Source organism: Anolis sagrei, chromosome 4 (genome assembly GCF_037176765.1).
Source record: "Anolis sagrei isolate rAnoSag1 chromosome 4, rAnoSag1.mat, whole genome shotgun sequence".
Classification (NCBI taxonomy): Eukaryota; Metazoa; Chordata; class Lepidosauria; order Squamata; family Dactyloidae; genus Anolis; species Anolis sagrei.
Window position 1 is genome coordinate 146,494,912 of NC_090024.1, and position 72,089 is coordinate 146,567,000.

Here is a 72,089-nt window from a genome sequence, read left to right on the forward strand (position 1 = left end):
AATTGGGGCAAACTTCCCACATAGAACCCCCATACTTAAGCCCATCAAGTCCAACTCCCTACACCAGGGCAAGAAAATGTAATCAAAGCCCTCCTGACAAAGAGTCATCCAGCTATACATATAGACAGATATGATACACACAGAGAGATATAGTATCCTAGATTTGGAAAGGACTCCTAAAGAAGGACAATGATATGTTGCATGTTCCAGAGTAGGCAAAGCAAACAATCTCCACATCAACACTGACAAAGAAACAACAAGAAATACTGTTTACCCACAAGCATAAGGAAATTTCATATATTAGAAACTAACACTTTCTCATTACTTTATTTTCCAGATCACCAGACTGGACCACAGCAACGTGTGGCAGGTGATGGCTAGTAGTAGTAGTAGTAGTAGTAATAATAATAATAATAATAATAATAATAATAATACTTTATTTGTATCTCCCCAAGGGGACTCTGGGTGGCTTACAAAAGCACTCAACGGTGCAGACATATAGTACAGCAAGTAAATAAGCGAAATAGCACAATAGCAAAAACATGTAATCATGCTACATAAAACATCATATAAACCCCCAACCCCTTTTAAAAATTCTATAAAATGCAGCTATGGCTGTGGATATAAAAATAAACTGTACTAACATCAATCCAGTAAGATGATGGGGTGATACTAACCACTAAGTCCCCAAGAATACAGCTAGGGTTCTAAACATTGTCAAATACCTGTTTGAAATACCATGTTTTCAGATTTGATCTGAAAACTTGAAGGATGGGTGCTAACCTAATCTCTTTAGGGAGGGCATTCCAGAGTGGCAGGCCCCCACCGAGTAGGCTTTCTCTTTTGTCCCCACCAACCACACTTGAGATGAAGGTGGGACTGAGAAAGGGGCGTCCCCAGATCTTAGAGCCCGCACCGGTTCATAGAAAGCAGCCCCATGTAGAGTAATCTATTCTGGATGTGACTAAGGCATGGACCACAATGGCCAAGTCAGGCTTTTCAAGGTACAGCCGCAGATGACGCACAAGTTTTAACTGTGTGAAGGTTTAAACAGTAGATAGGAATCACATAGTTATCCACCTGTTGTTTAAGTGCTCTCAGTATTCCTCGCCATGTTGGCTATGGCTGCTTAGAGTTGCAATCCAATTGTATACAATTCTCGACCCTGCTAAAAAACAGCCTCAACTATCACACTCAGACATTCTCCTGTTCCAGTGCCTCTTCCACTCACCCTGAGAGCCCCTCCAGACAGGCCCAAAAACTGAGAAAAGATGCCTTTAGTCAAACTAAATTAATTTGGAACCAAGGTTTCCTCATGCCAGGGGATGTGATAGAAGAACGTAATGGTATCCAGTTAAGTTTTATTTACTTTTTAAGGGTACATTTGGGGAGCTTTGGTGTGGCTGCATGCCATCCCGATTGTTATAGGTATGGCACGTAGCCATCCTCCCCAGGAAAGCCTGTTTTTTTTGGTGGGAGTGGGGACAAAAATCCACACTAAAGCAGGTTTTTAAAACTCACTTTGGCATGGACTTTTGAGCTTTGTGGAAGTGCCCTGAGACTCATGTCACCACTTAAGAGACCTCATTACTTGAGACTGCTGACAATATTCTGGGATTTGGCAACCCTCAGCTCCACTTGATCCCAAAATGATTGCTACAATCGGTGATTAAGGGTAAATCTACACTGTACAATTAATGCATGAATTAATTCATGGCTCAATGTTATGAGATGATACGCACTGTAGTTTGACAAGGTCTTTAGTCTTCCAAAGAATGCTGGTGCCTCAACAAACTATAAATCCCATGGTTTCGTAGTACAGAGCCATGGCTATTAACATGGTATCGAACTGAATTAATTCTACAGCATAAATGCACCTTAAGAGCTTGCTGAGTCAACAACACAAAGTCAGATGAAAGTTGTCCTGAATTCAGTCCCTGCCCCAGCCAAAGGATATAGGAAATTCCTGCAGTTCTCTCTCAAGTTTCACATAGTGCCTGCATTTCTGGGTTGGGGGAGGTTTGGAACTGTTTTATTGCCAGCTGACTCCAGCAGATCCTGCTGCTTGCCTGCCTTTGAGATCAGCAGGCAAAAGGGCAGAAGTTCAGCCAACAGAAGAAACTTCTGCCTGTTCTCAGCCTCAAAGAGTACGCACACCATTGAATTGGAATTCTACTTTCAAAGCTCTGCTGATGACTTCCCAGATGGCTCTCCTCCAGGCCCCTGTACGTACGTATAATGCTTTGCATCCTACTGACATTACAAAGTTACCCATTACGATGAACAAAATATATTCAGGGAAGCGATCTGTAAACTGCCTTGCCATTGCTTTGGGGCTGGTTCTTGCACACTGATTTGCTTTATAAATACAGAATATAAAAATACCCTCAAACACAGTTTGCCTTTGGAGTCGAACACTTCAAGCACAAGTTGTTTAAAGAGCTGAGCCAAAGAAGCTGAATATTCTTTTCAGCCCAGAAAATGCCCCGGGCATTATATTTAGTATTCAGTACCACTGGGCTCTGAAGTGCATGAAATTATAATGCAAAGCATGTATTTTATTCATGAGTTGTTGTTTTTTCTTTTCATTTTAGGAAGCCATCCAACCACACTCAAGATCAATCTAAATTGCAGGATTTCCATTCCTCTGACAACTGGAAAGAATAGAATAATTGAAGCGTTACTAGGAACCTCAGCTCAACTAGCACTAATATCTGTTACAGTCGCTCATTAATCGTCTAGAAGAGCTCAACTTCCTTTTTCTAGTTGTTTCTGGAACAATAGCTGCATTGTGCTAAACTACATACAATTTAATGAAATATGAACTAGGCTAGATTTCCACCAGGCCTCTCGTTCTTCTCAGATCCCTTCCACGCAGCTGAATAAAATTCCACATTTTCTGCTTTGAACTGGAATATATGACAGTGTGGATTCAAATATCTCACTTCAAAGCAGATATTGTGGGATTTTCTGCCTTGATATTCTGAGTTATATGGCTGTGTTGAAGTGGCCCCAGCCAATGTGGTCCTATGGACCTGATAAGTTTACTGCTTTAAACAAACCTGCTTCATAAACCATGATGTGGAATATGAGGTTGTCTGAAACTAACCACCAGACAATTTGTTTAGCTCAGTGTTTCTCAAACTATGCTCTTCCAGATGTGTTGGACACCAGCTCCCATGATTCCTAATAGCTGGTAAGCTGGCTGGGATTTCTGCAAGCTCAAGTCCAAAACACCAGGAGTTCAAAACATCTGAAGGAACCCAGTTTGAGAAACACTGGTTCAGCTTATGGTTGGTCAGAAATATAAACCTTTCAACTCTGCTGTACAGGAGAAGAGAGTGTGCAAGCTCAATAACTCTCTAGACCAAGGATGGGCAAAGAGATCTTGTTGGATTGCATCTCCTATGAGGACTTACAGCAGTGTTTCTAAACCTTCCTAATGCCGTGACCCCTTAAAACAGTTCCTCATATTGTGGTGACCCCCAACCATAAAATTATTTTCATTGCTACTTCATAACTGAAATTTTGCTACTGTTATGAATTGTGATTTAAATATCTGATATGCAGGATGTATTTTCATTCACTGGACCAAATTTGGAACACATATCCGATATGTCCACATTTGAATACTGGTGGGGTGGGGTGGGGGGGTTGGTTGATGTTGCCATTTGGGAGTTGTAGTTGATGGGATTCATAGTTCACCTACAATCAAAGAGCATTCTGAACTCCACCAATGATGGAATTGAACCAAACTTGACAAACAGAACTCTCATGACCAAGAGAAAATACTGGAAGGATTTGGTGGGCATTGACCTTTAGTTTGGGAGTTGTGGTTCACCTATCTATTTATTTATTATTTATTTATTTCCTGCATTTGTACCCCGCCCTTCTCACCCCCAAGAAGAGACTCAGGGCGGCCTCACAGCAAGCACCATTTGGTGCCATCACAGTCATAAAAACATTCAACAAATTCATTAAAAATAATACATTAAATAAACAGTTGTTAAAAACACACAAATTAAAATCCAAGTCCGGGTCAATTCATTGTCACTTTGAGTTTCTTATGTCTTCTTCTCACTTGCTGCTATTCAATGGTCAAACGCACAACCAGGTCTTGAGTTTCTTCTAAAGAATAGGAGGGAGGTGGCCAATCTGATATCCCTGAGGAGAGAATTCCACAGACAGGGAGCCACTGCTGAGAAGGCCCTGTCCCTCTTCCCCACCAATCGCATCTGCGATGGTGGTGGGATCCAGAGCCATTTAGAGATTTAAAGGTCAAAACCAGCACTTTGAATTGTGCTAGGAAGCAGGCCTACATCCAGAGAGCACTGTGGACTCAAACAATGATAGATTTGGACCAAACTTGGCATGAATATTCAGTATGTCCAAATGTGAACACTGGTGGAGTTTGAGGAAAATAGACCTTGACATTTGGAAGTTGTAGTCTACAATTGACCATTCTCACTTTTGCAGCTTTTAGTTTTATCATTCTGCTTCAAGTTTCAAGAGGACATGTTACAGAACCTCTGACCATGAGATGTTAAACAATATTTGTAGGTACATCTACTTCATATGTTTTTACAAAAAAAGTAAGTTTGATTTGTTTCTTTTCTAGACCCTGACTATATGTGGTGGTGGTATGGGAATAGTTGTTGCTAAAAAAATATTCTGCTTGTGTGGTGCACAACTATCCTTCAGATTTCCCAACAGTTATTTCATCAGCTTGCTGTGAGTTTTCTGGGCTGTATGGCCATGTTCCAAAAGCATTATCTCCTGACATTTCTGGAACATGGCCATACAGCCTGGAAAACTCACATTAACCCAGTGATTCCAGCCATGAAAGCATTCGACAACACAGTTGCAAGTTAGGTAAGGCAGGATGTGATCTGCCCAAATACTGTGGGAATATTGTCTATATTAGTTCTGAACTGTGATGACAACAGTTAAGACCTTCTGGAATAGGAATATCTTGGTGGCTGACCTCTTTTGTCAGGTGTGACCAACTCTAATCCGTCCTAAATTCTGAAGGTCTACTGCAATGAGAGCACCAATTTTGTTGTTTACGCTCCATTGCTTCCTCCTCTCACCCCAATGCAACATATTTCTATTTATTTATGTACTGAAGCGAAATCAAGCTTTAATCTTTGGTTGCCACCCCCTTTTCCCCTCAGCATGGCCCTAGCGTGTTTTACAGGCAACAATTCAGTGGCTAATGAATTCCCTGGCATAGAAATGCTGCAATGAAAACAGCTCACCTTCCAAGTTTCTGCCTTTTCTGCAGAAAGAGAGGCACAAAAGCTGTGCTGGAAAAAGAGGTGGCAACCTTACCGGCACCTTCTATTCTAAGCATAGAGTCTAAGCTTCCTTACTTACATTCAATACAATCAACTTGGTTTTGAAAGCGAAGGCAATTATTTTCTTAGCTCTCCTTTGCTTCCTTAAGACCCATCACTCTTTCTGCACGTATATGCCAAGAGGAATAGTACAATACGAATAATATTTGCTTAGCTGAAATCATAAATAAATTATAATAGAATTAAATTAAAGTTCTATAATATTACCTATGCAGTAATAACTGATAGGCATTTCTATTTCTTTTTTTCCCCTGTAGGCAGCAGAAGCCAAAAGACTAATTTGGAAACCCTACTGTTTGACTGTTTAAAAAGCAGTATCATAGAATCATAGAGTTGGAAGAGACCTCATGGGCCATCCAGTCCAACCCCCTGCCAAGAAGCAGGAATATTGCATTCAAGCACTCCCGACAGATGGCCATCCAGCCTCTGTTTAAAAGCCTCCAAAGAAGGAGCCTCCACCACACTCCAGGGCAGAGTTCCACTGCTGAATGGCTCTCACAGTCAGGAAGTTCTTCCTCATGTTCAGGTGAAATCTCCCTTCTTGTACTTTGAAGCCATTGCTCTAGTCTCTAAGGCAGCAGAAAACAAGCTTGCTCCCTCCTCCCTATAACTTCCTCTCACATACTTACACATGGCTATCATGTCTCCTCTCGGCCTTCTCTTCTTCAGGCTAAACATGCCTACCTCTTGAAGTCGCTCCTCATAGGGCTTGTTCTCCAGACCCTGGGTCATTTTAGTCGCCCTCCTCTGGACACATTCCAGCTTGTCAACATCTCCAATTGTGATGCCCAGAATTGGACACAATATTCCAGATGTGGTCTAACCAAGGCGGAATAGAGGGATGGCATGACTTCCCTGGATCTAGACACTAGACTCCTACTGAGGCAGGCTAAAATCCCATTGGCTCCAGTGATGTTTAGCTCAAGCTCCCCATGAAGGACCCTCTTATGCTTGTGCCTGAGTACATGTCTTTGCCTGAGGGAAACCCCATGGAACCCTCATTCCAGCTTGTCAACATCTCCCTTCAATTGTGGTGCCCAGAATTGGACAGAGTATTCCAGGTGTGGTCTAACCAAGGCGAAATAGAGGGGTAGCATGATTTCCCTGGATCTAGACACTAGACTCCTATTGATGCAGGCCAAAATCCCATTGGGTTTTATTTATTTATTTATTTATTTGATGCTGCTGCTGCTCCTGCATCACATTGTTGGCTCATGTTTAGCTTGTTGTCCAGGAGGACTCCAAGATCTTTTTCACATCTCCATTCTGTATCTTTGCAGGTGACAATAAAGATGCAAATACTGGATTAATTCATTTAGCTGACAGAACAATTGTCCCTTAGAGCACCCTATGGTTTTCTGGATATACCTCCATTTCTATGGGTGCAAGCAACTGATCTGCTTTCTAAATCAATGCCAGGCATCTCATTTCAGGACTTGTGAAAACTTCAGCAGACCTTCCTGCTTCAGTAATGGTCAAAGTACACACTAGAGGGCATGTTGTGGGTGGACTATGAGACCCCAAATGTGACTTTGATGGAAATATATGTCAACTCTAGAGCTTTTACACATTGATTTTCCTGTCATTGATTCTAATGGGAGGGAAATTGTAAATTAGGATATATGAACAAAAAAATCAGAAATATTGAATGAGACTGATTTTTTTCATGTCAGGAGCAACTTGAGAAACTACAAGTCGATTCTGGTGTGAGAGAATTGGCCGTCTGCAAGGACGTTACCCAGGAGACACTCGTATGTTTTGACGTTTTACCATCCTTGTGGGAGGCTTCTCTCATGTCTCCACAGAGGGAGACAGAGGGAGCTCATCCATGCTCTCCCAGGATTCGAAACTCCAAACTGTTGATCTCCAGTCCTGCTGGCGCAAGGGTTTAACCCATTGCGCCATCAGGGTTCCAGTGATATCGAACATGTCAATCACTCCCAATAAAAGCTTTACTAGCAACCAGGCACATTTCTAGCATTTCTGACTATGAAGCTTTATGTGACTTGGGAATGGGCTCCTGAAACACAATATTCTCGCACATGAGCCTGCCCTAAGTCTTGTATTAATATTATACTCATTTGGTTCATTTTATTATTTCATGTTGATTTTATGATTTAGCTATAAGCTGAATTTTTGTCTCATTTTGGATAGATTCTGCTCAGACGCCACCTTGACATCAGCAAATCCTGCCGGAGTACAAGCTTAACAGGCAGGAGCAACCTCCGAGTGAAAGCATAGAATTCTACTGGGATTATATCACCAAGCTTACACTGGTATGGAAAATCCAGTTAAATGCAATACTATCCTATTTTCTGAACATAACCAGAAGATAGGATCGCACTGTACTCTACTACAAGAAATTCAGCTGCACTGTCATTTATTGTTGCTTTAGCCCATACATTTTCTGTAAACATTTTCAACTGCAGCACCCCTCAAAACATTCATTTTTTTAAAAAAAGGGAAGATGTTATTGTTGTTCCAGAAGTAATATGACTCAGCAAAGCTGTCATTACTTAAAATTGCCATTTCTCCACCAACTCTGACCTGCTAATGGTTTCCCAAATAATTCAGCAAAACAAAAAGAACAAAACAAGCTCACTAATGTGAGAAGAGATAAATTATTCAGAATGGAAGAGTGCTGTACACTTATTCATTTATACATAAGTGTGTGTGTGTGTGTATTTAAAAACATGCAGGCATGGGCAAACTTTCTAACTTTGGGGCCACATGCTAGCACTCCCTAAGAGGACTGGCTGCCCAGTGATGGAATGAAGAAAGGAAGGAAGGAAGGGAAGGAAGAAGGGAAGAGAGGAGGAAGGAAAGATAAAAGGGTGGAAGGGAAAGGTGGAAGGAGAAAGAGGGAGAGAGGAAGGGAGGGAGGGAGGTAAGGAGGATGAAAAGAGAGAAGGACCAAGAAGGACCACTATTAAAATCGTGTATTTTAATAGTGAGATAAATGGTTTTTAATGTTTATGTATGCGTATATGAATTCTTGTCCCGGCGTTGAATGTTTGCCGTATATATGTCGTGCTCCGCCCTGAGTCCCCTTCGGGGTGAGAAGGGCTGAATATAAATGTTTTAAATAAATCAATAAATAAATGACGGAAATACAAAAGGGAAGGAAGGACAAAAGGATGGAAGGGAAGGATGGAAGGAGAAAGAGAGAGAGGGAGGAAGAGAGGGAGGAAAGAGAGAAGGAAGGAAAGATAAAAGGGAGGGAGGGAGGGAGGGAGGGAGGGAGGGAGGGAAGGACGAAAGGGTGGAAGGGAAGGAAGATTGAGGGAGGTAAGAGATAGGTAAGGGAGAGAGGGAAGAGGGGAAGGAGAAAGAAAAGAGAGAAGGAATAAAAGACAAAAGGGAAGGAAGGAAGGACAAATGGGTGGAAGGGAAGAATGTAAGAAAAGAAATGAGGAAGGAGAAACGGAAGAAAGAAAGGGAGGAAGAGTAGATGAAAAGGAAGGAAGGACAAAAGGGTGAAAGGAAAGAAAGGGGGAAGAGGGAAAGAGGAAGTTAAGGAAGGGAGAGAGGGAAGGAGGAAGGAAAGAGAGAAGGATAGGATGCTGAGAGAGAGAGAGCAGGGCTTGAAGAAAGAACCAAGGGGCTGCGTTTGGGCCCTGGGCCTGGGTTTGCCCATACCTGCAATAGAGTGACCTCTTTCCAAGTGTGTGATGAAGCAGATCTCTGTAAGGAGACATCAGTGTGTGTATGACTGTGGAGTTGTGGCAACCCTATAGATTTCACAAGATTTCAATGTAGGGCATCCAAAATAGCCATATATAATAATGACACTGAACTCTCCACCATGAGGCTACCGCCTCAGGAAATTCTTTTATTATTATCGTATTTTCATGGTCCAAAGAACAAGAGATTCTGAGAATGCATTACTTCATGTACCAAAAAAACACACCTGGCTTTGGTTTTTATGCACTCTGATTTAGGTTTGTACCTTTGCCTCAGGCACCCTTGCCTCAAGCCCTTTCCCAGTGCATTCTGGCTCATGCAATATTTTTTCTTCTAACAATTTGCCTTTGGCTTCTGTAATGAACATCGAGCCATCTTGAAACCTGCCAAGTCAAAACACTGCACACTGCCCAGTACCTGAATAAGCCTCCTATTTCATTATTAGTCTGAGGACAGGGCAGCCCATATAGCAAATGCCTGACAGACTTGTGTTCATATTGTTGTCCATTATGTTGTGTTTGCCTTCCAGAAAGAAACATCTCTGTGAGATTCATTTTATATCCAAATGTTATCTGGCTGCCAGAATATTCTAACAAGAACTCAAAGTACTGATTTGCAAACACTGCTGATAGCTCCACTTAAATGCTGCTGTTGATGGTGTTGTTGACAATAATCTATTTGCCTTGCTTGGTGCTGGATATATTATTGATGAGTTTCCATACACTATGGGATTGGTCTGAATTATTTAGTTTAAAGAAACCGCGATCCTCGCTATACTGTAGCTTCGGTGTAATATAGCACTGAGTTTCTCATTTGTAATTTCTGCTTTCTTGTTAAATACAGGGATACTGAAATAGATGCATTCCTGGCCTTTCATTCATTAACAGAAACTTTGGTACCAGAAGTAAGAAAGATTGAGGAAGGCTAGGTAAAGTTAAAGGTTTTCCCCTGACATTAAGTCCAGTCGTGTCTGACTCTGGGGGTTGGTGCTCATCTCTATTTCTAAGCCGAAGAGCCATTGTTGTTCGTAGACACCTCTAAGGGCATGTGGCCAGCATGACTGCATGGAGCACCATTACCCTCCCACTGGAGCGGTACCTATTGATCTGCTCACATTTGCATGTTTTCGAACTGCTAGGTTGGCAGAAACTGGCCTAACAGCTGGAATTCACGCTGTTCCCCAGATTTGAACTTACGACCTTTCGATCAGCAAGTTCACCAGCTTAGCGGTTTAACCCACTGCGTCACTGGGGCCCAGATAGGATCCCACACCATAAAAAGAAGAGAACGTCAACATATTTCATCCAACTTTTTAAGCACATGTGAAATAATACCACCAGGTCAGGTAAAGCTTGCATAAGTAAAGGAAAACATTCTGAATCTTCTAGGGACCACTTGAAAGCCCACCCACCCCCCCCCCCAAAAAAAAGGTTTATCCTGGGATATTTTGTTCTTTCAACAGCTTCACTTGTTATGATTTCTATTTTGGAAATGAAACTCAGGTAGCTCCTACCCAGTCATTTATTCTGGGTCAGGAAATGGATTTCAGAGATCCGATTCACTTCGGAGTGCCTACACAGGCATCTCATGAACCAGCTGGAAGCTGGGGTGAAGTCCGCAAAATATCTGTTGAGTGTGGATCAATTCAATCCAAGCATTATTCTCCCCAACCTCCATCTTCTTTGGTGGGATGCGCTAGTAGAAAGCAGCTTCTGTGTGCTGATTGCAGCAAGGGGCAGTAATTCAGTGTTCCCATGGAAATGTTGTGGTATCCTTTCCAAGGAGAAGGTGCTTGTTTACCTTCCAGCCAAGTTGTGTATCTGGTTTCTTACTTGGACTGCTGCAGCATTAGCCCTGTCTATATAAGCACTCCACATTTTGTATTTGGCCTCCTCTTGTGCAGTGTTCATACACAGGTGAGCTACAGAAGATTTTGTGCCTTGATCCAGAATTTGCAGTGAGTTTTAAAAATCATGCTATTTCCAGCTGGATTTGTGTTGTAGCTCACTTTGGGGCTTATCATTTTTAGGGACCTTCATCTTGAGCTGGTTTCAAATTGGATTTTAGAGCTTGTGTAGAAGGACTCTTGTGCTCTTTCAATATGCCAGCTGATGAAGTAGGCTAATATGCTTTTCCTTTTTCTTTCCATTTTGCTCTTCACACATGCTCAGTAAGTGATTATGGGTGCAGCTGTTGTACTTTAGCAGACATAGTTACAACAGAAGCATCTGGAGTCAAATCCTGTTTCTTCCCAGGTGAAGTTTAATTGCATTGATTACTGCAGGCAAGCAATCTTTCTCTAGCCTTCTTTCACCATCCTCCCAATGCCAATGGTGCAAAAATGTTTAGCAAGACAGAAGATAACAAATAGGAGTGGATTCCTGTAAAAAGCATTTGTAAACAGAAACTTTTTTGTAAGAAACTTCATTAACCGAGTTATGCTTGCATCCCAATATTTCATCTTTTTTTTTTTATCCAAGAAGACTTTCAAAGCTTTAATGGCTGCAGAAATTAAATAAATTCTAAACGAATTTCTCAGTGTCTGGCATGCTGTCAATAGATGAGATATGGTGATACTTAATTGGCTAATTAAGCCTCTTCTTCTCTCTGTGAGCTGTGTGGTGCACATAGAAGGTCCAGCTTGTCCTTAATGGGGAAGCGCATAAATTGAAAATTCTCCTCACTCAATTAATTAAAACGCCCCATAATTGTATTTATTATTTTATAGAACACTGTTTTATTGTAAATGTCACAGAATTGAAATGTAATGGCAATTTAAAGGGGGGAAGGGGAGACAAAGGAGAAATTTAAAAAAGAATAAAAAATATCAATCACATCACAGTTATGCCTTATTACTGATAGAATGTAATACATGTAAAATCTTTCCCTATTTTGTGCAGCGAAAGGTAAAGGGAAGTGTGTTTAAAATCAGATATTTTCCATTTTTCTTGCTAATTTAATTTGATGTGTATCAGCCACGGCTATTTGCCAAGTTCCATATAAAAAGAATGCACATTTAGAAGACCTGCTGGTATTTTTCTTAATAAATGCTCTCAGTCTTCTAAAAAAAAAGCCATATAAAGTAAATATTCTGACTCTCCTTTGCCAGAAGATCCAAACACAGTATGATATTTGTGGCATTATTACACAATTAAGAAGACTTCTGTAGGACCCATGTAAAACAACTCACCTCATATATGATGTAAAAAAATCCCTCCAAAATTTACTATACAGCTATAGGGAAATATAATATGAACATTTTCTTGTCATACATTTTTAGGTTGATAGCTGTAGCATCGGTTTCCTCCCACACATGTCACAATCACATCTCATCTTTTGATGTCTTCTTCTCTCTTGCCGGAACAAGTCTTAAATGTGAGAAGAGCTTCGGGTAAATTAAAGTCAGCAATAGCTTTTGGCACTGGGTTTGCTGGCTTCTGCGTTTCTTTCAAAATCAGGAAAACAGAAAGAGCTAGCTAGACGCCATTACATTTCAGGTTACAGAGACTGGTGTTCAGAAATACAAGAATCATGTAGCGTTGCGCTACTCTCTTGCATTTAGCAAGCCTTCTGAATATCATGATGTTGCTAGTGATCCTGAACATCTTTAAAAGCATTATACTGGAGTTATATGATGGACATGGAAGCTTTTCTTCATTATGAGTCACCACAGAGATAGACCTCAGTCCAACTACTCTAGACCAAGCTAGATTAACCACAATGAATAATGAGAATATATAAGTCACCCGTTATATAAGTTACATTGACCCACTGAGTCTACATTTGTTAGGACTAAAAATTTGGTTTAGGCTATGTTTTTTCTTCTGGAATCATTTGCATCTTATTTATGTCAATTTATTCTCAGACTAATATATTTCCTTGTTATGCATTATGGAGAAAGGACTTGTGTGACTTGCAAAACAGAGGATGTGTTGGTATCCTTGATTTTGTTTTCTTTTGTCTAAGCCCAGTATGTTTCTGGCTACCTAATGTGTATAAAACCTTATGTGAAAAGAAGACAAGTATTGATAATGTTAGGGGGAGGGGAGGTGTCGTGGGATGTTTCTAAGCTTTTGAAGAATAAAACATTGCTCCAAAAACACCAAAGCAAAAGGTGATAGATAGGGACAACAGGTGGAAGTGGGTGGAGGAAGGACAAAGGGAGGCAGAACTTTTGATCTCTTTCCTCAATTAGGTTTCTGTAAGTTCTTGGTTGTTGACAGGGTCAGAGGAAATCTGACCTCAGTTTAAAAGTCTGTCTAAGTATGCCTCAAGAGAAGTACATACTGATGGTTAAAAGTGTGATGTAGAAGGAATGAATGTAGAATAGACCAGCTAAAATAAACCTCCATGAAATGTTGCTTACAGTCAGCTCTTGACATTTCCATTATGTAAAACAGAGCTTCTTAAATCTTTTCCACTTGCAACCCCTTTTCACCCAAGATATTTTTACATGACCTCGGATATATAGGTATTAGGGGTATGCAAATCTTCATTTTTAAATCATAAGTCGTATCTAATTTGTAAGTTTTGTATAAACGAACAAATATTATGAAACATGAAACTTAAGAATTAAAACTCAGAAGTCAGTTTCATTTTCAATATTTCACTGTAATGCTTGGAAATCAGTTTCATTTTCTGTGCAGGTGAGGCAATGCCAAAAAGACCATTTAAATTAAGAAGATAGGCTGTCTCTCGCCATAAGATGAGGAAAGCAGCAGGGTGGGAAGAGCTGAGTGCGCTGGGAAAGAGACCAAGAGAGCACAGAATTCTGGGAAATGTAGTTTGGGAAGGCGAGGAGCTCTATGGCAGAGAATTCAAAAGGCCCTGCCTTAAACTACATTTCCCAGAATTCTGCTTAGCATCAGAAAGCCCTGATGACAATAGGGTAGTACTGTTTTCCTTCTGTAGCAACAGCCAGCCAGCCATGCAGTTTACAATTCTGCAAAGAGGACTAATACTTCAATACTAGTATCTGTGCTGGGCTGAGAAGAAATCCCTAAATTGAAGTTCTGTTCGTTAAAGACATTCAAAGAGATAGTTTTAAAAAACACATTTTTGTCAAAACTAAAAAAATCCCAAAAATCTGTAGATGCATGAATATTTCTGAAACTTGAGAAAACTGATCCCCTGTTATCCTGTATCATTGTATAGAAAAGAAGACAGCTCTTGTGGTCTTTTTTTAAAAAAAAAGTTGTTTGTTAAAACTTTGAAAATTCCCCAAAAATCCATGGATGGGTGAAACGTCCTGATCCTGAACCTTGATGAGTTGACAGTGGTGCATTTGTTCTATAATTGTAGCAAGCGTCATGCCAACAGCTCCAACAATGAGGGAGAAATCAGCCTCTGATGTTTCCCCATTGGCACAATTACTTAATGAAAAGTTACAAAAAAGTAGTTAACTCGTTACAGTTACAATACGGACTCCATCCAATTTTGGAAACACTTTAGAAATGATTCCCAAGTTTTGCAATGAGTATTGAAACGTTTTTCCACTGATCACATAGGCCTAATAGGTATACAAAACAGGTATAAAATCAAACATTTACAATAATAAATCAGCATCTCCAAGGCTTGCAAAAGGATAATTTTGTTTTCTTGTAGTACAGCTAAAGCATTTTCTGTAGAGTCCACTGTAAACACTGCATGTTATTGCTAACAGATTCATGGAAATATCTCTGTGGCATTCAGAAACCTCTTTCTGTTGCCAAATGTTTTAGAGCTGGGCTTTAGCACAGTAGGTTAAACTGCAGTAAATCTTGTCAAGCAAAAGTTCAAAGCCTGGGTCAAGGTAAGCTTCTGGCCTTTAGCCCAACTTTCGCCTACCTAGTGGTTCGAAAGCAAAATGTGAGTAAATAGTTACCACTTAAAAGTGATATTTTAAGGAACCCATAAGGAAATGCCAGAAAAATACTGGCGATCCGATCAAAGGAGGAAGTTTACGAACAACGCTCTTCAGCAGGGAGTTGGAGTGACAGCACTTGTAGACAAATACCTCTATCTACGTACAATTGTCTGTCTTGTCAGTATATAAACGGCACTGAATGTATGCCGCATATGAATGTTCTGTGATCCACCCTGAGTCCTCTTCATGGTGAGAAGAGTGGAATAAATAAATAAATAAAATATGACCCCAACATTGAGCTAAGGGGGCCCATTTGAGGCTGGAACCTGCCATTTAAGAAACAGTGATCTAAAACAACAGTGGTCTCTAAAAAAGAGAAATATACTATTACGTCTCCTTTTTCCTGGTTTTAGATGTTTTTGTAAAACAAAGCTTTTCAAGGAGAAAGACAAACATCCACCTCCTTGTCCAGGGACCAAAATACTAAATAAACACATTTGTACATAAATCGGAGCAAGAGCACTAGGTGTGATTATTAGGTGTGATTCTTTCAAAAGACTCAAAGAAAAGTATTCAAGTTATGTAACAACAAGGGCTTGTCAACAGTGGTTCTCAACCTGGGAGTTGGGACCCCTGGGGTGGTCACAAGGGGGTTTCAGAGGGGTTGCCAAAGACCATAAGAAAACATATATTTCTGATGGTCTTAGGAACCCCTTTGGCAGATAAAGCTGAAGATCTCTCCGCCTGTCCTTCTCAGAGGGCAAATCCTCCCACCAAAAGCCCTCCTCCACTGTGATTGTTTGGCCTCTCAGGTGGTCTCTCATCCAAGAGGATAGCCATTTCTGAGACTCCAAGCAGGGACGGGAGAGCAGGCGTGCTTGGCGCATGGCAGCGTGGTACGCATGTGCAGGTGAGGTAGAGCGTGAGGCTGAAGGGAGGTATTCCCCAGCAAGTCCCTTCAAGGCATGGGGGTTCTGTGTGGGAAGTCTATCCCAATTCTATTGGCGGTGGGGTTCAGAATGCTCTTTGATTGTAGGTGAACTATAAATCCCAGCAACTACAACTCCCAAATGCCAAGGTCTATTTTCCCCAAACTCCACCAGTGTACACATTTGGGCATATTGAGTATTTGTGCCATGTTTGCTCCAGATCCATCATTGTTTGAATCCACAGTGCTCTCCAGATGTAGGTGAACTACAACTCTAAAATTCAAGGTCAATGCCCACCAAACCCAGTATTTTCTGTTGGTTGTGAGAGTTCTGTGTGCCAAGCTTGGTTCAATTCCATCATTGATGGAGTTCAGAATGCTCTCTGATTGTAGGTGAACTATAAATCCCAGCAACTACAACTCTCAAATGACAAAATCAATCCCCACTCCAACCCCATCAGTATTCAAATTTGGGCGTATCAAGTATTTGTGCCAAATTTGGTCCAGTGAATGAAAATACATCCTGCATATCAGATATTTACATGGCAATTCATAACAGTAGCAAAATTACGTTTATGAATTAGCAACAAAAATAATGTTATGGTTGGGGGTTACCACAACGTGAGGCACTGTGTTAAGGGGTTGCGGCATTAGGAAGGTTGAGAACCACTGCTCTTCAAGAGTCTTCTGACCTCCTCCATCTGGATGGTCATCAGGACTTGGAGAGAAATTCACAGAAATGGCCGACTTCGGATATCAATTCCCTCCCTCTCTAAGAACTTCTAGTCATGGAAAGTTTCGATTAAACACTGACTGTATTTCTCTTTTGTGAACTTTTTCACACACCAAACATTCATCTGAAGGAATCTAATTTTGTTTAGGCTGCTGGTAGTGAATGCACAGGCAAGAACCACAGAAGCCTCCCACTTTCTCCACTAATTTCATAAATATGTATTCAATTGCAGGATTCCCTGCAGTAGCAGAAGGCGACAAAGCAAGCAAATGGAGGAAAAAGCCGAAAGTATCAAGCAGGTTCATATTCATAATGAATAATCAAAGTATTTAACAACACATGAAGAAAGACATGCACAATTTGGTGACAAAGGTTTTATGTCATTCCTCTCTCACACGTCTTAGGGTCTTGTTTTTCAATAGTGTGTCACTGGGTTCCACTGTACAGGGCTACAAAGTGGAGTCTACGACATGCGAGTGTAGAGAAAAGCAAACCACAGACCATTTTCTGAGAAACAGCTTCCTAAGATCAAGAGAAATACTCGCAGGAACCCCTCAGCAAGCGAGAGTCCATAAGTGGCAGGCTAAAACCTGAAACCTCAATCAGTGGCTGAAGCTGGATAAGAAACTCCCTCCTGGGCACACAGAAGAGTGGGCGACCTGGAGGGCACTGAACAGGCTACACTCTGGCATCACGAGATGCAGAGCCAACCTTAAGAAATGGGGCCACAAAGTGGAGCCCACGACATGCAAGAGTGGAGAAGAGCAAACCACAGACAATCTGCTACAATGCAATCTGAGCCCTTCCTCCTTATAGCAACTCTAGAGGCACTCCATGTGGCCAGCTATTGGTCAAAGGACATTTAATATCATGGCAAGTAAACTGTGCTTTTTAAAATACATTACAACTGTACCCTTCGTTTGCTTCTGAAATCTATATAAATAAAAATGTAATGTTCATTTGTGGAATTAACATAACTCAAAAACCACTGGGCAAATTGACACCAAATTTGGACACAAGATACCTATCAGGCCGACAAGTGACCATCACTCATCAAAACACTGAAAAACACACCAGAAAGGACTTAAAAAGTCAAAAAACAAAAAATACATTACAACGCATGTGCAAAACCACATATATACACAAACACACATATAAACAAATATATACACACATATACAAACGCATATATGCATATATGCACACACAAAACACATATACACAGAATGGGCCACAGCAACGCATGGCATGGGACAGCTAGTAATAGATAAATAAATGAATAAGTACACACTCTAGTGAAAGTTGAACATAAAATTGAACTGGAGGATTATCACGGGGTGTCTGCACCCTACACCACTGGAGAAATTACACTGTCTAGCCGGTATTGCGCCACCTGACATCTGCTGGGAATCATGAAAGGATTGAGGCAGCCAATCATGAAAGGACTGAGGCAGTGACATCCCCAGCCCATCTCCTATTCGGATATCAGTCAGCACACCAGTGCCTTAAGTCAAGAAATAGTTTTCTAAGATTACAGAGTCAACGTGGTGCAGCGGTTGGGATAGGTCTCTGACAACCGAGGACCGCATCACAACTCAGGTGTGCAAACCCATTGGGCAAGTCGCACTTTCTCAGACTCAGAGGAAGGTGACGGCAACCCCTTTCGGAGCAAGAAAACCCGTCACTTTAGCGTTGCCATAACGACAGGAACAAGGAACTGCCAAATCCCCTTCTGAGCACGCCTCGCCTAAGAAAGCATAATGGAATCCATGGGGTTTCCCTCAGGCAAAGACATGTACTCAGGCACAAGCTTGAGGTAAACATCACTGGAGCCAATGGGACTTTGGCCTGCATCAATAGGAGTCTAATGTCTAGGTCCAGGGAAGTCATGCCACCCCTCTATTCTGTCTTGGTTAGACCACACCTGGAATCACACTGTGTCCAATTCTGGGCATCCCCATTGAAGGGAGATGTTGACAAGCTGGAATGTGACTAAAATGATCAAGGGTCTGGAGAACAAGCCCTATGAGGAGCGGCTTAAAGAGCTGGGCATGTTTAGCCTGAAGAAGAGAAGGCCGAGAGGAGACATGATAGCCATGTATAAGTATGTGAGAGGAAGTCACAGAGAGGAGGGAGCAAGCTTGTTTTCTGCTGCCCTGGAGACAAGGACACGGAACAATGGCTTCAAACTACAATAAAGGAGATTCCACCTGAACGTGAGGAGAGCTGTGAGAGATGTTCAGCAGTGGAACTCTCTGCCCTGGAGTTTAGTGGAGGCTCCTTCTTTGGAAGTTTTAAGCAGAGGCTGGATGGCCATCTGTCGGGGATGCTTTGAATGCAATTTTCCTGCTTCTTGGCAGGGGGTTGGACTGGATGGCCCACGAGGTCTCTTCCAACTCTTATTATTCTATGGATGGATCTGAAAGGTGCATAAGAGCAAGGATGTGCCTTGGAGATGGAGTTGGTTAAGACCAAGAAACACAGCAAGGGATTCAAACTCTACCTCAACCTTAGAGGAACTTCCTGACCCGAAAGAGCTGCTCAGTTTGAGTCGAAGTGTGTTGGAATCTCTCTGGAGCATCTGGGACAGGGACTGGATGTCTATCTGCCGGGAGGGCTTGGGTTGTGTCTCCCTGCCTTGCAGAATGGGGTCAAATCCCACTCTAGCTGGAAAAGGAGTCCTGGCTTTGCTTTGCAGGAGTCTAGTGGGAGCCCCTTGGCTCCAATGCAGAGGAGAGCTGGGAGGGAAGGAGAGGAAGATGCTTTCCCTCCCTGCCTGCAAGAGACCCATGGCTGCGGGACTTGTGGGGCCCAATCCCCCCCTTCCCTCTCTCCCTGCTTTGCCCAGGCTCACCTCGAAGAAAGTGATGCGGCTGCCCATCCTGCCGCCCGGCTCCAGCAGCCAAGACTGGCGCCTCTTCCTCCTCTTCTTCCTCCTCCTCTTCTTCCTCCTCCTCCCCCCCCCCTCCCGCGTCGCGGCTGCACTTTAATTGGGGGCCCCGGTAGATCCTCCAGCCAATCAGGAGTCTCCCTCCTCCTCCGTTCTCCTCCTCCGAAGGAAGAAGAAAGAGACCTGCTGGGGAGACCCAAGGCGCCTCCAGCATCTCCGCAGCAACCAGCCAGAAGCTCGAACACGCGTTTGGCGTTGAACGTGTGAATGCGCCAAAGCCTCCAAATTGACCTGACACGCGTCCGTGTGACTTTGCCTGCATCGTTTAACATACCCACCAGACATATCTCTTTATAAAGGCTTGGCATCTCACAAGCGAGAAGCATAGGCTGTGGATTTTTTTAAAAATCCACCCTGGCAGATGTCAAGGGAGTCCATGCTGGGTTTTTAATCAGACAGGCAACAGGTGCTGAAATTATCTTCAGGATCTTGGAGAAATCTTTTGAAGTTCAGGCTAAAACTCAGGGCCCTTCCACACAGTCATATAACCCAGAATATCAAGGCAGATAATCCATATTAAATCCCACATTATCTTCTTTGGACTGGAATATATGGCAGTGTGGGCTCAGGCCCCTTCCACACAGATGGATAAAATCCACATTGAACTGGGTTATATGGCAGTGTGAACTCAGATAACTCAGTTCAAAGCCAATATTGTGTATTATCTGCCTTGATATTCTAGGTTATGTGGCTGTGTTACTTACACACCGGGACTGTGGCGCAGCTGGCTGGGAGTCAGCTGCATTAAGATCACTACTGATCAAAAGGTTATGAGTTCGAAGCCAGCCCGGTTCAGAGTGAGCTTCCAACAATTTGTGTAGCTTGCTGTTGACCTTTGCAGCCCAAAAGACAGTTGCATCTGTCAAGTAGGAAATTTAGGTACCGCTTATGCGGGAAGGCTAATTTATGGCACCATAAAAATAGCCAGCAAGCATGCAAAAAATGAGGAAGTACTTAATCAGTGTCATAAATGAACAGTGAAGTGACAGTTCCCCTGGTGGCCAGAATACCTTCATGAAAAAGCTGGAATGTTAAATAGCCTCTGTGTGTTTGTCTATATATGTTGTGTGTCTATGGCATTGAATGTTTGCCATGCATATGTACATTGTAATCCGCCCTGAGTCCTCTGCGGGGTGAGAAGGGCGGAATATAAATACAGTAAATAAATAAATAATACTCACTTAGGCGATTCCTCATTGTCTGAGTATGATGGCCTTCCAAGAGTAGTATCTTGGTGATGGATACGTAGGTGACTGTGGAGCCCCATTCTTGATCTGCATGTTCTTCCATGGTGAGGACATCAGTTTCCAGGTGGAAGGCTTTCCTGTTCTTGGTGTCTATGCCACAGTTTTAAGGTTGGCTTTAAGCCCATCTTTAAATCTCTTTTCATGTCCACCAACATTACATTTCGCATTCTTGAGTTGGGAGTATAGTAACTGCTTTGGGAGACAGTGATCAGGCATTCGGACAACGTGGCTGGTCTAGTGGAGTTGATGGCAGAGGACCATCGCTTCAATGCTGGTGGTCTTTGCTTCTCCAGCACACTGACATTTGTTCCCCTGTCTTCCCAAGAGATTTGCAGGATTTTTTGGAGGCAACACTGATGGAATCATTTTAGGAGTTGAGTGTGAGCCTGTAGACAGTCCACGTTTCACAGGAGTATAGGGTTGGGAGGACGATAGCTTTATAAACAAGCACCTTGGTCTCCCTACGGATGTCCTGTTCCTCAAACACTCTCTGCTTCATTAAAAAAAATGCTGCACTTGCAGAGCTCAGGTGCTGTTGTATTTCCATGTCAAAGTAGATTTTGGTGGAGAGGTGGCTGCCAAGGTAGCAGAAATGGTCAACATTTTCTAAAGTCACACCATTAAGCTGTATTTCTGACATTGGAGAGGGATTGGCTGGTGACTGCTGGAAGGGCACTACTGCCTAAGTCAGCAGTACTCAAACAGGAACACACACTTTTAAGCCAGGAACAGAACTTATTCATTATCTACTATTTTTACAGCCTAGCTGCCTGGCCATCTGTCTAAGCAAATTTGGTTGTGTACTTGAGGCATCCAACAACAGGGTCCTGTTTCTGCGTTATACATGGCTTTTCCTGTAAGCTACCTGCATGGCCTTGGCTCTCAGTATTTACATTCCTCTCAAGCACTTCAATGTCCCTCCTTCAGCCTGTAGTGGGTAGTAAAAATCCTGGAGGTGCAGATATCCGGATATCCACATATCTGTATATCTGTAGTTATACCCCCCCCCCCCCCCAATGTTTCATAAACTATCTGCCAAAGACTACTTCTGTCCAAGTCAGCACTACACAATGGAACAGGAACACACACTTTCACGCTTGGAACAGAACTTTGTAATTATTGTCACTTTTTACAGGCTGCCTGGTCATCTGTCTAGACGGGTTTAGTAGTTTAGTAGTAACAGGGTAATTTATGGCCTTCTCTTTGTTTTTTTTTTGTTTTTTTTTGTTTTGTTCTTTTGCTTTGCTTTTATTGTTATCTCATGTTTTTACCCTATGTAGGTTAAAAGCTGAATAAATATTATACTTTAAAAAACCAAAATAAAACAAGAGGAGTAATCAGGGATAGCCATGCATAACCCAGGAACATCACTGTTGTTCTATACTAGTGGCATAGAACAAGAGAGTGATGTTCCTGGGTTATGCACGGCTATTCCTGATTACTCTTCTTGGGTTTTTTTTAGTATAATATTTATTCAGCTTTTAACCTACATAGGGTAAAATATGAGATAATAATTTAAAAAAGCAAAGCAAAAGAACAAAACGAAAAAACAAAGAGAAGGCCAGAAATTACTCTAATGGAATTGCTCTTCTTGTGAAAAGATGTACGCGTACAACATTGACTAAGGGGCCCAACTTTGTCTTGGCAAGAGAAAATGTGCCCTCCACACGTTTCATGAAGTTTCTGGCACACAAAGTTTTTGCCTTCTACTCAAGTGTCACCTTCTTTTTTAGGAACTGACCAATCAGGAATAAGCATCTAAAACTCAGGAACAAACCCAGGTTAAAATCCCATGATTTCCAATTGCATGGACATACAGACATGCGAAGATCTGGATATTCAGCTAAAAACTGTGATTTCCCGTACCTGGAAATCTTGTGGTTTTTGCCTTTTGTTGCAATTACTTCCAGGTTTACGGAGAACAGCATCTTGCCACACTCCTCTTTGCTGCGGAAACTCCTGGGATAAAGGTACTGTCTGGACAGGCCAGACAGTTTACTTCTTTTAACCCAACTTTTGTAATTGTCTTCCTCCACCCCCTATTAAAGACAAGGAAAAGAAGCTTTCTGTCTTTTCAGTGAGTAATTATTTACCATTTCTGTCCTAACAAGGGAACAAAGCAAGCAGAAAATCTATTACACTAAATGGAGAGAGCAAAACAATGCACTTATTAGGCTGAAAGTAGAACAACATTAAATGGAACAAAACTCTCAGTAAGAAGGTCTCATGTTGCTCTAAATCAGGTCAAGAGGCCCTTGGAGAAATGGAGTTATACGTGTGGTCAGGCAAAGACTGAGTGGTTCCCATATTTTCCTTTGTGGAAACAAACTCCAAGAGAAGGTTTGGAAGAGGGAGCCTGCTCTAGAAATCCCATGTGGAATCAGTATTGACTAAAAGTCAGAAATGGGCCAACTAGTTCTTCCTGGTTGAATTACTTGGCTGTTCCTTAGCAATTCTTAATGGTTTGGGAACAGAGAAAATGGGGAAACATCTGTTATTGCTCCAGTTGTCCTTCTGCTTTACAGCCAGTTGATACTAAAACACCCTCAAATCCTGTGACTGGGCTTCTGGACCTATTATCACATTGCACCCCAATTATTGCTGGTGGACCTATTGCACTGCTCTTTAGCTTATACCTTTCTGGGAACCATGCATGGCATAGCTACATCACAGTTACAGACTGGATACTCACTTATAGTGAGTAAACCCAATGAACATCTTTGGCACATCTAGAATTGTGGAGAGAATGAAATGTGTTGCAATAAACATTACTTTTTACATGCTTTATTTATTTTATTCGGATTATTATTATTATTAATAATAATTTTAAAAACTTTATTTATACCCCGCCACCATCTCCCCAAGGGGACTCGGGGCAGCTTACATGAGGCCATGCCCATCAATACAGTAAGCACAATATAACACAAAAACACAACAGAAAATCAAAAAATAAACTAACCTAAAATACAAAACCAATTGCTAACCTGAATTAAGATTACTGCTCTTCAGTTCCCTTCAACACAGCCATTTAACCCAGGCCCCTTCCACACAGCTGTATAAAATCCACACTGAACTGGATTATATGGCAGTGTGGACTCAGATAATCTAGTTCAAAGCAGATATTGTGGATTATCTGCCTTGATATTCTGGGTTATATGTTTGTGTGGAAGGGCCCCCAGAATATCAAGGCAGATAATCCACAATATCTGCCTTGAACTGGATTATCTGAGTCCACACTGAAATATAACCCAGGTCCATGTGGACGTTATACAGCTGTGTGAAAGGGGCCACAGGGCCGTTCCACACAGCCATATAATCCAGAATATCAAGGTAGGAAATTCACATTATCTGCTTTCAACTGGATTATCTGAGTCCACACTGCCATATAATCCAGTTCAAAGCAGACAATGTGGATTTTATACAGCTGCGTGGAAGGGTCCTTAGACATTCCAACTGGAATATCCTGAGTGGGAACTTATAATTAACCTCTAAACATCAAACCTGGTCTTGGGTGCTGATCCAAATGTTGTACATGTTGTGCATCCCTTATCTGAAATACAGTTTCATTTAACTGTATACACACAGTGTGAAGGTAATTATGCAATATGTTTAATTCCTTTGTGCATGAAGCAATCAGTAAGGAAAGATTTCCCTATCTCAGCCCCCCATGGGGACAATTTTGAAGTATTTCAGATTTCAGAATTCCAGATAAAGTATGCTCAACCTTTTGTGCTTAAGATGTATCTTATGTTCTGCTGGTATAGTATGCCTTCTGCCACAACTCATAATCTCCTCAGAGGATGGAGTTTGATTATATCCTCATGACATACATACTACAGCACTTTTATCAGTGTTTAAAAGCGCATCCCCTTAAAAAAGCAAAGGTGCCGCATTTTCACGTGGGGCATCCAAATGATGCCCTACGTAAAAGCAAATGCATTCGGCACAAAGCAGAAAAACCCTGATTTGTGCTGAATTAATTTGTCATCTGGAAATTCCTGGTCTTTCTAGCTGTGGGCACTGTGTAGGACACATCCAGACAGCCCCTTAAAAGCTTGAGCTCCTCCGTTTTCACGTGGGGCGTCCAAATAACACCCCACATAAAAGTGAATGCATTTGGCACTCATGGGGAAAACCCTGCTTTGTGCTGAAGTAATTTATTAGGCCTGGGTCTTTCAGAAAACCTGGGTCTTTCCAGCTGCGGACTCTGTGTAGATGGGGACTGGGGATCATGTCGCACAACTTCTGGTGCCCATCTACACAGCTGTTTCAGGTTTCTTTGGCTCCTGAAGCCCAGGAAAGCCAAGATAGCCCCAAACCCCTCCCCAAACCCCCTCCCAGAAAAGTGTTTTTAAAAAGAAAATAACTTACCTGGTTGCCATTCCCCCTTCTTTGGAGCTCTCCTGCCCCCCTTCTCCTGTTGCATCAGAGCTACAGCAGTAGAGAAATGCCGGCCAGGTAAGTATTCTTTTTTTAACGCTTTTTGGGAAGGGGTAGTTTTATGGCCCGGTGCCCTGCTGGAAAGCCTGGCAGGGTGTGTGGACAACCCCCCCCCCCCCCCAAGAAAAGCACACATTTTTTGGGGTTTGTGTGTACTTCAACCTGGGCACAATCGCATTTTAAAAACCCAGTTGCTCCCTGATTAAAGGGCTGTATGGAACCACCCTTAGATTTAGTGTCCACTTTCAGAGGTTACATGTATGACCTTCCTGATGGGGATACCAAAACTAGAATCACTCTCTTAGGGCCCTTCTGTACAGCCCTATGTAACAGAAGATCAAGGCAGAAAATCCCACAATATCTGCTTTGAACTGCGTTATGTGAGTCCACACTCAGATTATCACATCCCGATTATCAAAGTAGATAATCTACATCAACTGCTTTAAACTGGATTATATGAGCCTACACTGCTATATAATCCACTTCAAAGCAGATAATCTAGATTTTATATGGCAGTGTAGAAGGGCACTTAGATGAATCTTTGCTGCTAATTTTCACGTGCCCGGTGTAAGTCCACCCTATTCTTTCTGACTTTTAATTATATTGGATTTAGCTTCTGCAGATTTCTGTTCTTCCCGTTGGTATCTTCAGCTGTTCTATTGATTTCTGATTGTTTTTCCTTAATTTTATTTTTTTTTTGTTTTATTTTTTTCTATCCATGCTGATATTTTATTGTTCTGTGTAAGCTGGTGGCTTCCTTGAAATTCGGATTAAAAGGAATAATATACTTTTAGCAGTTGCTATAATCAAATACAGATGCTGCTTCCTTAGGGAGGCAGGATTATCCCAGGTCCAGAATCAGCTGCACCAGCATATCCTGCAAGTCTGATTTAGACAGTCGCTTCAAAATTTTAGACACGTCCCTTAACCTCTGTTGTAGAATGCAAAATCTCATGCTTGCAAGGAGAGCTGCTCTGAGTCTCCTTTGGTGAGAAGGACGGGATATAAATAAATTAAATAAATATATAAATAAATTCCTTTGTTAAAAAATTCAAATGCAGATGTTAAGCCTAAATAAGAAGCAGATTGTGTTTACAGTTAGAACAATGTTCAAGCCTTTGATGGTTGAACTCTGTTTTTAACCATCTTCTCTATTGTAACTTTAGCCTTCTGGGATGCAGCTAACGTTTTGTTTGCTATTATTGGAGTCCAATAGACAGTGATAAACAAAAGCTTACAGCAGCAAATTCCAAACACTGGCAAGGCTTCATTTACATAGAGCACACACAAAAGAGAGGATTTATTATGCCAAGTGCAGAGTAGAAATATATTCCCTTTGATTCATAAATCAGTATGCAAAATCTCATGTTTTTTGTTATATTTAATGTGTTATACTTATATTTAATGTATTTAGCATTTCAAACTTCAATCTCTTTTTATAAAGTTAGACTGTATGAAGGTGAAAAAATAATAATACAATTATTTGTGCCTAGTTTGAATCTCAATATTTTGGGTGGCTACACAAGAGATACAACAAAGAACCAATGATTTGATCGAAGCATTTAAGCAATTAGAGCAGTGTTTCTCAACCTGGGGGTTGGGACCCATGTGGGGGTTGTGAGGGGGTTTCAGAAGAGTCGCGAAAGACCATCAGAAAACATATACTGTATTTCCGATGGTCTTAGGAACCCCTTGGCAGAGAAGGCTGAAGATTTCTTCCTTTTTGGAAACAGACGACGAATCCTCCTACCAGAAGCCCTCCTCCACTGTGATTTCTGGCCTCTCAGCCAAGAGGAGGGCTGTTTCTGAGACTCCAAGTCGGGGGAGGGGAGAGCAGGTGTGCTTGGCATATGGCAGCATGGTGCGCATGTGCAAGCGAGGGAGAGTGTGCAAAGCTGGAGGGAGGCTCATGCCAGCAAGTCCCTTCAAGGCATGGGGGTTCTGTGTGGGAGGTCTGGCCGAATTCTATCATTGATGGGGTTCAGATTGCTCTTTGATTGTAGGTGAACTATAAATCACAGCAACTACAATTCCCAACTGTCAAGGTCTATTTTCCCCCAAACTCCACCAGTGTTCACATTTGGGCATATTGAGTATTCGCACCAAGTTTGGTCCAGATCCATCATTGTTTGAGTCCACAGTGCTCTCTGGATTTAGGTGAACGACAACTCCCAAACTCAAGGTCAATGCCCACCAAACCATTCCTGTATTTTCTGTTGGTCATGAGAGTTCTGTATACCAAGTTTGTACAATTTCATCGTTGATGGAGTTCAGAATGCTCTTTGATTGCAGGTGAACTATAAATCCCAGCAATTACAACTCCCAGATGACAAAATCAGTCTCCGCCTCCAACTCCACCAGTATTCAAATTTGGGTGTATCGGGTATTTGTGACAAATTTGGTCCAGTGAATGAAAACACATTCTGCATATCAGATATTTACATGGCAATTCACAACAGTAGCAAACTTACAGTTATGAAGTTGCAACGAAAGTAATTTTATGGTTGGGGGTCACCACAACATGAGAAACTGTATTAAGGGGTCATGGCATTAGGAAGGTTGAAAAACACTGAATATATGGAGATACAAGTCTGGATATCATATAGAACTCTTCTAGTCAAGATAATCAAGAAAATACTCTTCTTGTGCGAGACAAGAAAAGAGACAAGAAAAGAGATCTTATTGTGGCAGAGTATTGTGCTTTCAGAATATTTATACACTTTCGTTCATATAAAGAAGAAATGCATATCTCAGATTGCACAGCATTCCCAAAAAAACCCGCCATAACACAATGTGAAGGAAACAGACCAAGAAAAGTGACATGTGAAATTGCAACAGACAATCTATTTTGGGGGGATGTAATAATGCTGCATTTGCAAAATTTAAATTTGGTGCTATTTGCTGCTCTGCCCCAGGCGCACAATAATGAGAAAGACACACTGAGATTTTCAGGTGTGCTGATAGGATTTGATGGCTCCAGAACATATGTGAGTTTAATGACTTTTGTTTCCATATTATGTAATAGCTAGCACTTGATTCATTAATGGTAATGGCTGGAACAGTGTCAACTTACTATTTTCTATAGGCTTAAAATTAGTATACATACATATCATATTGGCATATGGTGGCAAAAAAGCTCCCTTCTGGAAAACCAAAGTAAAGTCTTCCCTTTCTAGGAAAATAGTATCATGTTTTAAGATTTAAAGATGGGCTTAAAGCCAACCTTAAAAACTGTGGCATAAACATTGAGAACTGGGAAGCCCTGGCCCTTGAGCGCTCTAGCTGGAGGTCAGCTGTGACCAGCAGTGCTGCAGAAATCGAAGAGGCATGAATGGAGGGTGAAATGGAGAAATATGTCAAGAGGAAGGCACATCAAGCCAACCCTGACCAGGATCACCTTCCACCTGGAAACCTATGTCCTCACTGCAGGAGAACATGCAGATCAAGAACAGGGCTCCACAGCCACCAGCAAGACACTACACTTGGAAGATCATCATCCTCGGGCTATGAGGGATCATGTAAGTATCTGGGAAGTCCACAGATAACAAGGACAAGAGCACAACAATATTCTCCTTGTGTTACCCTAAATTTATGTAAATACAGACATTTGCTTGTAACAGAGATAAGAATTGTATTTGAATGTTGTATATAAAAACCTGTTACAAAACAGCATAGCTGATGTTTCAATAGTTAACAATAACACACTATTTTCTATGTATTCTGTTATATAGATATCTGTGTTCTAAGTATATGTTATGCTAGCTATACCCGCCATGCATTGCTGTGGCCAGTCTTCCCTCCCTCTTTCTCTCCTTCTCTCTTTCCTTCTTTCCTTCTCTACCTCTTTCCTTCCTTCCCCTCCCTTTTTCTTTCTCTTCTTTCTTCCTTCTCTACCTGTTCTTGGACTGTAACTCCCAGCAGTCCTCCTGATTGATCTGTCTACCTACTATCTATTTCTATCTAATCTATCTATCTTATCTATCTGGAGGATTGCTGGGAGTTGCAGTCCAGGAATAGGAAATAGGAAATATATATGGATCGGGATGCTCTCAATGTCCAGTGGTTTTTGAGTTATATTAATCCCACAAATGAACATTACATTTTTATTTATATAGACTAGCTGTCCCCGGCTATGTGTTGCTGTGGCCCGGCCTGTGTATATGTGCTTTGTGTGTGTATATGTGTGTGTGTATTTGTGTATATGTATATATATATGTGTGTTTTTGTGTATATATGTGTGGTTTTGCACATGCGTTGTAAAGTTGTTGTTTTTTCCTTTTTAAGTCTCTTCTGCTGTGTGTTCCAGTGTTTTTATGGGTGATGGTCACTCATTGGCCTGATAAGTGTATTGTGTCCAAATTTGGTGTCAATTCATCCAGTGGTTTTTGAGTTATGTTGATCCCACAAACAAACATTACATTTTTATTTAAATAGAAGATGATGATGTGCACCCTGGAGTGCTTTGTAAGATGCCCTGGTTTGTTGTTGTTGTTCATTTGTTCAGTCGTTTCCGACTCTTCATGACCTCATGGACCAGCCCACGCCAGAGCTCCCTGTCGGCCGTCACCACCCCCAGCTCCTTCAAGGTCAATTCAGTCACTTCAAGGATGCCATCTATCCATCTTGCCCTTGGTTGGCCCCTATTCCTTTTTCCTCCCATTTTCCCCAGCATCATTGTCTTCTCTAAGCTTTCCTGTTTTCTCATTATGTGGCCAAAGTACTTCATCTTGGCCTCTACTATTCTTCCCTCCGATGAGCAGTCGGGCTTTATTTCTTGAAGTATGGACTGGTTGGATCTTCTGGCGGTCCAAGGCACTCTCAGAACTTTCCTCCAACACCACAGTTCAAAAGCATCTATCTTCCTTCACTCAGCCTTCCTTATGGTCCAGCTGTCACATCTGTAGATGACATTGCTTTAACTATGTGGATCTTCATTGCCAGGGTGACGTCTCTACTCTTCACTATTTTATCGAGATTGGACATTGCTCTCCTCCCAAAAAGTAAGCGTTTCTTGATTTCCTGGCTGCAGTCTGCGTCTGCAGTAATCTTTGCACCTAGAAATACAAAGTCTGTGATTGCCTTCACGTTTTCTCCCTCTATTTCCCAGTTGTCAATCATTCTTGTTGCCATAACCTTAGTTTTTTTATGTTTAGCTGCAGCCCAGCTTTTGCGCTTTCTTCTTTCACCTTGATGAGAAGTTCCTCAGCTCCTCCTTGCTTTTGGCCATCAAAGTGGTATCATCTGCATATTTAAGGTTGTTAATGTTTCTTCCAGCAATTTATACCCCAGCCTTGGATTTGTCAAGCTCCGCACATCGCATGATGTGTTCTGCATACAAGCTGAATAGGTTGGGTGAGAGGATACAACCCTGCCGTACGCCTTTCCCAATCTTGAACCAGTCTGTTGTTCCATGATCTGATGTCCTGGTGGCAGGATATAAATAAAGCTATTATTGTATTGTCAAAGGTTTTCATGGCCAGAATCACTGGGTTGTTGTAGGTTTTTTCTGGCTATATGGCCATGTTCTAGAGGCATTATCTCCTGACGTTTCGCCTGCATCTATGGAAAGCATCCTCAGAGGTAGTGAGGTCTCACTACCTCTGAGGATGCTTGCCATAGATGCAGGCGAAACGTCAGGAGATAATGCCTCTAGAACATGGCCATATAGCCAGAAAAAACCTACAACAACCCAAAGTTATTATTATTATTATTATTGTTATTATTATAATATTTTATTTCTCTGAAAAGCCAGTATATGGGCTGATCAAACATGAACAACACATGGTTTATTTTACATTAAGCCACACTTTTTGATACATTCGAATTGCTTACTTACTTACTTCCTTAGGCGATCCCTCGTAGTCTGAGGATGATGGTCCTCCAAGTTCGGTGTCCTGCCGGTGGGTCCGTAGGTGACCGTGGAGCCCTATTCTTGAACTGCATCTTCTTCCGCAGTGAGGGCATTGGTTTCCAGGTGGAAGACGGTCTCGGTTGGGGTTAGCTTGACGCGCCTTCCTCTTAGCACGTTTCTCTCCTTCACCCTCCATTTGTGCCTCTTCAAATTCTACAGCACTGCTGGTCACAGCTTACCTCCAACTGGAGGCCAGGGCTTCCCAGTTCTCAGTGTCTATGCCAGAGTTTTTGAGGTTGGGTTTGAGCCCATCTCTAAATCTCTTTTCCTGCCCACCAACATTCTGTTTTCCATGAGCAACTGCTTTGGGAGATGGTGGTCGGGCATCCGGACAACGTGGCCAGTCCAGCGGAGTTGATGGCGGAGGACCATCACTTCAATGCGGATGGTCTTTGCTTCTTCCAGCACGCTGACGTTTGTCCGCTTGTCTTCCCAAGAGATTTGAAGGATTTTCCGGAGGCAGCGCTGATAGAATCGTTCCAGGAGTTGCATGTGATGTCTGTAGACAGTCCACATCTCACAGGCATATAGCAGGGTTGGGAGGACAATCTTATATATACATACATATGCTCTGTGCATAATGAGTACCTTAAAAACAAAAGAACCAATGAACGAAATCACACCAAATTTGGCAACAAAACATCTCACAACACAAGGAGTGACCATCACTCAAAAAATTATGATTTTGTCATTTGGGAGTTGTAGTTGCTGGGATTTATAGTTCACCTACAATCAAAAAACATTCTGAACTCCACCAATGATGGAATTGAACCGAACTTGGCACACAGGATCCCCCTGACCAACAAAAAACACTATAAGGGTTTGGTGGGCATTGACCTTGAGTTTTGGAGTTGTAGTTCACCTACATCTAGAGAGCACTGTGGACTCAAACAATGATGGATCTGGACCAAACGTGGCACGAATACTCAATATGCCCAAATATAAACACAGATGGAGTTTGGGGGAAATAGACCTTGACATTTGGGAGTTGTAGTTCCTGGGATTTACAGTTCCCCTACAATCAAGGAGCATTCTGAATCCCACCAACGACAGAATTGGGGCAAACTTTCCACACAGAACCCTCATACCAACAGAAAATACTGTGTTTTCTAGTAGCTTTATAAACAAGCACCTTGGTCTCCCTACGGATGTCCCGGTCCTCAAACACTCTTTGCTTCATTCGGAAAAATGCTGCACTCGCAGAGCTCAGGCCGTGTTGTATTTCGGTGTCGATGTTGACTTTGGTGGAGAGGTGGCTGCCAGGTTAGCAGAAATGATCAACATTTTCTAATGTTACATCATTAAGCTGTATCTCTGGCATTGCATTCCCAATTCACATCTGACACGATAGATAAATAAATAAGAGAGACTTTTAGGCGGGAGCGGCAACACCCTGGACAAGCAGCAGAGGGCGCTGCTCAAAAACCTTCCCCGTAAGAGAGGGAGAGAGGAAGAGGGCTGTCCCAAAGGCCCTGCGCCTGGCTGGACGGAGCATGCGCAGTGGCGCCGAGGCCCTGGAGCGAGCCCCCTGCTGCGGGATCCTTCCCGCCGCCTTGCCGATTGTCCCCGCGCCACGTGACCGCGGAGAGTGACCAAGCAGTTTGGATTCCGCTGAGTCATCCTCTCCGCAGGAGGCGCGCCCGCCCTCCCGCCCTCCTCTCCTCCCTCCCTCCCTCCTCTCCTCCCTCCCTCCCTTCCCGCAGCAGCAGCAGATCCCGGCAGCAGAGGCAGCCATGGGCACGGAGCGAGGCAGCGGAGGGGTCCTGCTGGGCCGAGCCCGCACCCTCAACCTCCAGACGGGCAACCTGATGAACTGGGGCCGCCTGCGGAAGAAGTGCCCCGCCACCCCCAGCGAGGAGGTGGGATGGAAGGAAGGAGTCTGGGGAATGGGGGGGGGGGGGAGTTGTAATGCATTATGAAATGACTCCCATTGTTGTTTAGCATTGTTTTGTGGAGGGTAGGGAGGTGGGCTTTGGTACTTTTACAATTGATTTTAAAATGCAACTAGCCGTCCCCTGCCAGGCTTTGCTGTGGCCCAGCCTGGTGAACTGGAAAATAAAGTAATGAGAAAGTGTTGGTTTCTAATATATGCAATGTCTTGATGCTTGTGGGTAAACAGTATTTCTTTCTCTGTCAGTGTTGATGTGGAGAGTGTCTGGTTTGCCTACTCTGGAACATGCAACATATCATCGTCCATCTTTCAAATCTATGATACTATATTTCTGTGTGTGTGAATCATATCTATCTATGGCTGGATGGCTCTTTGTCAGGAGGGCTTTGATTATGTTTTCTTGCCCTGATGAAGGGAGTTGGACTGAATGGCCTTTAGTATTTTCTGTTGGTCGTGGAGGTTCTGTGTGGGAAGTTTGCCCCAATTCTGTCATTCGTGTGGTTCAGAATGCTCTTTGATTGTAGGTGAATTATAAATCCCGGTAACTACAAATCCCAAATGCCAAGGTCTATTTCCCCCAAACTCCATTTATGTGCATATTTGGGCATATGGAATATTTGTATCAAGTTTGGTCCAGATCCATCATTGCTTGAGTCCACAGTGCTCTCTGGATGTAGGTGAACCACAACTCCCAAACTCAAGGTCAATGCCTACCAAACCCTTCCAGTGTTTTCTGCTGGTCATGGGAGTCCTGTGTGCCACGCTTGGTTCAATTCCATCATTGGTGGAGTTCAGAATTATCTTTGATTGTAGGTGAACTATAAATCCCAACAACTATAACTCCCAAATGAAAAAAAAATCATTTTTTTGAGTGATGGTCACTGCTTGGGTTAGTAGGTGTCTTGTGGCCAAATTTGGCAGCAGTTTGTCCAGTGGCTTTTGAGTTATGTTAATCCCACAAACGAACATTACATTTTTATTTATATAGATGACTTCTAGGTTTGTTTTTAAATAGTAAAGTTATTTATTGCTTTTGGAAGCCACCTTGGGGCCCATTCTGGGAGAAATTAAATAGTAACCTGTAGTGGGCAGGTGGCCCGCCTGCAACCCTTCTGTTCCTCTCAGGCCCCTTCCACACAGCTGTATAAAATCCACATTGAACCGGATTATATGGCAGCGTGGACTCAGATAATCCAGTTCAAAGCAGCAATGGTAGATAATCTGCTTTGATATTCTGGATTATATTACAATCATATAACCCAGAATATCAAGGCAGATAATCTACACAGCCATATAAGACAGAATATCAAGGTATAGTCCTGCTTCTTGGCAGGGGGTTGGACTGGATGGCCCAAGAAGTCTCTTCCCACTCTGATTCTGTGACCCTAAGGCCCCATCTACACTGCCATATCAAATTTGGAATACATCCAGATTGTAAACTTGATGCAGTTTGGCACCACATTATCTGCTTTGGATTATACGAGGCCCCTTCTACACTGCCATATAAAATCCAGATTATCTGATTTGAACCAGATTATATGGCAATGCAGACTCATATAATCCAGTTCAAAGTAGATAATGTGGATTATCTGATTTGATAATGTGTATTAATGGCAGTGTAGAAGGGGTCAGAGGCTACACTGTCATATAATCAGATAATCCGGATTTTATGTGGCAGTGTAGAAAAGCCTTGAGTTTCTTCCCTCTCCTCAAATCAAATCATTTATTTCGGTCATTGACCAGCACAGGAAACTGACTATGGGGATAAGTTTAGGATAAACATCTCTTACTTGAAATGTTTGGGATGAGGTTTTTTGCCCCCCCCCTCCTTATTGTAGAATATTTGCATATACGTAATGAGATGTCATGGAGATGGGACCCAAGTCCAAACACGAAGTGCAATTACGGTTCATTGGCACTTTATACACATCGCCTGAAGGTGGTTTTATGCACGCTAATAATGTTCTGTGTGCAGCCAAGTTTGTGTGCATGTAACCATCAGAAAGCAAAGGGGCCTCTCAGCCTCCCATGTGGACACTTTGGGATTTGGGGGCATTTCAGATTTCTGGATAAGGGATGCTCAACCTGTTTCTCAGTTCTGTTGAGGTATCTGCATAGCAAATAATAGGGAGAGCTCTCTGCTTTGGGTGAGCTGGGAGTGTTTGACTTCATCGGACTTCCTTTTTCACTGACATTTTTCCTGTTTTGAAACAAAAGTAGTGGCATTCACCGGTAAAAAAAACAATAAACACTGAGATAATGGCTAGATCCCAAACACTGGTCCTAAAATCCATTCTGGATATTTAGGAAATGGCTGGCAGGAGAGAAAGCAATTTATTGCTGAATTAGGCTGGAGGTGAATTGAAGTTTATCTGGTTATTGATTTACTTCTGCCTTGGTTCATTTTAGTTCAGGATCAGTGATAGTGGCTTTGGTAGCTTTCCTTGGGACTACATTTTCACCAAGAGTTGCCCCTCAATTCAAAAACATACCTCATGAAATGTGTTGTACTGTCATGCTGTATCTCCTTTATTTCCTCTCAATAGTCTTGTCAAAATATCTGTCATGTGTACTATGCGCTGTCAGATCATATTGCTTTCATTCTGTCTTAATAGTTCTTCAGAAGCCACAAAAGGATTGTGATTGGATATATACATACATACATACATATAATCCCTGATCTATTTTTTTAAAAGGAATACTAATTATGTTGAGTTTCCTGTCAGATGAATTAGCTTTTGCAACAACTTGAACTAGAATTTCCTTTATCTTTTCTCAATCACATTTTCTAGGCAAATGTGTTTGCAAGGAAATTCTCCCTTCTGGGGAGGAAAAAAAAATCTAATTTGCAATTATCAATCATGAGGAAAGCTGGTAAAGCTGACAACTTTGTCCTCAGCAGGGTTGCCATGCCAGGCGGATGCAGAACCAAAATCAACAAAGTATTGTGGTAGAGATTAACGCGTTTAGAATGGCAAAAAGGTTGAAGTCCATTTCATCACATGCCGGAAGTGTTTCATGTATTTGTAGGTGTTGCACAGAGGCTGGCACCCAGAGGCTGGCATGCCAGGTACGGTGTTATTAACACTACACAATTGTAGCACTACATTCTACTTTAATAAGAATGAATAATAATAATGCACTTTATTTATATTTCACTCTATCTTCCCGAGGGGACTCAGAGTGGATTACAGTATACACATATATAAGCAAACATGCAATACAGTGAACTTACTTACTTACTTACTTAGGTGATCCCTCGTTGTCCGAGTAAGATTGTCCTCCAAGTTCAGGGTCCTGGCGGTGGGTACGTAGGTGACTGTCCATCAGTGTCTAAACGTTCCATATTCCAAAGTTCATTTTTCTTTTTTGGCCGCAGGGTGGTGACCCCACTGGATGCAGCAGTCCAGTCAGGGGTAAGAGAGGCAGACTATGTTTAGGGCACCTTTTCTAGCCCCCTCCCTGTGTGGGGTGAGCAGAGTGGATCCTCAAAAGGGCTGTTCAGTTATGGATACAGCTGCCGAACTACTCAACTGCCTTGGAACTTGAGGTAGAACTTGAGGTCCATATCCACCGCCCATGTGACAGTCTGTGACTAGGGGCTTCCAGATTTCAGAGTCCTGCCCCAGTCACCACTCGCTGATCGCTATGGGACTTTTGTTGGTTTGTTTTTGTTTTCCTTGGAAGACGCCTGTGTGTGACGTTTTTTAATGTGTGGAGGTCAGTGAACAGCCGGTCAACACAATCTTCACAGAGTGAGGTCCCATCTAGTGGTATGGTTAACACAACGACTATGGCTTCTCAATCTATTGTAGCCTTCATTTGCCTTCACAGCCGTTGTAACATGTGCCATGTTATCCTCCGCCTGCTCTTCCATTGAGGTCTGTGGGTCTTTGGATTGTGTTTAGTCTGGAACTTCCCCTGCGGCCACTCCTGGGAGTGCACGAGTCCAGTTGTTGCACCCGCAGGTTCATTGGAACACGCAAGCCCCCTCACCACGACAAGGTGACAATCCATCGAGGGGGAATACAGTGAACAATGACATACAATAAACAAACAAAAGCAAAGGTTTTCCTTTCCATCTCAGGCGTTTGGGGGCGATTCTCAACTCTGCCATAGGGGGGTGCTGTTATTCCATTTTCCATGCCGAGGATCCTAGTGTCCATAGGTAGACCCTCCTGGTTGTGTTTTGCTGCCATGGTCAGGGCATCTTTTATCTTACTGATGAGGCAGTACCTATTGATCTACTCGCATTACATGTTTTTGAACTGTTAGATAGGCAGAAGCTAGGGCTGAGAGCGGGAGCTCACCCCAACCGTGGCTTCAAACTGCCAACGTTCCAGACAGCAAGGTTTTCTGCAGCTAGCAGTTTAACCTGCTGAGCTACCAACTTTTATGGTTCCAGCCTATGGATTTGCAATAGGAAATTCTCAGATGGTGTATTAGTAGTAGCAGTATTGTTATTATGGACCTATATTCCTGGTCACCTGCTGGACTTTGTTGATCAATGGTACTGAAATCTGAGAAATAGCTTTGAAGATTGTCTGGCTAATCCAAATAGATGTGGTTATATTGTAAAGTTTGGCTGTAAACCATGGGTAATGAAACTGGAAGCCACATGATGCACCCAAACCCATTTTATTTTTTGTCCTCACATTGAAACATCCAAATCTGTTCGATTTGCCTAAAATGTCTGTGATTGGGGGTTGAAAAATCACCCAGAGGCTGGCATTCCAGAATAGACCCATTCAGTCAACTGTTGAATGGAGAATCAACCTGTTGATATATTGAATGGATTCAGCATGTCTACTCTAGTCAGAAATTGAAAGAAAATCAAAGGCAAAGTTTGTAATTGTCCATCTTGGGGCAATATTGGGATTGCTTTATTCTGGACTTTATCAGGCAGGAGGGGGGAAACAAAGGGACCTGTCCTATCCTGTTCCCTCCTGTCTTTCCCTGTCTTCTAGGATGGCTAGCCATCCCACGTCCTTTCTGGGCGTTTCCTCATTTTCTCCCTGGTTTCTCCTGGTTGGAGTTGGATAATACACAACTCCTGAAGATGGTCTTCAGTCTCCGTTTCTATGCACTTAGGACACGGAATGTCATGGAGTCCCACCAGAAGTGTCCTTACATCATGTGTTGGAATCCCATAGAGCTCAACTTCCTAAGTACATGGAAACAGAGCTTGAAGACCATCTGATGCCGTTTTTTCCCTTCCACCCCAAAATCCCAGGACCTCTTCTCAGATATTCCAGAAATTGAAACTGGGTGTTTGTTTACTTGCAAGAATCAATTTGTATCTTGTTGTTGTTGTGTTTCACTGGTAATGCATGTTGTAGATCTTTATGTATGGCCAATTTCATAGTTGCACACTTGTTGTGTGATGTAGTCTAAACTCAAGTGGATGGTGAATTAAAATTGCAGTATGATCTCCATATCCATTGAACTAGTGCTTGCAGTTTCATTTATCCACATCTGGCTAAATGTGTCCTCTCGAGGTATTTTCTGGGCCCTCCAGTACAACGCGGTGGGATTTGTGGGCCAGAAATTCTTAATTTCTATAGGGTTTGTTTTTATCTGTATCAATGCAAAGTTTGGGAACACATCCCCCATGGATCTGAGGGCTGTACTGTATTGAAATATTAGTGAATTTTGTAAGGATATTCTTCCATAAATGCAGACAGCGTTAATCACGTTGTGTTAGGCCAGTAGTTCCCAACCTTTTTTTGACGAGGGAACACTTGACCAGGGTCTACTCTTCAACATTAGTACCAAAGGGGCTATGAATCAGTTTTTGGTCAACTTTAGATTTGATTTTGTTATTTGTGGTGCTGATCCGGAAAGCTGCATTGGATAGACCACATCAGCTCTAGTTTCTGATACAGAACATATGCCATCCAGTAGTCGCCATCTGCTCGTCCACAGAAAACCATATTTCATAATCTAGAGCTGATGTGGTAAACTTTCATGGGTTGTCAGCCTCTCCCCTCCCAACATCCCATTGTCTCAACACTATAAGAAGGTTTTGGGAGATCAGTTGCTCTTATTGCAGCGTGGTTTTGAGGCAACGGTGTAGTAATGGTGAGGCTGCAGAACATATTTTTGTTCTTGTGGACCACTGGTGGTCCACAGACCACAGGTTGGGAAACACTGTTAGGCAGAGGAGTTGCCTGTAAGAACAGAAGCTAAGAAAGAAGCATTTAATCCTGTGAATGGAAGGCAGGCAGGAAGCCCCAGTAGTTGACGAATTCTCATCTGCAAACATCCTGGAGTTAGAGAGGCTGTTATGCCTTAAGGCATGAATGTTTCATTATTTAAGGTAAAATTTGCAGTGCTAAAGTTTAATTCACGGGATCTTTTTATTGCCGCATATCCTCCCCAAACATTGTTCTCTCAACACACTTCTAGCCTAGCCTTAGAACCGGAATACCTTCCACTTTGTTTTACATGTATTAACAAAACCTCTTTGCTTCATCCTGATTGTAATCGTAGCATGGGATTGTATTGCACCCTCAGGTCTTACAAGAAGGCAATAAAATCTTTAGTGGTGCTATGCTGAGTGGCTTTTGTAGCCATGTAGAAATAGATAAGTAAAACTGTGTTTCATGTTAAAAATGTTCTTATGCTAATAAAACCTATTTAAAAGTGTCCAACCAGATTGTGCATTTAACATTTTTGTATGCAGGAAGCAGGAGTCAGCCCTCCAAGTCTCCTTGGATTGCAGATAATTGGAATGTGGTTTATCGAGTAATTTGAGCTTTGAATTGTGACTGGAGACCAAGGTTCAAATTCACATTCAATCATTGGGTGACCTTGAGAAAGTCACATTATCTCAGGGCCCTTCTACACTGCCATATAATCCAGATTATCAAAGTGGATGATTGACATCTGCTTTGAAGTGGATTATATGAGTCTACAGTGCCATTTTATATGGCAGTGTAAAAGGGGCCTCAGTCTTAGGGAAAAGTAACAGCAAACAACTTATGAACAAATCTTGCCAAGAAACCCCATGATAAGGCCACTCTATAAGTCATAAGTGACTTGAAAGCACACAACAACAAAGTTTACCATTTATTTATTTTACTGCAAAGCATATACCAAATTTATATTCCTCCGAACTGTATCATATCTTGAGATATCTCAAGATATGATACGGTTTGGAGGAATATAAATTTATAACACTAAGGAATAATATAAACATGCTGAAAGACATTAAACAATTCATAATTAAAACCTGTACAGATCTGGCTACACTCAAAAGGCTTTGATGAAAAGCCATCTTTTGTCCTGGCACTTGAATAAAGCCATTCAGGTCTACAAGGGAAGGGCATTCAACTGTTTTTGGTTCCTATGTGATGGTCTAGTTCATTGCTTCTTCAAGTGTGGGTCCTGCCCCCAAATGGGGTCCCCTTAGAAACTGGCAAAAATAAAAAAATTCTGAACACTACTCATTTACACAAATCTGCTCACAACAACATGTGGTGTTTACAGTGGACTCTGCCAAAAATGCTTCAGATGTGCTTCACTAAAAGGAAAGTCAGCCTGTATAGCAAGCTTTTCAAACACTTGTTTTCCTACCTATTTTATATACCCGGGGTCACATAAATATTCCTCAGGCAGAAAGGAGTGCAAATGGAACAAGTTGAAGAAGCCCTGCTCTAGAGTCTCTATTTGTACTCCTTGCAGCTTCCCAGTAGTCTTCAAGGATGGTCCCATATAGAGCATCTGGAAAAAGTCTATCTGGGAAGTTTCCAGAACAAGAAGCACTGTGGCCAAGTTTCAGCAACTTCTGCAGGGATGCACATTTCTCCATTCTTGATTTATGAGAAGAAAATAGGTAGATGCCATCTCACATGCCTATAAAAACATTATGGTTGTGGGGGAGTATTTCAATTAAAATTTATTGGCGACTTCTCAGAAAAAAAGACTTAACTAATTGAAGCCATTGAATAATTAAGCTTCTTCCTTGTAGCATTATTCCAAAGGTGGGGTTGAGTCTCTGTGGAGCCAGCTGTCTCATTTCGTGTTGAGAAGGAGCTTGTGAGGATTGAGAGCTATTGTTCTGCAAACTATAGGCTCCATACCATTCTGGGGTAGTAACCGAATTAGGTTTGACAGCTCCTTAGAAGCAGCTTGCCTGAGTTTTACTGGGCTCCTGTGTTTAGTGAAAACAACAACAAAATAGTCATTTCTTTACAGTGAGCACAGCAGGTGTTAACATTTGCTATTTTTTTGCCGAAAGATAGAGGGAGTTTGGCTCACATTTCAGTACAGACAAATGGTTCTCAACCTGTGGGTCCTCAGATGTTTTGGCCTTCAACTCCCAGAAATCCTAACAGCTCAGAAACTGGCTGGGGTTGCTGGGAGTTGTAGGCCAAAACACCTGGGGACCCACAGGTTGAGAACCGCTTGTAAAGAATATAAAAAATGCTTCTGCCCGTTAATGCATAAGTACCCCATATTTTTTACCTCACATATATTTGATTGGATATATTTCAGTGTTTCTCAACCTGTGGGTCAGGATGAAGGGGTGTCAGAGGAGTTGCCAAAGACCATCAGAAAACACAGTATTTTCTGTTGGTTGTGGGGGTTCTGTATGGGAAGTTTGTCCAAATTCTCTCATTTGTGGGGTTCAGAATGCTATTTGATTATAGGTGAATTATAAATCCCAGCAACTACAACTCCCAAATGTCAAGGTCTATTTTCCCCAAACTCTACCAGTGTTCACATTTGGGCATATTAAGTATTCATGCCAAGTTTGGTCCACATCCATCATTGTTTGAGTCCACAGTGTTCTCTGGATGTAGGTGAACTACAACTCCCAAACTCAAAGTCAATGCCCACCAGACCCTTCCAGTATTTTCTGCTAGTCATGGGAATTCTGTGTGCCAAGTATGGTTCAATTCCATCATTGTTGGAGTTCAGAATGCTCTTTGATTGTAGGTGAACTATAAATCCAAGCAGCTACAATTCCCAAATGACAACATCAATACTCCCATCCCACCAATATTCGAATTTGGGCGTATCGAGTATTTGTGCCAACTTGGTCCAGTGAATGAAAATACACCCTGCATATCAGATATTTACATAACAATTCACAACAATAGCAAAATTACAGTTATGAAGTTGCAACGAAAATAATGTTATGGTTGGGGGTCACCACAACCTGAGGAACTGTATTAAGGGGTCGTGGCATTAGGAAGATTGAGAAACACTGATATATTTGAATCACAAGCCTGCACAAATATAATGTTACAAACTAAGGAAAGGAAGGAAAGACAAACTGGATGATCACATTTGTGAGAAAGCTTGACATAAATAGACTTTATAGAGTGGTTTAAGTAGACAGTGGGCATTTTTTAAATTTGAAAAAGACAGAAGTTGGTGTGTACTTTCCTTGCCCTCGGTCCAATACTTTGCTTCTTCCCCCTGCATTTCTCCGCATATTAGATTGATATCAGTAGAAGGAAAGCAACGGAGTACAAAACCTTCCAGAAGCTATAGAATCTGAAATGTGCATTTATTGTTCCTTGTAGTGTTGCAGCAATTACTTGACACTATATGTCTGTGATCACAAATTCCAGCTCAAACTTGTAATGAATATATAATACATCAGGAGCCCAACCCATATGTCTTATTTCCCTGAAGGGAGCTTTTTTGCCATTCTCATGACGAGCAGAGAACTTATCCCGCCAGCCCCACCTTGTTGAATGATGGCCAGAGGCATCCGTTTCTATTTTATTCTTCTTGCTGGCTGTATTCTTCATTTCAAACTACGGCATTGTCTCTAATCCAGTAGTTTTTATATTGGGACTCAAAAGATCTGTGAGTAGTACTGGTATATTCTTCCTGTAATACTGGTAATAGACAAGTGCTTTCTCTCCTCTACTGGTCCTGTCCTCTGAAGTACTGTATTTTCTGTCATATAAGACTACTTTTTAACCCAGGAAAATCTCAAAAATCGGAGGTCGTCTTATACGTCATCTTATAAGGCGAGTGCTGAAACTTGTGAATCTGCGGTCGTCGCATATGGTGGGGGGGAGCTCAAAAATGGCCATGGCCGCATCCCCGCCGTATGCGGCAACCGTATGAAAGCACCAAGGGCGGTGCTGTACAAGTACTATAGAAGATAATCCACTCACCGGGATTCATGGAAAGAAGTGACTTAACACGATCCCAATGACGAGGTGAAGAGGCACCTCACTGGGAAGGTGTAAGTGAAGGGCGGAGCAAGCTGCAAGCGTCCGGGATGCCCAGGGTATGGAAAAAAGAGATAGAGTGGTGCTGTGCCCAGAAAAACATGCGTCTTTCACCCGTCTCACCATTGTATCCTGTTACCGTACCTCCTTCTCTGCCTCTCAGATCTCGCTCCTGAGGACTGCAGTGAAGCAGCACAGGTGCACATGTGCAAGATCTGAGAGGCAGAGAAGGAGGTACGTTTATAGGAAAATTACCATATTGAAATCAAATGGGATGTTTATTAATTTTTTATTTGGTGTGCATTGAAAGAGGGGTAGTCTTTTACAGCAAGTATATCCCAAACTCTATATTGTAACTGGGGTTGTCTTATGTGCCCAGTCGTCTTATACATTGGAAAATATGGTACTTATACCAAGGCGTGTGATATGTTAGGGCAGTGGTTCTCAACTATAGGTCCCCAGGTGTTTTGGCCTACAACTCCCAGAAATCCCAGCCAGTTTACCAGCTGTTAGGATTTCTGGAAGTTGGAAGGCCAAAACATCTGGGAACCCATAGGTTGAGAACCACTGCTCTAGAGGGTCACTTATTTTCCATTCTTGGTGTTGTCCTTTCTCTTAATTTTCAGGGTTTCTTAAAAAAGACGAAAAACTGTGAACTTTGATGAATTTGTCCCTCCTTATTTTTTTAAAGCAAGCGTGCATGCTTGAAGTCTATCTATTTTGTCCTCCTGATTGAAGGATTTTAATTGTTTGTATTCCGTTTGTAAGCCACCTTGGGTCGTGTTGCAGAGAAAGGCGGATATCATTAAGGGATTAGGTGCATAATAATAATCGTCATCATCATTATCATCATCATCATTAGCATTTATACCCCACCACCATCTCCCCAAAGGGGACTTGGGGTGGCCAAAATGAGACCAAGTCCAAAAATAATAGGGCAAGGTTAGACACAAAACAACAGAAAAATTACATCACAGCAAAATACATAAAATAACAGAATAAAATAAACAGTGCAAAATAACATAATAAAAATCAAACACAAAGGGTGGGCCAAATGCACGAGCTAAAATGTTAAAACCATGGATGAGATAGGAATAAAAAGTGTATAAAAAGTGTATTTGTGAGAGAGGAGCCCAAGAATGGGGAGCAGTGGGGTTTGGTCTTTATTAAGGACAGGGGAAAGTGCATCATGAGGACAACTGTGGATGAAAACAAACAAAATGGGTTGAATGGTCACTCTCGGAAGAGCCAAGTTTTTAGATCTGTTGGGTACAATTATACAGATTAAGTGACAAAAGAAGAGGAAAGAAAAGTAAATAGGAATGGTAAGATATAAATAGGTACAGCTCTCTCCAACTGCAAATCCAGGATTCCACAGATTGGAGCTTTGGCTTCAAAGTGTTATCAGACTGCTTCAGTTGTGCAGTGTGAAAGACAGCATGACATACCAATAATCTGTATATATGTCTGATATTATATTGAGTCTTCTCATTCATCGGTTGCATAAAAAATACTTACTAAATAACAAAAATTTTGTTTTGCAGCTGCGAGAATGCATTCAGAAAACCTTAAATGAATGGAGTTCAAAGATCAGCCCTGATCTCATCCAGGTAAATGAACCTTTCTTTTTTTCCTTGACAAAATTGTTTCTCCAGAAATGAAATATTTAGCATTTTCTCCATCCAGGCAGTCAAACTGTTACATTTTTTGTGAGGGTTCAATTCCCCATGAAGTTCAGCTGCAATTGAAATTGTTCCACTTTAGTTTCTTCTTCAGACCTGTATAGACATGCCAGATTAGTTCAGGAACTAATCTGGTACATGTAACTCAACAGTTCAGTTGTGGAATATGACACAATTTAAATAAAAGGCACACTGTTTATAATGCCAGTTGGCATGGTGGGATGAAGCAGGCTAGTGAGGCCAGAAGTTTTGAAAACACTATGGTCCGTGAAGCATTCATGAAGATAGAAAGGAATATTAAATACTTAATATTTATTTAAATTCCTAGTGCATAAACACCGATTTTCTTTGTACTTCTTAATTTTAAGGATGCAATCAGAGGCATGTATTATAATTAAACTAGTAACAAAATCAGGGAAAAAGAAAGCATATTGTAACTAAACACAGAATTCTGCTCTGTCAATTTCCCAAGTACATATTTTCACCTAATTTAATCAAAATAGAAAAACAAGATTTCGCAGCCTTGAAAAGTGAATCTCAATTAATGTACGTAGTTTGACACTAATTTAACTGCCCTGCCTCAATGCTAGGGGTTCTAGTTTGTTGAGAACCCAGCATTCTTCTTCCATCAACAGAATGTTTTCTATGAATGTGTGGAAGGCTAAAGACCTAGTAAAAATACAGCTCCCATGATTTCATAGCACTGTATGACACATAGCAATTAAAGTGGTGCCAAATTGCATTAATTCGATAGTGTAGATGCACCATTTTCAGGTAATAATGTTGGTTCTGTTAAAGGACAGAATAAAGGCTAAAATCCAGTGTCAAGCTGGCACACTCCTACTAATAGAAGAGGCGGGGTGGGGTTCATCATCAGTTCCTCTCCTCAGCAGCCTCCCAACATTTGCTGGATGATGCACAAGAGGGTGGCATTGCTCCATTCCTGGTTGCATTTATGGAAATCATTCTGTTGGCAGAAGAATAAAAGTGAGACTTTCCAAATGTTTGTTCCAGGAGTTGGTTCCTGTTCAGTTTGGCTACCTACTTGAATTAAATTGGATCCTTAAAAGACAAGTATTGCTTCTGCGAATAGAAACGTGTCAGGGAGACAGAAGACAGAAGATTTCCATATTCCATTTCTATGATGCAAAAAGACCAATGCACACTGAAGCCCCTTCTACACTGCCCTATAGCCCTGGATCTGATCCCAGATTATTTGCTTTAAACTGGATTATCTGAGTCTCCACTGCCAGATAATCTGGGATAAGAAGATAACCTTGAATCAGATCCTGGAATATAGGGGCAGTGTGGAAAGTGTCTGAGAGTCTAGGACAGCAGTGGAAGACAAATTTACAAGTCTTTTTCATTTCATTTACTGAAGCCAAGTATATGCTTGTTTAGTGTGTGGGATGCTGTTAGAACTGAGTTAAATCATTCATGTAGCAGAACCCTAAGGGAATGACATTACTTCTGAAAAGGGATATGCCAGCGCTGTGGAGTTAATGCAGTTTGACACCACTTTAACTGTTACAACTCAGTGAGAAGGAAGCCTGGGAATTGTAGTTTCACAAGGTTTATGGCCTTCTCTGTCAGAGTGTATAAATTCCAAAGCGTAGATTTCCTCTCACTTCCTGTTGTCTCACCCCTAGTTTGTAACTAGGAATTGGATGTAACTTGGATGTTGGTAACTCAGGGACTGCCTCTACTGGTCTGTACAGAGAAAGATCCTTCACTGCAGAACATTTTTCTTTGAAGGGACTTTTTTTGTTAATGCAAATAAATAAAAACAATTTTTAAAATACTTTATTTTATCTGTAACTTGCCTTTCTCTCAAGGTTGGGATGTTTTCTTCACTCTCTATGCCCCATCTCGATTTTTGGTCTTCACAGCTTTCCTTATAAATGTGCCAAAATCCCATGGCCCCCAGAGCGAATTAATTTATGCAGATTAATCCCCATGTCTGTTAAAAATTATCATATATGTTTTTATAATAGAAAATAAAAGCATAATATTGTAAATGTTTCATGTAATTTCTTAGTCGCATTTCTTTGAGGATAAATGCAGACATAATGTAAAAAATAAATACATTTATAACCTATTTCCAAAGATTCTATTATGTCTGCTGTTTTTTCCCTGCCCAATATTATAGTCTTCAGTGGAGGGATGTTAATAAATCCTTGTTGCTGAGTATCGGTTTTGGACTGAGAGACCACAGAATATCTGTCCCGGTGCATAACTGTTCAGTTTTGGAAATGAGAAAAAGTGACTTTTGTCAAGCTCAAGACTCTCTTCTATATTTCCTCTGCATGTAATATGTTCGAAGGGACTGAGCTCCCCTGACTGTCGCCTATTTATTTGCAGGAGATGCCAGAAGTCCTTGACTGCACTCTTGCTCAGGCCATAGAAAAAATCAATTCTGAAGAAAGGGAAGAACTGAAAGTTTCAGGTAAATTCAGTGGGGTACTTAACTTATGAGAGCCAACCTTGTCTAAGCTTGGAGGCTTCTTAGATACAGAGCAAAGAGATAGAGTCTTGTGTAGTCTTCTATAAGTTGTGATTGCAGCTCCCATCATCCCTCATTGTTGGCTCTGCTGGCAAAGGATGGTAGAAGTTGCAGTCCAGGAACTTCTAGACCAGAGGCTCTCAACCAGCTGTTAGGTTTTCTGCGTGTTAAAGGCAAAAACATCTGGGGACCCTCAGGTTGAGAACCACTGAGCTAGAAGGCCATATGTTACCCATCCTAATAGGCATGGTCATCAGCTTCTGAGGATGTGTGAATGATGAAATGAGTCAGAAACTGGGCAAGAGACAATATCCAGTGGAACCTATTTTATTATTTTTATGAAAAAACAGGACAGTTCAGAGATGCAAGTTTTTACAGCCGGATACTTCTTTCATGAAGTGCTTATCAGGTTTATTAATTTCTATGCCTTAATAACATTTTTTACATTTTGGTTGCATTTCCATGCATGGCCATCTTCACAACTCTGAACCATGGTGTAGCATAATGTGGAAATGCAGGAAATGTTTTAGCTGCTGAATCTGCTTTTTAATATTATTTTGCATATATCAGTGCAGCTGCATTATTCATTAACATATCTGTATCAAGCAATAATAGATATAATCCTCTCATAGCTGCAAGTTATACCATTTTTTAAAAATTGTCTGATGTTAGTTACAGAACTGAAAGGAAATGAAAAGACATAAGTGGACACAAACCAAAGGGAATACAACAGAGATCAATCGCTTTTATGTCTACCTTCAAGAGTAGCCTCCCCCAGATGGGTGCCTTCCAGCAGGACTGTTAAACAGTAACTAAGGGCTGAGAAGAGCAGTGTACAAATATAGTAAATAAATAAATAAATTATAATTCCTTGCCAGCATAGCCAGGTTGCAAAAGGATACCTAGATGACAGATACAGAATGACATGTTAGATGGATTCTGGGCTCCTCCATTGCCACATACAATGTCCTCCAATGTCCTGCAGTGCTATACATATTGGTAAAAGCAGGCTTGAGATGATGTCCAGGTATGGGGAGGTTCAGGGGTTGGGAGGTGATTCTGTCCCCCTACCAGGACCCATCATGGGCTTCATCTTCCCTACTGAAGCCAGGTGTGGTCCTATTCCATTTAAAAAAAAAATCTTATTATACTTTTAAAAAGGTCTCAGAGATGCATTGTGCTTTCATTTTAAATTAAACTTCCTGGAAGCTTCCAATAACACGACTCACCATTTTATATGTTTACATTTAGGTGGGACTGCAGGAGTGTGTTGCTTACCTTGTTGCAGTGTACACCTTTAGCCATTGTTTTAATGTATATGATGCTTTTCCTCATAAGAGTTCAAAATAGACTTGTTCATAAGATGTGGCAAATAATCTCAAACCAGCTTTCTTGATCAACTAGTCTGTCTGCTGATTCCAAATAAGGATTTTCTCTGACCTGATAAGACAATCCCTAATGGATCAGAGAATACCTGTCAATGATTGTGTCATACAATAATTGATATTATAAGTACAGTCACTTATGCTCTAAGTTTTTTTGCTAAAAACAAATGGCTTTGAAATGTATGTTATTGCAATAGTTGTCATTTTTCCTTATTAAACCCAGTTCTTCATTTTCAGCAAAACTGTTCATTGCTGGATCAAACACCTCATCGATCAGAGAAGCGGTCAGCATGAGTAAGTTCAAGATTGAAATGTTGCACCTGACTGGCTTCTTCTCATTAACAAGTCTTTTCTAATACTGCAAGAGAGCTTTCTTTTTCTTCAATGAGAAAATATTTTTATCTAATACCTTTTGTATCTTTTCATCATGGTTTGCAGACAGTAAACCTTTAACCCTAAAGTAAACATAAGCTAGTTATCACCTAAGTGAAATCCAGATTTTATGAACTCTGGTCTTGCATTGCAAGCAAGTTTAGAAACATAAGGCAAAGATTGTATTTTTATGTTTGTTTATTATAGCAATGCTGTTGCCCGAAGGTGATATTGGGGTACAGAGTAAAAAGGGAGCAGTATTTAGTTTTGGAGATAAAAATGAATTCATGAATATGTCAGACTGGCGCCATTTAGTACCATGTGCCTTTTGCTAACTCAATTTAAAATAACCGTGTATATATTGTCGAAGGCTTTCATGGCCGGAATCACTCAGTTCTTGTGGGTTTTTTCGGGCTATATGGCCATGTTCTAGAGGCATTTCTCCTGACGTTTCGCCTGCATCTATGGCAGGCATCCTCAGAGGGTGAGCCTCAGAGGGTAAAGCCTCACCCTCTGAGGATGCCTGCCATAGATGCAGGCGAAACGTCAGGAGAAATGCCTCTAGAACATGGCCATATAGCCCGAAAAAACCCACAAGAACTAACCTTTTATAGATTGTCGAAGGCTTTCACGGCCAGAATCAATGGGTTGCTGTTCATTTTCTCGGCTGTGTGGCCATGTTCCAGAGACATTCTCTCCTGATGTTTTGCAGGCATCCTTAGAGGTTGTGAGGTCTGTTGGAAACTAGGAAAGTGGGGTTTATATGTGGAATATGCATGGTGGGAGAAAGAACTCTTGTCTGTTGGAGGCAAGTGTGAATGTTGCAATTGGCCACCTTGATTAGCATTCAATAGCCTTACAGCTTCAAAGTTTGGCTGCTTCCTGCCTGGGGGAATCCTTTGTTGGGAGGTATTAGATCGCCCTGATTGTTTCCTGTCTGGAATTCCTCTCTTTTCTGAGTTTTCCTCTTTATTTACTGTCCTGATTTTAGAGGTTATGGCCGGCTTGATAAATGTTTTGCAGCTTCAAAGCATGGCTGCTTCCTGCTTGGAGGCATCCTTTGTTGGGAGGTGTTAGCTGGCCCTCATTGTCTCCAACAGACACAAGTTCTTTCTCCCACCCTGGACATTCCACAGATATATAAACCCCAATTGCCTAGTTTCCAGCAGACTTCACAACCTCTGAGGATGCTTGCCATAGATGTGGGCAAAACGTCAGGAGAGAATGCTTCTGGAACATGTCCATACAACCCGGAAAACTCAAAGCAACCCAACTTTTTATATAGTTTCCTTGATGTACAGTTGAATATTAGAACCTATTTAAAAACTCTTCTACCTCTTCCTACTTCAGCTTATTTTGTTGAATTCATTTGATAAAGACTCTTTGTCATTTAAAAGATCTTTCTACTTGATCATTGCATCTCTGAGGCTTTGTAAGGGATCTGAGAGCTGAACATTTATACAAACGATAGAACAAGTGAATTGGAGATAAGTATACTCATGCCCTTTTCTGCTTCACCTCAGGAAGTATTGTTTCTCTTTTTCAGCATGTTCTGCTCTTGGGGTTGACCAGCTAGATTCTGTAATCATTGCTCCTCCTCCAACAGAAGACGGAATTAATCTTTCTTTAGAGTATTTGCAGCCTTATTGGGCAGAGCTTGAAAACTTGGTTCAAAACAAGCAGATTATTGCCATAGGGACCTCTGACTTAGATAAAGCACTGTTGGAGCAGCTCTTCTTGTGGGCACAGGTAAGAGGCAAGCTCTTCAATTGAAATAATCTGAAAATGCTACCTTTTTCCTGCTAGTCTGCTCTGCTATATATACTTTTAAAATCCCATGTAACTTTAAAGCATCCCTTATTCAGAATTCTGAAATTCAAACAAATTTATTTCATGCACAAAATTACTACAAATATTGCCTCTCTTTATTTATTTATTTGCAGTATTTATATTCCTCCCTTCTCACCCCACAGGGGACTCAGGGCGGATTACAATGTACATATACATGGCAAACATTAAATGCCATAAACACAACATATATAGACAGACATTCAGAGGCTATTTAACATTCCAGCTTTTTCATGAGGGTATTCTGGCCACCAGGAGAACTGTCACTCCAAGTCCATTTGTGACACTGATGAAGTACTTCCTCATTCTTTGCATGCTTGCTGGAGATTTTTGTGGCCTCATAAATTAGTTAAATTAGCCTCCCTACATAAGCGGTACCTAAATTTCCTACTTGACAGATGCAACTGTCTTTTGGGCTGCAAAGGTCGACAGCAAGCTACACAAATCATGCTTCTTCTTCTTCTTCTTCTTCTTCTTCTTCTTATTATTATTATTATATGCAAGATCCATAGGCCAATCATCCATGCAATACTCATATCTCATATCGTCCCCGCCTCATCACACCCGAGAAAAAATCCACTCCAAATCCGGCCCCTGCCTCCTGCAGAACCCCGGGGTCTGTAGTCCAGTGAGGAGCCTTTAACAGCCTTACTAAACTACAAACCCCAGAATTCCACTGGAGGCAGAAACCGAATTCCAAGTGGACCCTTTCTCTAGTGTGATGAGGCAAAAGCGATATGAGACAACAGCACCACACAAACAATCGGCATACAGATCTTGCATGTAATAATAATAATAATAATACGAATTCAATAAAAGCAAAATACAATGCAACATGATATAAACAACAATACTAAAATTTAGATTGGTAAAATAAGTTATATTACCTTTCGTCTATGTACATAAGGTGTATCTGAAATATAATTTGTGTTTAGACTTGGGTCTTATCTCTAAAATACCATATTATTTACACACACACACACACACACACACACACATATATAGGGAAATCTGAAAAAAGTCTGAAATCCAAAACACATCTGGCCTCAGCCATTTCAGATAAGGGATGCTCAACATGTGTAGATATTTTCATACCATGTAGGGCAGATATGAGCCCCTTTGTCTGATACATGAAACCTGTTCTGTGTTTTCATAAATCGGGAAGCAGTTTTCCATAGAGGGCATCAAATCACTTAATATCATTCAGCTCAAGGAAAACACCATAGCATCTGAAGTTGGTCTTCATTTGATTTCTTTTAGGTGAAGCCAAGCAGTAATCAGGTGAATCTTGCTTCCTGCTGTGTGATGCCACCAGATCTGACTGCGTTTGCAAAAGAGTTTGATATCCAGCTGTTAACTCATAATGATCCAAAAGGTCAGGTTAAAAACACAACTATTGTATTGTATTGCATTTAAATCCAGCCTTTCTTCCAGATCAAAACCCTGGAGAATTGCTTTGCAAAAGTAAAACAAAGCAATTCCCCAGAACAAAACCTCGAGGAACTGCTTTGCAAAAATAAAACAAATCACAAAAGAGTTGGCTGTATTATCCAGGCTTGTATTTTCTGTATAGTTTAAAAAGAAAAAAGAAATAATATATTCTGGATGTTTTAAATCAGGGCTAGTCAGTAAGCCAGCCAAATGTAACGCCCCAGCTCCTTTTCTGTGGTTTTCCTGCTATTAACTGAAGGAACTGCACAAAAGGCCCGAGTTTACATTTGAAGCAAGGCATGGGGAAAGTACACACCTTGTTTATAAACAGATTAGTTCTCTCAGAAGCCACCTGGGAGTGTGAATAACTTGTTAATGAAGTGTATCCTCCCCATACTTCTTTTTGTTTAAAGAGCAAATTGCAGCTGTTTTCACTACTATTGCCTTATTTGGTATGGTGCTTCAGTGGCATTGGAAAAGCCACAATTTGCCTTAAAAACCAAATAGAGAAGTCATATTTTGTTAGCTTATTGCTTTCTGAATGCCTCAGCATTCAACTTGCCATTGTTTCCCCAGGCTTGCTCCCACAATGGCAAATTTGAGCAAGAGCAGAGGCTGACCCTGTAGATTTGTGAACCAAATGAGATAATCACAAATACATAACAAAAACAATCAGTGAGGCAATGTATTTACTGTGGATAAGGAAGACACAATCTACAGTCTATGTAATTCCTTTTTTATATTTTGAAATTATGTTTATAACGTTTGTTCTTTTTGTTAGTTGATCATGCATTTCCAATGGTCTCATTGGTTAGTGTGCTTGCAATTGAGGCCCCTTCTACACTACCATATAATCCAGACTTTCTAAGCAGATACCATATATACTCAAGTATAAGCTGAGTTTTTCGGCCCTTTTTTAGGCTGAGAAAGCCCCCCGTCTTATACTTGAGTCAATGTTTTTTATTATTTTACTGTTATTATTTTCATTACATTTATTATTTTACTCTATTATTATTGTTATTATTATTATTATATTACATTTACATTATTTTACTCGATTTTTATTATTGTTACATTTATTTTTCTGTTTATTATTGTTACATTTATTATTTTACTCTTATTGTTACTATTACATTTATTATTTTATTCCATTTATAATTTTTCCATTTATTATTTCACTATTACTGTTATTATTACATTTCTATTATTTTACTCTATTATTATTATTACATTTATTTTATTGTTACTGGAAGGATAGGTAAGCACATCTACATTGAAGAAGGTTAGAATAATGGTTTAATCAGAGTTGGACAGTCATATCTTAAACTACAGTTTTATGTAAATATTCAAAAACATTTAAGCTACTGCTGCCTCAATTAATGTAGTTTTATTGGTATTTATTTTTATTTTGAAATTTACCAATAGCCGCTGTGTTTCCCACCCTCGGCTTATACTCGCATCACTACATTTTCCAGTTTCTTGTGATAAAATTAGGTACCTCAGTTTATATTCAGGTCAGCTTATACTCAAGTATATACGGTGATCCGATTTATACACTTTCAACTGAATTATCTGTGTCTACACTGCCATATAATCCAGTTCAAAGCAGATAATCTGGATTTTATATAGCAGTGTAGAAGGGGCCTGAGATCCTTCCCTTTTTGTTGGCACTAGTAGGTTTAGCACAGAACTAAACATAGTTTTGAACAAACTTGCCCATATCTGTTAAAAGGCAGAGGATTACAGACAAATATTTGGGAATAATGTGTAAGTGTGTGTGTGATGCTGCTTGTATCATCAGGTCTGGAAATTATGTACTATTTTGAAACACAATAACCTAAAAACACTGTTCTTGCCTCATATTTACAATTTTAGAACTGCTTTGTGAAGCAAGTTTCCAAGGAACTCTTCAGGAAAGCTTCCCAGACTGCCGGGCGCACGAATGGACTCCGCTGTGGCTTCTGCGATACTCAGTTATTGTAAAGAGTAGAGGAATCATCAAGTCCAAAGGCTACATCTTGCAAGCTAAAAGAATCCCACCGTCTTAAGATTAATCACCTTCTTCAGAGAGACCCCCCCCCCCCCCATCTCTGCTCTTTCGCCAAGATGCAAACTGGAATTCTTAAAGACCAAACTTTTTTTATTATTAAACAGTCGGTGAAACCTAGATCACATAGTGGCATAGCAATTGTATGCCATTCTTGCCTTTCTTTTTCTTTCATATGTGTCTGTGTTGAGGACAACTTGTTCACATGTGAAATACTGTTCTTCATTTATTTGTTTGCTGATTTAGAGATTATATATATATATATATACAGAAAATATTTGGAATATTTTAATGACTAATATAAACTAAAATCTGATTAGATATATTTTGATTGAAATATTTGGAGTTGCAAGAAGAAATGTAACTTGGTTAAACCTTTTGCTGCTAGATGGAAAGCAGACTAAATGTAGTAGCACTGATGGAAAAAGCAGGTTTATTATTTAAGACACTGGTGTTAAATTAAGTTTACTCACGCAAATTGCTTAAAATATACATGGATTTATATTTGGTCTGCTTTCCCAAACAGAAATCATAGTACAATAGGCCTTTTTTTGTGGCCTTGCATACATTTTTTTTCTGTTGTTGCTTTGTCAAAGTCTTCATGGCATGGATCCAGTTGTGAGGGCCTCTGATAAGAAACAATTCGCCCTGCCAGACCTTGTTTTGGTAATATTAGGATTCCTATTTTGAGAACAATAAATAGATGGTTTTGTATTGTCGAAGGCTTGCATGGCCGGAATCACTGGGTGGTTGCAGGTTTTTTGGGCTATATGGCCATGTTCTAGAGGCATTCTCTCCTCTGTTGTGAGGTCTGCTGGAAACTAGGAAAATTGGGTTTATATATCTGTGGAATGTCTCCCACCCTGGACTTTCCACAGATATATAAACTCAATTTTCCTAGTTTCCAGCAGACCTCACGACCTCTGAGAATGCCTGCCATAGATGCAGGCGAAACGTGAGGAGAGAATGCTTCTAGAACATGGCCATATAGCCCAAAAAACCTACAACAACCCAGATGGTTTTGTTCTACATCAGTCTCAGAATTGCATAAAATGTAGATAATCTGAATTTTAAGAACACTTAACAGTTCTGCTGTCTGAGACTCAACCTCTGGATAACTTACATTACCCACAAGAAGTTTGCGTTTTTCTTATAACCATTTTGGTGCATTTAATGCTGTTGAGCACTTAGTTTAAGGAAGCAGCCTCTGGTTTTCATCTTGATAACTGCAAAAGATAATGTGTTAATGAACTTCTGTACAAAGAATGACATTTTCTAAGTTTTGTGCCATGTCAATAAGGTTAAAATTGGTATCTGTAAGTCTATTAATGCACCAATGAAAAGTATAAGAGATAGTAAACTTTATTTAGAATCTGAATTTTATGTTCTAATAACAGATAACATTACTTAGGCAGCTGGACTGAATAAATGTACTGTCTGTCATATCATATTTGCATATTTTGGTCCATTCCTGTGGGTAGAGACCTCCTAGGTCATATGGTTGCATGGAGCGCTGTTACCTTCCCTTCGAAGCGGTATCTATTCATCTACTCACATTTGCATGTTTTCAAACTCTTAGGTTGGTAGAAGTTGGGGCTAACAGTGGGAGCTCATCCCGCTCCCTGGATTTGAACCGCCAACCTTTCAGTCAGCAAGTTCAGCTGCTCAACGGTTGAACCCACTGCACCACCTTTTATACTGTATATAAAGTAATCAAAAAGAGAAAGAAAGAAGAAGGAAGGAAAGAACAAGCAACCAAAACTAGTCTCTCAGTGCATTGCAACTACGGCTCAACCCATTTGTTATTAACTGTCCATTTCTGAAAGCACTAATATGGTCCTCAAGTGGACCTTCGTAGCCATTAGGCCCAAAAAGTTTCATACACTTGTCTTTTTAGAATTATATCTCAGTGATAACTGGATCATAGAGATTGCATACCTGCTGCATTAAAATGAAACTTGTTCCTGAGTGCATTACTGATATGATGTAGCTGTATCTCATTTTTCAAGTGCAGTATCATAGAATCATAGAATCAAAGAGTTGGAAGAGACCTCATGGGCCATCCAGTCCAACCCCCTGCCAAGAAGCAGGAATATTGCATTCAAATCACCCCTGACAGATGGCCATCCAGCCTCTGTTTAAAAGCTTCCAAAGAAGTAGAGTCTCACTTATCCAACCTTTGCTCATCCAGTGGTCTGCATTATCCAACGCTGTCTGCCTCCCACCCGGATCCACAGCTGTTTCGATGTTACATTACAATGTTTTGGGGCTAAATTCATAAATACAGTAATTACTACATAACGTTATCATGCATTAAACTGCTTTTTCTGTTGATTTGTTGTAAAACATGATGTTTTGGTGCTTAATTTGTAAAATCATAATGTAATTTGACGTTTAATAGGCTTTTCCTTAATCCTTCTTTATTATCCAACATTTTCGCTTATCCAATGTTCTGCCAGTCCATTTATGTTGGATAAGCGACACTTTACTGTACAATGTAATGGATCAGTATACTAGTTATACTGCATCCAGAGAGCCCTCAGAACTGTATTAATGATGGATCTGGACCAAACTTGGCACACAGACCCAACATGGCCAACTTTGAATAATTGTGGGGTTTGGGGTGATTAGCCTTGGAATTCAAGTGTTATAGTTCACCCATATCCAGAGAATACTGAGCCCAGCCAATGATAGATCTGGACCAAACTTGGTATAAACCCAGCATGGCCAACTTTGAATACTGATGGGGGCGACTGACCTACGATTTTTTGGGATTGTGGTTCACCCACATCCTTATGCATTTTCTAATGGGGATATTTATTTTTTTAAAAAAACAAAGACTGACTTTTTCCTAATAAACAGCATTTCAAATTACCAACCTGATACTATCTAAAATCCAAAAACAAACAATGGCTTTTTCAAATAACCCAGGCATCGCCAGGTACCCAAGTTAAAATATATATAAACAGTTAACATGTTGTCGAAGGCTTTCATGGCTGGAATCACTAGGTTCTTGTAGGTTTTTTCGGGTTATAGGGCCATGTTCTAGAGGCATTTCTCCTGACGTTTCTCCTGCATCTATGGCAAGCATCCTCACTACCTCTCTTGCCATAGATGCAGGCGAAACGTCAGGAGAAATGCCTCTAGAACATGGCCCTATAGCCCGAAAAAACCTACAAGAACCTAGTTAACATGTTGCCATAAACTAAAACCAGTGTCATCTATTTTTTTACTTTGGACTTGCTACAGTCAAAAGCTGGGCTAGTTATAGAATTGAGATGAGTGGCTTCTTAATTCTATAGCGACCAGGGCTCCTAGAATTAACTAGCTGGGCTAGCTAGTTAATTCTAGGAGCCCCGGTGGTGCAATGGGTTAAACCCTTGTGCTGGCAGTACTGAAGACCGACAGGTCGGGGGTTCGAATCCAGGGAGAGAATGGCTGAGCTCCCTCTGTCAGCTCCAGCTCTCCATACGGGGACATGAGAAAAGCCTCCCATAAGGATGGTAAAACATCAAACATCCGGGCATCCCCTAGGTAACGTCCTTGCAGACGGCTAATTCTCTCACACCAGAAGCGACTTGCAGTTTCTCAAGTCGCTCCTGACACATACACACAAAACACCTTAATTCTGTCCTGAGTATTTTGGAGGAAAACTAGGGAAGAAACAGAGCAAATAAGCTTTTTCTTTAAAATGGGTGCAGTATGAATCCAGAATGTTGAAATGCTCTGAAAATAGAAAATGAAGATATCTTCCAAAAGGGTATTTCAGAGCTGAATTGTTGCAGAAACAAAAGAGGTATTGTATTGTCGAAGGCTTTCATGGCTGGAATCACTAGGTTCTTGTGGGTTTTTTCGGGCTATAGAGCCATGTTCTAGAGGCATTTCTCCTGACGTTTCGCCTGCATCTATGGCAAGCATCCTCATACCTCTGAGGATGCTTGCCATAGATGCAGGCGAAACGTCAGGAGAAATGCCTCTAGAACATGGCTCTATAGCCCGAAAAAACCCACAAGAACCTAAAAGAGGTATTAAAATGAAAGCCACGCCTATCACCTGATCCCCAAACTCTAGCCGAATAATGGCATTATTGTAGCTTCAAAATAGAAGGAAGGAAAAGTCAACAAAGAAGAAGGCAGTAGAGTTCAGGGCTACCTTTACACGGCCATATAAAATCCAGATTATCTGCTTTGTAGTATAGACATATAATCCAGTTCAAATCAAATATGGATGATCTGCTTTGATAATCTGGATTGTATGGCAATGTAGAAGGGGCCTGGGAATAACCCTAAAGGCACCAGGTGGGGGGAGGAAGGAGGAATTCCCCCTCCCCCCACCAGCTCATAATTGGTACATTCCAGGAAGTGTGCTGCGAGGCCTAATGGCGGCCCAGTAAGTTTTCTCTCTTTTTATACTTTTTTTTGGGGGGGAGGGGGTTGGGGAAGGGGTTGAGGGCCATCTCGCATTTTTGGCCCCATGAGCCCAGAAGGTGCAAGATGAGTGTATGGACAGGCCCCAGATAAGTCCCAGGACTCCCCATGGGCCTCTCTATACAGGGCCCATAGCCCATCGGACCCAGGCCTTTCACACAGGTGTCTAATGAGGTATCTAATTAATTTGGGACAAAGCAGGGTTTTCCTCCTTTGTCCTGAAGGAATTTGTTTTTACATTGACATTCGTTTGGATGCCCAACGCAAAGATGTGGGAGGACGTGCATTTCTGGTGCAGGGTGACAATTTTGTTTCTGGTGTCTTTCGACAGCTCTTTGGCCTTCACCATAGTGGAGCTTGGAGGGTGACTGCTTGAGGTTGTGGACAGGTGTCTTTTTTACTGATAACAAGTTCAAATAGGTGTCATTACTACAGGTAATGAGTGGAGGACAGGGGAGACTCTTCAAGAAGAAGTTACAGGTCTTGCTTGTTTGTTGTTGTTCATTCGTTCAGTCGTCTCCAACTCTTCGTGACCTCATGGATCAGCCCACGCCAGAGCTCCCTGTCAGCCGTCACCACCCCCAGCTCCTTCAAGGTCAGTCCAGTCACTTCAAGGATGCCATCCATCCATCTTGCTTGTTTGTAGGTGATCAAATACATATTTTCCACCATAATTTGCAAATAAATTCGTTAAAAAAATCAGACAATATGATTTTTGGATGTGTTTTCTCATGTTGTCACTCATAGTTGAGGTCTACCTATGATGCTAATTACAGGCCTCTGTCATCTTTTGAAGTGGGAGAACTTGTACAATTGGTATCTGACTAAATACTTCCCCCCCCCCCCATTGTATATGCTGATGAACTTGGCCTAACAACACAACCAAAAGGCTTTGAAACAGTCTAAAACCATTTCACTAATGCCCTGAAAGATCTCTCCAGCTACTGCAAAGATAACTACCTGAAGCCTAACCCTACCAAGACACAAGTGTGTGCTTTCCACCTACGTAACGGTGAAGCGAACAGAAAATAGAATGTTACCTGGGAAGGCCAAGAGCTCGAACACTATTCCCACCCTAAATCTCTCTGTGTCACCTTAGATGGAGCACTAACATATGGGAAACACTGCGTGCAAAGTAGCTGCATACAAAATATCCTGTGGAAACTTACTGGCAGCACATTGGGTGACGATCCAAAATTAATAAGAACACCAGCCCTGGCCTTGCCTTACTCAACTGCTGAGTTTGCCAACCCCGCTTGGCATAAATATGCCCATGCAAAGGATGTGAATATAGTACTGAATGAAACATGTAGAATAGTCACACGATATCTTAAACCTACACCTGCTGATAGACTCTATAAGCCAGCTGGTATTGCGTCCTCTGATGTGCAAAGGGAAGTTGCTGCCAATTTGCGAGAAAAATAAGGTTGAACACTGTGAAAGCCACTGCCTGTATGGCTATCAGCTCCTCCCAGTAGACTCAAAGCAAGGAAAAGTTCCATGAGAACCACCACCCCTCTAAATGTTCCTCCAGCAACAGCAAGAATATCCCTGTGGGCAGCAAAGGTCTTCTTCAGGGGCAAACCAAGAATGGGCAACTTGGAACAGACTCAGAAGTGGAGTTGGCAGATCAAAAGACAACCTGGCTAAATGGCGCTACCTAGAAAAATCCTCCACCTTGTGCAACTGTGGACCAGAAGAAACAACTCGCATCTGTATGCTTGCCCACAATGCCCTGCAACATGCATATAGGAAGAACTGTTTAAAGCTACAGACAATGTGGTCACTGTTGCCCATTTTTGGTCTAAAATTATTTAGGTGCTTGTGCTTTCTTTCTTTTATAGTGTTCTACTTATTTATTGATGCAATGCTTTTGACACAAAATACATTAATCCCTAAAGGCTCTACATGGATTGATAAATATGGCCCAAACTTGGTACACATACCCTTCGTTATCCAACTTAAAATGCTGGCAAGAGTGTCAGCTATTATATAGCTATGTCTTTATTATTATTGTTGTTGTTATTATTATTATCTTTATTAATGTTGTCAAAGGCTTTCATGGCTGGAATCACTGGGTTGCTGTGAGTTTTTTGGGCCGTATGGCCATGGTCCAGAAGCATTCTCTCATGACATTTCCCCGTACCTTGGGAAGTCTGACTTGGCCATGGTGGTCCACGCTTTGGTTACATCCCGTTTAGATTACTGCAACGCTCTCTATGTGGGGTTGCCTATGAAGACTGCCCGGAAGCTCCAACTAGTCCAACGTGCGGCAGCCAGAATGCTAACACGAGCAGGGTACAGGGAGCATACTACTCCTCTGTTGCGCCAGCTCCACTGGCTGCCAATTAGCTTCTGAGCACAATTCAAAGTGCTGGTGTTAACCTATAAAGCCCTAAATGACTCCGGCCCAGTTTACCTGTCCGAACGTATTCTCCCCTATAAACCATCTAGGTTGTTAAGATTGTCTGGAGGGGCCCTGCTCTCGGTCCCACCGGCCTCTCAGGCGCGTCTGGTGGGGACGAGGGACAGGGCCTTCTCGGTGGTGGCCCCTCGACTCTGGAACTCGACTCTGGGAGATCAGAACTGCCCCCTCAATTGTCGTTCAGAAAACGGGTGAAAATCTGACTATGGGGTTTGGCTTTCGACGAGTGAATCAATATTTCTGTGATCGGATAGATGACGATGAATGATGGACAATGAATTCACTATGACGACTGACCATTGTTATTATGTGATTGCATTTTGCTGTTATAACATTTTAATTGAATATGTTATATGATGTTTTTAATGATTGTTTTGTGATTTTATTGTTGGAAACCGGGCCGAGTCCCCCGATAGAGGGGAGACTAGTATACAAAATTGCTAAATAAATATAAAATAAATTCACCCACATCTATGGCAGGTGTCCTCAGAGGTTGTGAGGTCTGTGGGAAACTAGGCAGTTTAGGTTTATTTATTTGTGGAGTGTCCAGGGTGGGAGAAAGAACTCTTGTCTGTTTGAGGCAAGTGTAAACGTTGCAACTGGCCACCTTGATTTGCTTTAAATAGCTTACAGCTGCAACGTTTGGCTGCTGGGAATTCTGGGAATTGTAGTCCCAAACGAGCCACTTCTCCACACATGCTTTTGCTCTCCAACCGGAACCATAGAGGGACCAGAGAGTTCTAGTTCCGGGGCGTTTGAGAGAGGCCTGGGAGAAACCAGGAAGCGAGTACGGAGCCACTTCCTCCGCGCACGTTGTTCCCGGGACTCAAGTGGAGGAGGAGGAGGAGGCGGCGGCGGCGGCGAAGATGGTGGCCACTCGGCGGGAAAGGCGGCGGAGAGACTCCGAGATGGGAGACAACGACACCCCGCAGGTGAGCCAAGCGCGCATGCGCGGCGGAGAGGCCGGCAGGGGGGTGCTACACGTGCGCGCGGTCCCGCCAGAGTTCTGTCCGGCCTCGTGGCCGCGCATAGAACGCTTCCCTGGGAGGCGCGCGCGGCGAGTTAACGAGCGCGAGGCCGCCCACCCTCATTTGCAAGCCTACAGTACATCAATGTATTGTCCAAGGCCTTCATGGCCGGAATCACTGGGTTGTTGTAGGTTTTTCAGGCTATATGGCCGTGTTCTAGAAGCATTCTCTCCTGACGTTTTGCCTGCATCTATGGCAAGCATCCTCAGAGGTAGTGAGGTCTTTACCTCTGAGGATGCTTGTCATAGATGCAGGCGAAACGTCAGGAGAGAATGCCTCTAGAACATGGCCTTATAATCCGAAAAACCTACAACAACCCTACAGTGCATGATCTCCCTCTCTTTCCCAAAGTCCATCGCAGCAGTCTTCCCTACACCAGATCTCCACCGTGCAATGAATGCAGTTTTGGCCCCACTTTAACTGCCATGGCTCAATGCTATGGAATCGTGGGGCGTGTCATTTTGCATAAGCCCCTTTCTGCTAAAGAGTCCTGGTACCTTGCAAACTACAATTCCTAGGATCCGATAGCGCAGAGGCTGGATCCATAGTACCCTTTATTCCAGGACCCCCAGATTATCTGGCAGTGTGGGCTCATATAATCCAGTTCAAAGCAGATAATCTTGGGGTCCTTCCACACAGCCACATAACCTAGAATATCAAGGCAGAAAATCTCACAGTATCTGCTTTGAACAAGCTTATCAGACTCCACACTGCCATATATTCTAGTTCAAAGCAGATAATGTGGGATTTTATTCAGCTGTGGGGAAGGGGCCTGGGACCAGACCCTGGGATATAGGTCAGTGTATTATTATTATTTATTTTATTATATTTATTTTATTTATATCCTGCATTATCCCCCCAAAGGGGATTCAAAGCACCTTGACATGAAAGCATTAGTGTACCATTTAAAATATACACATATGCAAACATGAAAACAGAATTAACTACGAATAGCACTAAAAATCACAATTAAACTCCATCAAAACATATTCAAAGTTTTAAAACCACAGCATATGCATAAAGGCAGGTATGAGCTCACCACTCAATGTATGTGTAGATCCAGTCTGAGACATGGCAGATAATGGGATTAAATTGCATTAGTATAGATGCTTACTGCCTGTCCCTTTTAAAGGTTGTGTCGATTTCAGATGTCACAAAATTTGGTGACAAGCAGCAGAAATGCCCTCTTCTGCACACTCTTTTAAATAAGGCATTCCAATGTTCATGTTAGCAATTAAAGCTTTGGATTCAAATTCCCATCATCCCCAACTAGCACAACCGATAGTGCTTGTTTGTAAAAGCTCTACCTTGAAAACAGTGGCTAAATGGGGGAAAGCAGAGGAAAGGGAAAGGTTTCTCCTATCTGACTCACCCTCCTGGTTTGGAGTTCTCAGTAGCAGAGCGTTGCAGAGATGCTGGTGTCTCATGCCAACCCATGGCTTTCTCTGCCCAGATTGGTGGAGCTTCTTCCTGTTTCTCAGAAAGCAGAGTGTGCAGGTCCCTTTAATGTGTTGGTTGGCTGTGAGCAGTGCTTTGAAACCATTAGGCTGACCACTGCAGTAGGGTTGCATTGCAGTGTGGAAGAGGGAGGTTGCCTCTCTCGCCCAATCACTGCAAGCTGCAGGGAAGCCACACATGACACGAGGGTCTACGCCAGTCATCGCATCCATAGAAACAGCCCAGGAGGAGCTTATGCAACACGATTGTGCTCTCTTTCCCCCCACTAAAGTCTTGTCATGATGTGGACTTCACCTTGTAAGTAATTGTCATTCTATGCAAGAATCATTGTATGCTGGACTGATTTGGTTTTGTCATTGTCTTGAGATCCAGTATTCTATGGTGATGGCATGTCTATTGTCTCTCTTTACAATATGTAGTAGGAGTTTTAGCTTTTGATAAGTTCTAACTTATTTGAGTTTCCAGTTATTTGTTATTGCTCTGTCTATTCTGTGACAGGGAAATAGTTCCAGAAAGAGGAAAAAGGTATGAAAATAGAAGTCCCATCTGCCTTCTACAGTGTGATTCTGTGGTCATCTTCTAGCAGACATTGTCCATAGTGTCACCTGGAGGACCTAGAGATTTCTAAAGAATTGTTCTCTTGTGTTGAAAAAGCATTTTAAAAGTTTTTTTTTCACGTTCGTTGGGATCTTGTGCCCCAAACCCCAATGAATATGGAAAGCTGACTGTTTCTCCTTTCAGTTTATAGTACTCCCCCTGGGATGCTTGGAATGGTAGTATTAGACCAAAATTATCCTCAAACTAAGGCCTGGGAGCCAGATGCAGCCCTCCAAGGTCATTTACCCAGTCCTCGCTCAGGGTCAACCTAAGTCTGTAATGACTCGAAAGCACACAACAACAATCCTATCTCATCAGCCAAAAGCAGGCCCACACTTCCCATTGAAATACTAATAAATTTATATTTGATAAAATTGTTCTTCATTTTAATTATTGTATTGTTTTAAAGTGTTTTTTGCACTACAAATAAGATATGTGCAGTATACATAGGAATTCATTCATTTTTTTCCAAATTACAATACGGCCCTCCAACAATTTGAGGGACTGTGACCTAGCCCTCTGTTTAAAAAGTTTGAGGATCCCTGGTCTAAGGAGATTTTGAAAGGAATTTGATGTTCTCTGAAGGGATTCAGAAAAGATGGAGGCAGATGAGATTGTAGATTAGATAAGGCCCCATCCACACTGTCGTTATAATGCAGATTGAACTGCATTTTATGATCAGTATAGATTCATTTATAGATTCATCCATGCGTGACTTAGGGCCTTTTACTCTCGCATTTAAGACCTGGCTTTTTACTAGAGCATTCGATCTCTGTTGATTTTTAATTTTTGTATGTATGTATTTTATCTTTTGTAATTTAGCTGTAAATCGCCTAGAGCATTCTCCGATGGAGGGCGATTAATAAGTTATTAAATGATAATGATGATGATGATATAAAAGGACTCCCTGGTGGCACAGCAGGGTAAACTGCTTAGTTGCTGAACTTGCTGACTAAAAGATCGGCAGTTTGAATCCAGGAAGTAGAGTGAGCTTCCACTGCTAGTCCTAGCTTCTGCCAACCTATCCGTTCGAAAACACGCAAATGTGAGTAGATCAATAGGTACTGTAATGGCGCTCCATGCAATCACACTGGCCACATGACCATGGAGGTGTCTATGGACAACGCCAGCTCTTTAGCTTATAAATGGAGATGAGCACCACCCCCCAGAGTCTGACACAAGAAGACTTAATGTCAAAGGAAAACCTTTACCTTTACTTTAAGCTCATATAATTCAGTTTAACTACTTTGAACTGGATTATACGAGTCTTTACTGTCCATATAATGTAGTTCAATCTGCGTTATAATGGCAGTGTAGATGGGGCCAGAGTCACTAAAAACAACAATAAAGACTGAAGAGCAGAGCAGGATCCTCCTTCTGACTTCAATCAGAGAGCTCCACAGGAAAAGGAAAGACAGAAACAGACTTTTAGCTGTCTCACAATCGATGGTTGCATAATACCAGATCTATAAAAGTGATTATTCATTTATTGGACTTCATCTTTTTCTTTATTGTTTCGAATTTTAAAATGTAGAATTGTGCAAGTTTCTCTTCTCACCCCCTGTTAAGTGGCTCTCTCAGAGGGTTTTTCAAAATTTCTAATAAGCTTTTCTATTTTCCTTCCCCCTTTTCAGAAATTTGGTGACTGAAAGCACTGTACACTTTTTTGTAGCCCAAGGATTTTTGGCCATCATCTAGTCCATGACTCTCAACCAGAAACTTTTCCAGAATTGGTTGCTAAATAGGGAAAGCTGTAGCTACAGTATTTTGGAATTTGCTGCACTTAGGATGCATCTGCTTTGTAGAATTAATGCCATTTCACACCACTTTAACTGTCATGGCTCAGTGCTATGGAATCACAGGAGTTGTAGTCTTACACAGTATTTTATCTTCTCTGCCAGAGACATATAAACTACGACTTCCATGATTCTATAGCAGATTATTAACTGGAGTGGATTACAGAGAGAGGCCAATCCTCCTGTTTAAGGAGCTCCACTGGCTGCCATTTATTTTCCAGGCCCAATTCAAGGTGCAGGTTTTGACCTACAAAGCCCTGAACGGTTTGGGACCCGCCTACCCGCGTGGCCGCATCTGCGTCTACGAACCCACACGACCTCTTCAATCTTCCAGAGAGGCTCTTCTCTCGCTCCCGCCTGCATCGCAAGCGCGACTTGTGGGGACGAGGGAGAGGGCCTTCTCTGTAGTGGTCCCCCGGCTCTGGAACTCACTCCCCAGAGAGATTAGACAAGCCCCCTTGCTGGCAATTTTCAGGAGGAAGTTGAAAACCTGGTTATTCCAATGTGCCTTCAATGATTGAATGTGGGACACTCCCTGTCCAAAATGACCTCAGAAGCACTTTAGTTTATGGCTTGTGCAATTAAATCCTTCCTCATTCCAGGTCCCCGTCATAACAATCCTACATTGCCTATCTCCCTTTGTTTTTAAATTTTCAAATTTTTATTCTGAAGTGGTTGTGCCCTGTGGAATTTCTTGTGTTTGATGTTTGATTTTATATTGCTGTGTTGTTTATTATATTGGTTTTTGCATTTTATGTTTTGTGTATACTGTGTCTATTGTGTTGATGGGCGTGGCCTCATGTAAGCCGCCCCAAGTCCCCTGGGGGAGATGGAGCGGGGTATAAATAAAGTTTTATTATTATCATTATTAGGTCCCCAAACTAAGGCCCAATGGCCGGATACATCCCTCCAAGGTCATTTACCTGGCCCTCGCTCAGGGTCAACCTATGCCTGAAATGACTTGAAAGCACACAACAACAACAACAACAACAATTCTATCTCATCAGCCAAAAGCAGGCCCACACTTCTCCTTGAAATACTAATAAGGTTATATTTGTTTAAATTGTTCTTCATTTTAATTATTGTATTGTTTTTAAGTGGGGTTTTTTTTTTTGCACTACAAATAAGAGACGTGCAGTGTGCATAGGAATTCATTCATATTTTTTTTCAAATTATAATCTGGCCCTCCAACAGAGGGACTGTGACCTGGCCCTCTGTTTAAAAAGTTTGACGACCCTTGTTCTATAGCACGAAGCCATGACAGTTAAAGTGGTGCCAAACTGCATTAATTCTACAGAAAATGTGCACCCTATGTCTGCTTTTACCATCCTCCTGAAACATTTGCTTTAATTGGTGTTCCTTTCCAAATATCAGCTCGCAACCTTTTCCACCTCTGAAAACAATTGGTGTTTCTGAAGGAATCTTGGAAGGACTCACTTGTTACATCAAAGAAACATCCAGAATACAGTTGGTCCTCCGCATTTGCAAGTTTAACTGTAGTGGTTATTATTATTATTTTTTGTGGAGTTGATTGATGACCGTTTTTTGTAGGAAAGGAATCTCTTGATACTCCCGTTCAACTTTATGTTTAACGTTTGCTGGAATGTGTGCTGGAGGACCTAGCTATTCCTAGAGATGTGTTGTTTCAGGTTTTAAAAAAAGTAGTGCTTTGTTTATTCGTGTGGAGGACTGACTGTGATTCACTTTCATCAGTTTAAGAAATTCCTGTAGAACAGTGGTGGGAATCAGATGACTTCAAATTTTGTTGAACTGCATCTCCCAGCCTTCTTTACTGTTGGCTGTCCAGTCACAGACAATATAAAATTGAAGCCTTTAAATAGAAGAAGGCATCAAGAAAAGCATGGTAAGCTTATTATAATGGTTCCCTGTCCATTCTCTAAGAAGGAAGACTGTTTCAGAAATCCCTGATACGACAAAAGGTTCACAGTTATTAAAATGTTGTATAGGTAAGCTGAAGCTAAATAGACGGGATTACTGTGCAAGTTGGGGTGATGTTCACAATTTATAATGGTAAGTTGATTGAAAAGTCAAAAGGATTCAGAATGTGAGTTTGTAGGGGTTTTAATGACTTTATTTATTTATCTGCAACCATTATTGCTTGCACACTACTGACATCTTTCTCATTGTTACAGAAGACCTCAAGGGAAGAAAGTGCATCTTTGAGGACAACGAGGAGCAGAAGTAGAATGAATTCCTTTTCAAATGACAATTCTGAGAAAACAAAGTCATTGGAAACAAAACTGGATTTGGAAGGACGTCCGGAGGAGGAAACAGCTCCAAATAGGAGCAAAGCAATCACTGTAGTTGCTGAAGTGCATGGGGATGGAGATATTTCGGAAGCAGAATCAAACTGTTCTTCTGTGTCAAGTGCTCAGGCGCCACAGTTTGTCAGAGTAACAAGGAGCAGGCAAATTGTAGTTCCCTGTCAGCCAGAGCTGCCAACAAAAAACAAGCAAAGCAAGAAAGCTCTTCGAGGTGAAGGAAGTAGATGTCAAGATGATGATGATGATGATGTTGGTGTATCTGAAGCAGAATCATGTTCTTCCACTGTTTCAGTAGAAAGGAGGCAACCCGTTGTAAGAATAACTAGAAGCAGCCATCTCGCCAAGGCTTTTGTTTCACCAGTACGTGAAGCCCTAATGGAAGAGATTTCAGATGCAGAATCATGGTGCTCAGGGCTTTCTGGAGAACCAGTCGTTCGGCTTAAACGGATGACAAGGAGTATGCAACTGAGAGTGCAAATGGAAATGCCACTGAAAATTGAAAGAAAAAGTGAAGTCGTGGCAGCAGAAGGAAAATCGCCTGAGCACATGGTCACATCCCAGACAATAGTAATCTCTGATGAAGAACAGTCAACAAAATCTGATTCAGAGACAGACCAAGCGCCTCTCTCATCTCATCAAATAAAGGAGCAACCCAGCCCCTCAAAAGCAAAGTACAGTTCTGCAACTGTTGATAATAGTGATCTGAAAGAGCTGGTCTCAAGCAGCCCTAAAAAAGTGGCAAGCAAATGCATTAAAGAATCATCTGAAAAAGAGCAACCAATAAATAACAGTTATGAATTTGTGGATAGTGCTGAGGTAAAAGGGAGCCGGAAGAGAGATAGAAGGAAAACAGATACAAAACAAGTATCTGATGATATATATGAAATTGTGGAAAGCCCAGAGGAAGTGTCTGATCAAACCTTAGAAAAATTAGAGATGGCAACTGAAATCAAGTCTCCTATAAAATGTCAAGAAATGTTGTCAAGTGGCCACAGAAACTTTGGTCAGTCTGATATGTCCCCAAGACGGGCATCCTCAAGAAAAAATGAAAGCAATTCCAAATCCCCAAAGTTGGACACCAGGAGAATTCCCCAGCGCTCTTTGTTTCAGGAAGAAGAGATCATAGAAATAGATGAGCCATGTAAAGTAGATAGCTTGGAAAAAGGTAGTATCTCACCACACACTATTGAAAGCAGTGATGATGACTGCAGGACTTCAGTCATGAATATAGACAGTGACACAAGCCCAGAGGAGTCAGTCGCTGAGTCCTCTTCAGGTGTAAACAAAACAACGGATCCTGAAAAATCTTTCACTGTGTCGCTTCTTACAAGTGATGAGAGTGATGACTCCGAAAACAGTGATGTAGAAGAAATGGCTAAAGAGGAAACAACTTCTGATAATCAAAACACATTGGATAGATATCACAGTGAAGGACTTTTTGTCATTGATAAAACTCCTGGGCTGGACTCCAGCAAACCATACTATTTGGAGGAGAAGGATGCGGCAGATGATGAACGGAGCAAGGAATCATCAGAGTTTGAAGACAGCGAGGAGGAGGAGGAATCTATTGACAAGAATAAGAAACAATTAAATGTGAACAATAAGTTGTAAGTGTCAATAGAATCTCAGTCATGGGGTGTGCTGTGCAGTCGTGTCAAAAACGATACTTCAAAAGTCAAGGAAGAATCTTAATAGTCTAGCAGTGAGTGAGTCCTGGGGCTTTTGTCGGGGAATTGTTGCCAGAATCAGGTTATTATTATTATTATTATTATTATTATTATTATAACTTTATTTGTACCCCGCTAGCATCTCCCAAGGGATTCGATGCGGCTTACAACAGGCCGGAGCCCAACGCAATACAACAACACAATACATAGCAAATAAAAACAGTTAAAGCAGAAACAATAGCAATAGCAATACAACAGGACATTATTAAAAACTGAGCCGGCCGGAGTGGGGTACAGGGTTAAAAGTGCTGAAGTGTCGGAGGGATATGGGATTAAAATATAAGTGCAGTGTGCGGTGAGGGTGATCTTGACTCTACTAAAGTGCTTCTGGGCTTTGGTAGTGGGGTTCCTAATCTGAGAAGGCACGTTGGAACAGCCAGGTTTTCAGGTTCTTTCTGAAAACCGCCAAAGTAGGGGCCTGTCTGAGATCTTTCGGGAGGGCATTCCAGAGGCGGGGAACCACCACAGAGAAGGCCCTGTCCCGCGTCCCCACCAAGCGCGCCTGCGACGCGGGCGGGATCACGAGCAGGGCCTCTCCTGATGACTGGAGTGAGCGTGTGGGTTCGTAGACTGCGATGCGGTCATGCAGGTAGGGTGGTCCCAAACCGTTCAGGGCTTTGTAGGTAAGCACCTGCACCTTAAATTGGGCTCTGAAAATAATGGCCCCAAAGATTTACCTTTGGTTGAAGATGGCAATCTGGGGATTCATAGTTTTTTCAACTGCCATATTTTTCCCTTCTGTTTTGAGATTATGTAGTTGATGGAAGATTTTAATTGATAGACGTTTCTGTTTACACTGAATAGAAGGGGTTAAGAGTTGATTGTGCATTTCATGCCCCATGGAAAGGAGCTATAAGTATATAAGCTTAACCCACATTCTGAACTTCTGCTTCTGTTTGTGTCCATTTGAAGAATATTTTCTGAAATTTTGTGATAGAAGATTGCAAATGTGCACATTGGTATTCACAAGTAACTCATTCTTTCTCTTCTAGTTTATCGTTATCAAGCAGAATTGATCCCGGCCTGAGCATCAAACAGCTTGGGGGGTTATACATTAGTTTTGATGCAGGAAAGAAGAAATCTGGTTCTCACAGAGTTGTGCCACCAAAGGAGAAAAAGAAAGATGAGGTAAACTACAAACAAACCACTAGAAAATAGAAATCTGTGAACAGACCTTAAATGCTGGTTTGCAATAGTTCTTGCCCAGCAACATAGAGAGTTTGAGAGTTAGAAGAGGCAAGTTTGGAATATGAAAACACTTTGAGAAATGAGCACCTGAATCTATGTCAAAAGAATCACATTAGGTCAATTTCAAACTCTATGCATGAGATAACTACGTAGACATATTTGCACAGCAGAAAAAAATCCATTATATCCTGAAACTATATCCTGGTGTTGCTACTTTGCAAACACTTTGTGATGCCCCTGATTTAGTTTAATATTCAGTTGTTGATAATATGTAAGCTGCCTTGATTCCCCTTCGGTGTAGAGAAAGGCGGGATATAAATAGGGTACATAAATAAATAAATACATTTATTGTTTTCTAGCGGTTCTGTTGAACGTTTTGGTGGTAGCCATTTTGTTATTGAGTTTGTTACCCCAAGTGAGGAATTTTATATTATCTTCAATATAACTCTGTTTTCTACATCACTTAATATGCCTTTTTCTTGTTGTCTGCATAGTGTTGCATGGTAGATAATATCCTCCTGAAATCAAACTTCTCTTTTAGCTTTTGCAGAAGAGTATCATAACTCCAGATTTTGAAAAAAAAGAATGTATCCCACCGTTAAAGGAATCTCTTCACCAGCTAAAGAAGCAACGTAGGGTGAGTGGACTGTAACTAACATGACGGAAATGTCTTGTATGTTTTGAAAGCGGCCATAACATAGCATT

General features: G+C 41.5%; 3 protein-coding genes across 5 annotated transcripts in view; 2 read left to right on the forward strand and 1 right to left on the reverse strand.

Annotated features, from left to right (window-relative positions):
• LOC132774157 (very-long-chain enoyl-CoA reductase-like) overlaps nucleotides 1-19,498 on the reverse strand; it is a 44,426-nt gene extending 24,928 nt beyond the window's left edge. Inside the window, exon 1 of one of the 2 annotated variants that reach the window (XM_060773971.2) lies at nucleotides 19,402-19,498. In XM_060773971.2, the coding sequence (XP_060629954.1) occupies nucleotides 19,402-19,428 (27 nt within the window). In that variant the 5' untranslated portion in view covers nucleotides 19,429-19,498. The remainder of the gene's footprint in view (nucleotides 1-19,401) is intronic. The other variant, XM_060773972.2, reaches the window with a different exon arrangement.
• A 13,093-nt stretch (nucleotides 19,499-32,591) lies between these two features.
• On the forward strand, nucleotides 32,592-55,901 carry GCLM (glutamate-cysteine ligase modifier subunit). Its single transcript, XM_060773967.2, has 7 exons — nucleotides 32,592-32,954; nucleotides 44,730-44,795; nucleotides 47,229-47,313; nucleotides 48,993-49,049; nucleotides 50,674-50,876; nucleotides 52,236-52,350; nucleotides 54,282-55,901. Exons 1-7 carry the CDS (start codon nucleotides 32,829-32,831, stop codon nucleotides 54,452-54,454), a joined length of 825 nt encoding a protein of 274 aa, XP_060629950.2. The 5' UTR covers nucleotides 32,592-32,828; the 3' UTR covers nucleotides 54,455-55,901.
• Nucleotides 55,902-62,041: 6,140 nt separating this feature from the next.
• Nucleotides 62,042-72,089, forward strand: part of DNTTIP2 (deoxynucleotidyltransferase terminal interacting protein 2) — a 14,504-nt gene continuing 4,456 nt past the window's right edge. The window contains exons 1-4 of one of the 2 annotated variants that reach the window (XM_060773965.2): nucleotides 62,042-62,237; nucleotides 68,338-70,076; nucleotides 71,189-71,324; nucleotides 71,926-72,021. In XM_060773965.2, coding sequence (XP_060629948.2) covers nucleotides 62,172-62,237; nucleotides 68,338-70,076; nucleotides 71,189-71,324; nucleotides 71,926-72,021 — 2,037 coding nt within the window. In that variant the 5' untranslated portion in view covers nucleotides 62,042-62,171. Of the gene's footprint in view, nucleotides 62,238-63,221; nucleotides 64,089-68,337; nucleotides 70,077-71,188; nucleotides 71,325-71,925; nucleotides 72,022-72,089 lie in introns of those variants that run through there. The other variant, XM_060773966.2, reaches the window with a different exon arrangement.

What these genes read in the sequence shown, in the direction of transcription:
- GCLM (XM_060773967.2), top strand. Translation starts at nt 32,829, where the DNA reads ATGGGCACGGAGCGAGGCAGCGGAGGGGTCCTGCTGGGCCGAGCCCGC. An exon ending in CCGCCACCCCCAGCGAGGAG is followed by an intron (nt 32,955 to 44,729) that starts GTGGGATGGAAG and finishes TTTGTTTTGCAG; the next exon opens with CTGCGAGAATGCATTCAGAA. An exon ending in AGCTCTTCTTGTGGGCACAG is followed by an intron (nt 50,877 to 52,235) that starts GTAAGAGGCAAG and finishes GATTTCTTTTAG; the next exon opens with GTGAAGCCAAGCAGTAATCA.